The sequence below is a fragment of the Pseudonaja textilis genome, chromosome 10 (assembly GCF_049901715.1).
Source record: "Pseudonaja textilis isolate UNSWEBS1 chromosome 10, rPseTex1.2, whole genome shotgun sequence".
Classification (NCBI taxonomy): domain Eukaryota; kingdom Metazoa; phylum Chordata; class Lepidosauria; order Squamata; family Elapidae; genus Pseudonaja; species Pseudonaja textilis.
The window spans coordinates 19,295,841-19,352,993 of NC_141999.1; the positions used below are offsets into that span (position 1 = coordinate 19,295,841).

The 57,153-nt window shown below is 42.0% G+C and overlaps 1 protein-coding gene across 1 annotated transcript; it reads right to left on the reverse strand.

Annotated features, from left to right (window-relative positions):
• Positions 1-4,057: 4,057 nt before the first annotated feature.
• LOC113448224 (sialic acid-binding Ig-like lectin 11) lies at positions 4,058-52,018 on the reverse strand. Its single transcript, XM_087939438.1, has 18 exons — positions 51,836-52,018; positions 47,940-48,076; positions 45,834-46,256; positions 44,895-44,948; positions 44,353-44,601; positions 42,185-42,250; positions 41,826-42,077; positions 40,787-41,119; positions 39,065-39,143; positions 36,954-37,074; positions 34,473-34,674; positions 20,773-21,141; positions 16,499-16,789; positions 15,702-15,749; positions 14,383-14,637; positions 12,726-12,825; positions 8,522-8,582; positions 4,058-4,423 (listed from the first exon to the last, which is right to left on the reverse strand). Exons 2-18 carry the CDS (start codon positions 48,037-48,039, stop codon positions 4,199-4,201), a joined length of 3,228 nt encoding a protein of 1,075 aa, XP_087795564.1. The 5' UTR covers positions 48,040-48,076; positions 51,836-52,018; the 3' UTR covers positions 4,058-4,198.
• Positions 52,019-57,153: the final 5,135 nt, after the last annotated feature.

Consider the following 57,153-nt stretch of genomic DNA (forward strand, 5'->3'; position numbering starts at 1 on the left):
TATATAGTAGATATACACATACATACACAGTATCTATCTATCTATCTATCTATCTATCTATCTATCTATCTAATCTATCTATCTATACACACACACATATATAGTAGATATACACATACATACACAGTATCTATCTATCTATCTATCTATCTATCTATCTATCTATCTATCTATCTATCTATCTAATCTATCTATCTATACACACACACATATATAGTAGATATACACATACATACACAGTATCTATCTATCTATCTATCTATCTATCTATCTATCTATCCATCCATCCATCCATCCATCCAGTATATCTATCTATCTATCTATCTATCTATCTATCTATCTATCTATCTATCTATCTATCTATCTATCTATCTATCTGTCTCTTTATCTATCTATCTTGTATCTCTCTCTCTCCTATCTGTCACTGATGATGTTACCTAATTAGGATAATGAAATGTCTGCAAGAAAACAAACAAGTTCAGAGAGCACCAGTTTTTGTCTAGATTGTCTGTCTGCCTCATCTCTTTCTTCTCTCTCTCTACCTCATTTATCTGTCTATACACACACACACACACATTTCTTAGTGCTTAATAAACAGTGTTGTCTGGAGAGAGAGAGAGAGAGTCTGACTTACATTTGTTCAGTGGCTGAAGTTACAACGGAACTGAAGAAAGTGACTTACGACCATTTTTCACACTTACAACCATTGCAGCATCCCCGTGATCAGGTGAACAACATTCAGATGCTTGGCCACTGGTTCATACTTACAACCGTTGCCGTGTCCCAGGGTCACGGGATCCCCTTTTGCATCCTTCTGACAAGCAAAGTCAATGGGAAAAGCCGGATTCTCTTAATGACCAGATTACTAATTTATCAACTGCAGTGATTCACTAAACAACTGTGGCAAGAAAGATTGTAAAAGGGGCCGAAACTCGCTTTGACCACCGTCTCATTTAGCAACGCAACTGTTGGGCTCAGGCAAGTTGGGGGCTGCTTGCAGGAATGAGGGGTGGAGATGACCAACTAAAATGCTCCCTGTATCCCTCCCCCACTTCATTCTCCATCCTCACCAGCCTCCAAATGTTCTATTATTCCATGGCTTGAGCTAAATTTGCTTACCACGTCGGAGGGCTCAAAAAAGAAATGAAAAATAAATGCATTTACAGACATGATGAGAAAGTTCTGGTTTACTGATTGTAATTTTCAGATGGCATGCAGAAAGGGCTAGGCAGAGCAGCCCTATTTATCAGTAGTCTGCATAATAATAATAATAATAATAATATAATATAATAATAATAATTATTATTATTATTATTATTATTATTATTATTATGCAGTGGAGATTTACTTCCACGTTTCAATGCCTAAAATTGCAGTGTTTTCAGTTAGGGCACATTCGATGCAAGCAAACAGACAAACAATCCCTTAAACAAGCAGAGGTTTGTCTTCCCAGCTACAAAAACAAAGGGAAGTAGAGCTTAATGCCAGCATCTATTTCCTTTAAAAGCCGGTGAAATTGAACACTCTTTGCAGTATTATTGATAATAACAGCAGGTTGCATAACCATCGGGTCAGCTTTTAAATCTCACATGTTGTGTCTTTTTCATCCACAATCCATTACTTAAAAATGTGAACCGAGGGAAGAAATACCTGGCAAACGTGTTTGCAAAGATATTGTGCGTAGAGGCAAATGATCTTTCTAGGATAGGGGTGTCAAACTCAAGATGCAGGGGTGCTTAAAGCTCAGGGGTGTGTGTGCCCCCCCCCGCTCCGTTTTTACAGGCAGAGGGCTACAGGAAGCCATACAGGCCAAAAATGGGGTGCCGGGTGGGGGCTACGTTTTTGCTCTCAGAGGAATTGTCAAAACAAATTAAAAACAAATGGAGAAATGTTTCCCCTTTTGCATTTGAATATGCAAGAAGAGAAAGAGGAAAGAGAAAGAAAAAGAAGGGAAGATGGGAAGAGAGCAAGGAAAGAAAAAGGAGGAAAGAGGGGAAGGAAGGAGAAAGGAGAAGGAAGAGAAAAGAAGAAAAGGAAGGAAGGAAGGAAGGAAGGAAGGAAGGCAGAAAATAGGTAGATAGGTTAAGGAAGGGATAGAGAGAGAGGGAAAGAGAGAGAGGGAACAAGAGAGGGGAGAGAAAGAGTGAGAGAGAGAAAAAGAGAGGGAAAGAGAGAAGGAACAGACAAGAAAGTAAATAAAGAAAAAGGGAAAGAGAAAGGAAGAGAAAGAAAGAGAAAGAAAGGAATAGACAAAGAGGGGGGATGGAAGAAAGGGACAGAAAGAGAGAGAGGGAAAGAGAGAAAGAAAGAAAAGAGAGAAGGAATGAGAGAAAGAAAGAAATAAAGAAAGGGGGAGGAAAACATGAATGGGATATGGAGGGAGAGAGGGAGAGAGAGAAAAGGAGAGGGAAAGAGAGAGAGAAAGAGAGAGAAGGGACAAGAATGAAAAGAAAGAGAAAGGGGAAAGAAAAAGAGAGAGAGAGGAAGAAAAAGGATAGACAAACAAAGAGAGGGGGTGGAAGGAAGGGACATAAAGAGAAAGGAAGGAAGGAAGGAAGGAAGGAAGGAAGGAAGGAAGGGAGGGAGGGAGGGAGGGAGGGAGGGAGGAGAAAGTGAATGAGATATCAAATACAACCACCTGCAGGGTTAGGAGAGAGAGAGAGAGAGAGAGAATGCACGGCTGTCAAAACTCCAAACAGGTCAAGTAGCTCTGGGGAGGTCAGTCATAAATTAGAACACTTACTAAGCAACCGGCCATTAAACGAGGACCACTTATATTTGGTTTGTCAGTCACATGACCACCAAGCCACAGCCACAAATTAGGCCACACCCACAGAACCAGTTAAGAAATTTGAATCCCACCCCTAGGTGGGGGGCACTGAGGATGAGTTTGTAGCACCAAGGGGGTGGTGGTCTGACAAAGTTTGGGAACCACTGGTGTAGGGTCTCCTGCTCGAGCAGGGGGTTGGACTAGATGACCTACAAGGTCCCTTCCAGCTCTGTTAATCTATATCTGTATCTAACAGCGAGCGGCTGTAATTTTCAAGAAGAGTTGAGAACTCATTCTTCAGACTTTGAAAGGGGGGCTGTGTTTGCTCCTAGATGTTTTGCATTGACTGCGGTTCATAGAAATTTGTGGCAAATAAGTACATTATTCTGAGACTTCTGCAGCGCAAAGAGGAAGTGGTGTGTAAAAGTATTTCTGCTATCCTTCTCTTCCCTATTACCCAATACCGCAATGCACTGAGTACTTCAGGGAAGTTTAAGCATCTGTCCTTCTGCGTACCAGGGTCTCCCAACCTTAAGTCCAAACATGAGCATAGCTGGCTGGGGAAATCTGGGAATTGAAGTCCACGTGTCTTTAAATGGTCTTGTTTGGGAAACTCTTACACACATAAGTATCCACTTTTCAGAACACTTTCTTCAGCTTGCCATTTCTTCCTTGGAAGTCATAGACTGCATCTAGTCTCCAGATGTTCCATAGGGATCATTGGCATGATTTCTTTATTTATTAAATTTATATGCCGCCCATCTGGCAGTTCGAAGCATCTCTTACCTATTTTTCTTTTAAGGCTGGATTCAATCTTTAGAAGGGGCTTCAGGGGGCCACATAAAAGGGAACGTAGCTCTTTAAAGCAGCTGCATCTCTTCCCGGGAACACTCGGCCGCTTTGAGGTGGAGAGAAGGCCACTGTGATTCTCAAATGGATAACTTAATGTGAAACCGTTGGATTGAAGCACTTTGATAAGAGAACTGCACTGTAGCCCAGAAAGAAGGGAAGTATTTCAAACACTAGAAACAAAGAGCAGATGGGTATCTGAGTGCCAAGTTATTCTGGGGCAGGGTGTGTTGGGATGTGTGGTGGGGGGAAGCATTTAACCTTTCAATTTTGCGTCATTGGTAGGGGAGGAAAGACCCCATTCATAAATGCGGAATCATTTTATTCATTCTGTTTCCAAGAGCCTGTATCTCAAACCTTTATTTCTTGGTATTAAACCCGATTGATGAAATTCCACACGAGTTTCACTTCCCTGGCCCTGCTGTGTTCTTTGGGGCTTAACAGCTGGCTGGGCAGTTCCTATCTCCAAAGAGGCTATACAGAAACAGAGACAAGACAAGGTTTTCAAGTCTAAACAGGAGGTGGCAACTTCCAAAGACTCTGGCTGCTAATCAGAACAGAGGAATTCCTTTAAAACCTTCACGCTTCTTTTCCCCGAGAATTGCAATGTCTGATTTCAGCATAATCCGTTTGGGTTTCTTCTGCAGTTATATCTTGCTTGGGATTTGGTGTGTTGAATGTAAGAGTTGCATAATGGATTTCTGCAGGGTCTCTGGGATCTCCATCCACAGATTCATGGGTGCTTCTGGGTTTGGAGGGGACGCCATTCACTTCCGGTGCAGCAAGGTCCGAAGTGTTGGGTTTCTGTTTGAAGAGAGGAATTGAGTGGAATGCTGTTAGGAATAACAAGGTTACCTAATGTAGTTTGGGTAAAATAATATATATATATCTATAAACTATGATAGTAAGTTTAAGTGTGTGTCACTTTAAACTGCAAAGCGTGTAATTTTGGGTGCGGTGTTGAACCACCATAAGAGGGAGCAAGAGAACCTGACGATTCCTGACAATTACTGGATTGCATGGATTGATGGTTTGTTAACTGCGTGTTTTCCCTACTGCTGAGTTGCTGAATGCTGAAGGAAGAGAGGAGTTTTGACTTCATATCTCTACTGCGAGGAGATATATTACTGGACACACACAACTTAAAATTTAAGCTAATTTTATAGTCTACTGCAAACCACGTTGCAATTGTTTTTTTGGTTTTTTGGGGGTTTTTTTGAATAAGCAGAAGCAAAATAAGAAGAATCAGCAGAAACAGACAACCCTAAGGAAATCAGTTCTGCAAACTGGAAAAAAAAAGTTTGCTTAAGGTTATTTTAGAAATAACATTTCATATTAAAAAGAAATCTGTTTGAACTTCGGTGGACTGAATGTTTCATTTCCCACTCTCCCAAAATTCAGTTTTTGAGATTTATCATCCAGAACTTTAAAAATACCTGGAACATTGAGTTTAAAGCATTTTACTGAGGCACCAAAATATAATCAGACTTAATCTTTTTAGAAAATAATAGTACAGGAATATTGGAATCTACCATTTTATGTTGGAGTCTACCATTATAATCCATACCATAGTGTTTCTCAACCCAACTTTAAGATGTGTGGACATCCTCCCAGAATTCCCCAAGTCAGCAGGCTGGCTGGGAGAATCCTGGGAGTTGAAGTCCACGCATCTTAAAGTTGTTTAGGTTGGGACACATAGCCGTGCCACATCTTGTTTCCAAAATTATCCATTCAGATTCAAGCAGAACATGACCATTGTCCATCTGTACTATTTGTTCCTAGCATCTAGTATTCAAAGATTCTGAATATATGGACTAGCTTATCTCTTGTGAATAAATCTCCTTCACATAAATTGTTTTTTTCCTCCTGTTTTATAGCTCCAAAATCAGTGGATTTCACTACCCACTGTGGCAGTGAGTACCCTGAATTAATTCTTTGAAAAATAAGTCATTTCTCTTGGTGCTTAATTACAATTAATTTCATTAATTCTGTTTGCAATCAATGCCACTGAATTCCAGCATTTGAGAAAGGATTAAAGGAAGAAAATCTGACTCGGTAAAACCTCAGTCATATCCTTGTGGAGCTTTCCCACCCACCTCCCTAATTTATCAGAAACTCTGAACCTAAAAGTAAATTTGATTTTGCTTCTCGGAAAATTTCTCATCCAGCAGTATTACATATGGCTGATGAGATCAGTCCTGAATTGCAGGTAGTCTCAGAAGAGAAGCAGGCTCTCTACTATTGGCCCAGTAGTTATAATAACAGGAGAGTCAACAGAAACCAATAATTTCCCCACCAGTTAGGAATAAGCATTCTCCAAAGGACCCATAACTCTGGAGGAAACACCTTAGCTATATATCTTCAAACTTACCAACAGTTTCCATTGTCTCTCATGGTATTGTAAGGATTGGGGATAATGTCTCAAAGGTGCTTTTTCAAAAGGCAGCTGGACTTCCTTTGTTTTTGCTTGAGGAAGTCTCGCTTCTCATCCAAGGAGCTTCTTCAGTTTTGACTGAATGGGGGAGAATTGCTGAAAGGACTGTTGCAAACAGGAGATAGGTGGTGTTGTAACCCTTCCATTACGGACACCCAGTGTTGGGATTCAGCCAGTTCGTAGCACTTTGGGAGAACCGGTTGTTAACTTTCTGAGCAGTTTGGTGAACTGGATGTTGGAAGAAATTATTAGGGCAGAGAACCGGTTGTTAAATTATTTGAATCCCACCACTGCGGATACCACCTATCTCCTGTTTGCAACAGTGGTTGCCAACCAGTGGGCAGGTCCACGAGAAAATGCTGGTGGTCCACAGAGAAATGTCACCCCTAAAACAACCTCCAAAGCAATTAATTCAGGCTGCGCAGGAACACAAGGCTGCGCCGCCCACATGGCCTGTGGGAACACAAGGCTAGCATCGCTTGCATCGCAAACAACACGAGGTAGTGAGGGGAGGATGGAAAGGGTGAAGGGGGGAAACTTGCCCCACTCACCCCACGCACCTCGCCTGGCCACCGGGCTGCTTCTTTCCACTTCTTTCTTCTTCTGCTTTTGACTGCAGGCAAGGAAAGCAGCTAAAGTCTTTCTTTCTATCCCCCAAACTCTGCCAGAAATGGGTCTTTGCGACCCTGCAAGGCCTCCTGCTCCAAGAGGCTGTGCCGGCATGACAAGTTTCACAAATACTCATTTCTGGCAGAGTTTGGGGGAGAAAGAGAAAGACTTCTGCTGCTTCTGCTGCTTTCCTTGCATGAAGCCCAAAGTCTCTCTGTGCCTCTCTCCCCCCCTCCCACCACCCCAGAAACATAGCTGGAGATAGTATCCTGCGATCCCAAATAAACAATGATTGATCGGTAGGAAAACGGGGTGGAGAATTTTCCTGCAGACATTTATGGGGAGTTTCCCAGGGTCTCTAGTCTGTGGGATTTAAAATGATGAGTTTGGTGGTCCCTGAGGTCCAAAAGGTTGGTGACCCCTGGTTTACAACACAGTCCTTTCATCAAATTCCAAAAAGGCTCCATATCAGAGGTGGTATTCAAGAGGTTCTGACCAGTTCTGGAGAACCGGTAGTGGAAATTTTGAGTAGTTTGGAGAAGTGGCAAACACCACCTCTGACTGGCCCCGCTCCCAACTATTCTCTGCCTCCTGAGTCCCAGTTGACCAGCTGGGTCTTCTTTGGTTGCCCTGCACAGGAGAATGGAGCTGGAAATCAGGTTAATGGGGTGGGGAGGGAATGGGATTTTGCAATAACCTTCCCCCAGGAGTGGAGAGGGAATGGAGATTTTGCAGTATCCTTCCCCTGCCACGCCCACCAAGCCACACCATGCCCACCAAGCCATGCCCACAAAACCAGTAATAAACATTTTTCAATCCCACCATTGCTCTACATCCATTCAGGTGACCCTGAGACATAGATAAATCCCCAAGTGGTGTCAACAACTGTCAGAAAGTGTGCTGGGTGAAGCAAAAAGTTGAAGTTGGAGTGTTTTTACCTTGTACTGTGCTAAGAAGAGTCAGAAGTCAATGTCCTTTTTTGCTCTCTCTCTTTTCCCTTGTATCTCACACCCCGCTTCCCCATCTCCCTTTTCTTCCCATAATTTCCTGTGCTAATGCCCAGATGACTGCAAAGAATATAAATCCTTCCATTCCGCACCATTCAGTCAGAACTGAAGAAGTTTTTGGGATGAAAAAATGAAACACCTTCAAGGATAAAAACAGGAAGTCCAGTTCCCTCTTGAAAAAGCACCTTTGGGACAATAAGATGACTGGGAAACTCCATAGACAATGGGGCCAATAATAAAGCCCTTTTCCCTTTGGATGCCACTTGCAATTCAGGCCTGATCTCATCGTGCAAAATCAAGTTCATCTCAACCACTTGAGAGATGGCACAGGTCCAAACAGAAGCCAAGAAATGCAATAGGTTAACTCTGTGAGGACACATTGTCCCCAACTTGTAGGGGAAATGCTTTGCATCTCAAGACTTCCTGACTGCAGGTCAGAAAGAGGCGAGGCCGTCTCTTTGGCTAAAGGGAAGTACAGCTGAAGCCCAGCCAGTGCTGAAGGAAGAGCACAGCTTGCTCTGTGCAGGGCTCTCCAACCGTGGCAACCTTAAGCCAGGTGGACTTCAACTCCCAGAATTCCCCAGCCAGCAATGGGAGTTGAAGTCCTCCAGGCTTAAAGTTGCCAAGGTTGGAGGACCGCCTAGTCTAGTGGACCTCAAAGAGGAATCTCCCATTTTTTTTGCACATCTCCTACCGAGTTATTGAGTTGCAGGAGACGAGTGAGAGAAAAGAAACAGTGGGCTATTTAGTCCCACCTGCCTGATCAGTCATCCATTTGAATGCTCTGTTTTGGTGGCACGATATCAAAACGCCCTTGCTTTGAATTTCAGTAGAAAGGGAGGCATTACAAACCTTGACATTCATTACGGTATTTCCTGTTATTGAGTCAGTCTTTTTTCTCTTCTGCCAGTATCTGAAAATAATAATAATAATAATAATAATAATAATAATAATAATAATAATAATAATAATAATAATAGTAGTAGAATGACTATGGCAAAGGCAAGCAAGAGTAGGACCAGTAGTTAATAAGGCACCTGAGATGTAATACCAAAACAACTGGAGCACCACTTGAACACCATCATTGGCATTGACAAATTTGCCACCGGTCAATTGTAGAAGGCAGCTTTAATTGGAACAGCTTCCATCCTGCGGTGACATCTGTAACACCACCACAAATCCAGATTTGCCTCTCCCAGGTCCTGCTTAAGGACTTGATAGGTAGACAAAAATGCCAAACCCAGTCTGATCATCTGGCTGATTGTGATAACAACAACAACAAAAAGAACAACAGTAGTAGTAGTAGTAGTAGTAATAATAATAATAATAATAATAATAATAATAATAATAATAATAATAAATAATTCCTTTTACATGTGGATTGTCTGGGCTCAGTTAAAGTTCCTTGTTATGAGTAATAAACATTGCCAAATATCCTTTTCCTCCACGTATACATATCATTAGTAAGAATGCTGATTCACAGGACTGGAATTATGTAACAGGATGTACATGAAGGAAGCTAAACCACTACCCAAGGAGGGAAAGTGCTTGCTTTCCCAGAGAATAAGAATTTCCCCAATAGGTGACTATATCCTTACACTAATTCTAGGAATGAGACACAATATTCTCATTGTCATAAATGGAAGCATGACAATAAGAGAATAACAGAGTTGAATGGGAACTTGGAAGTCTTCTAATCCACTTCCCTGTTCAAGCAGAAGACCTTAAATTATTTCAGACAAATTGCTGTCCAATCTTTTCTTGAAAACCTCCAGTGTTGGAGAACCCACAATTTCCGGAGGAAGTGGTTTCACTGATAAACTGTTCTAACTGTCGGGAAGCTTCCCTTTGGTTGTAGGTTGCTTCTCTCCTTGGTTAGTTTCCACCCATTGCTTCTTGTCCTGCCCTCAGGGGCTTTGGAGAATAGCTTGACTCCCTTTGCTTGGTGGCAGCTCCTGAGATATTGGAACACTGCTATCAAATCACCCCCTGGTCCTTCTTTTCATCAAACTAGACATACCTAATTCCTGCAATTGTTCTTCATATGTTTTGGTTTCCAGTCCCCTACTCATCTTTTTAATAATAGGCATGAAACATTGAATGGAAACAACAACATTAACATATTGTACAGTTAGGGAAAAAAAAGTTAAGAAAAGGCAGGATAAACGATAAGGAGACAGAATTTCCATCCCATGCAGGAATTCAAAAAGGAATAAAATTGAGTTTAAAAGAGTGGTGGTATTCGCTGCATATCATCTTAGCTGTGGGGCAAGCAAATTCTGAGAATTAATAGAAAAAGCAGAAGAAATTAGATAGAAAAAAATAGTAAATTGCCCAAAATCACTTTTCTTAAGATGGGTGGTCATATGAATTGGATAAATAAATAAGTAAATAACAAACCAAATGATCCAAGTAAGGTTTAGTCAGTGTCTTGTATATAAACTTCAGAGATGGTATTAAGCAGGTTCTGACCAGTTCTGGAGAACCGGTAGCGGAAATTTTGAGTAGTTCGGAGAACCAGCAAATCCCGCCTCTGACTGGCCCCACCCCCATCTATTCTCCGCCTCCCATTGAGTCCCAGCTGATCATTGGCTGGGTCTTCTTTGGTTGCCCTGCACAGGAGAACGGAGCTGGAAAGCAGGTTAGCCTGGTGGGAGGGAATGGGATTTTGCAGTAAGCTTCCCCTGCCACATCCATCAAGCCATGCCCACAGAACCGGTAGTAAAAAATTTGAATCCCACCACTGATAAATTTGTATCTAAAAGTCTGTGAGCTATATATACAGTTATGTATATATGTAAAGTAATATAATTAAATATTGTATTATAAATGTAATAATAACATAAAGAAATACTGTGTTTCTCCAACAATACGGCCTCCACCAATAGGAAGGCCCAGCATGATTTCTAGGCATGAGGTGAAATTAAGCCCCACCCCCAAAATTTAGGCCTATTTAATCCATGTGTTTCCCCACCATTTCTCACATCGTTCATTAAAACTACACGAGGTGAAGTGAAATGGGGGGGAAGGGCAGGGTGGCCTAGCCGTTTTTTCGGGGGTCAAAAAAAAAATAAGGCCCGGCCTTATTTTGTGAGAAACATGGTGAGGATTTAGGAAAAAACATATAGATTTACTTGTAGCAAATGACTTCAATTGACACTAATAGAAATGTACACTGCTATGAAAATGTTGCAAAAATGTGAGAACATGTATCTCTTTTTTAAAAAATTCTGTGGTTTTTTTTTTTGGAAACTGTCAATAAACATTATTTTAAAAAAAATTAAAAAGTCTGTGAGAAGTTTTCCAAGTCTTCTCTCCCCTTTGAGTATGATTTGATTCTAACAAAGCATATTTAATTTGTTCCGTTATAAATACGAGCAACTTTGCCAGAGAAAATTAAATAATTTGTTATTGTCAGAAAAGAAAGGTTGCGTATTTTATGAACAGAGATTACTCAGACTTAATAATACTCCAGATAATAATCAACTAAGTATGTGGGGAACTAATAAACCAAAGTGGGAATTCATAGATTTTTTTCATGTCTGCATGAAGGAAGAACAGCCAGAAAGAGAAATATATCAGTAGCAATAAAACATTGACAATGGTACATAATCTCATAGGAACAAAATAAAAAATTTAAGACAATTCTAAAACATAATAGGACATTTATGTATTTCTTATAAGTCAACTTTTGAGAAAGAAAGAGAGAGTTAATCTTTATAGTCAGTTCTTATTTTAATGGCATAGAATGAAGGAGAAGGAATTACCAATGCATAGAGCAATAATATCATACAAGAATGCTGAGGCTATAAAAATTGGCAGGAGTCCTCAGACCGAGGCTCCCAGCTGTTGAGTTTTGTGCTATCAATATCTTTTTTTTTATAGAGTTTTATTTGTTTTTTTTGCTACCAATATCTTGATGCCTCTGATCTGATGCTATGAGAGGGCACCATCTCTAAATGAACACATTTATTTGGACGGGGGAAAGTGTCTGGAAAGTTCCAATAAACGAGTTACACAAATTTGCAAATGTTTCTGCAAAAGCAGAAATTTCCCCAAGGGATCTGAAAAACAAAGCTTCTGTCTGTTTCTCTCTCTCTCTCTCTCTCTCTCTCTCTGTCATTCACTGATGATGTTACCTAATTAGGGCAATGAAATGTCTGCAGGAAAACAAGCAAGCTCAGAGAGCACCAGTTTTTGCCTAGATCAGGGGTTCTGCAACCTTAAACACTCAAAGAGCCATTTGGGCCCATTTCCCACAGAAAAGAAAACCCCGGGAGCCAGTAATTTAACAACCAGTGTGACTGGGTGAGTGTGGCCAACTCGACATCACTCCCTCCCACCCAGTCACGTCCTGCTCTGGAATATGGAGCGAGTCTCCTTTCCCCACCATCAGCCTTACCTTCTCAGGCCAGGCAAGGAGTGACTGGGAGGGGAGGGGCCAGCCAGTGGTGGGATCAGCCGACAGGGAGCCTCAGCAGAGGGCCGAAAGAGCCGCATGTGGCTCCAGAGCTGCGGGTTGCAGACACCTGGCCTAGATTGTCTGTCTGTCGGTCTCATCTATCTCATCTCTCTATCTCATCACTCTATCTCATATCTATCTATCTCACCTATCTCATCTATCTATAACTATCAATCATATTTCTTTCTATCTATCTATCTATCTATCTATCTATCTATCTATCTATCTATCCATCTATCTATCTATCTTTGTAATCAATTTTACAAAGTTTCCATGTTCCCCCAGTCATGTCTAACTCCATTCAGTTTAAAACCTCCAAATCAATAGTAAGCCTGAAATGAAACTCACCAACATAGCAGGGTAAACAGAATAACTATTATCATTTTACAAGTGCTAAGGAGAAACCACAGCTTATGTATGTGTTTTTTATTTACTCACATTAATATCCCACCTTTATTCTTTTTACAAAAAAATATGGTAAGCATGCCAAATAAAAATATCCTGAAATTCAGAAGATGACATTATCTTCCAACATATATTTTCAACCTCATCGTTCATCGATCAATCCAGAAACAAATTCCCACAATTACCTACCTTTTAGAAGCAAGGATGACCCCAGCGATGATCATGATAACAACAAGCACGACAAGGGCACCAGTCACCTTGAGAAGCAGGGTTTTAATTGGGTCTTTGGCTGGACAGAAGAACAGATAGAGTTCAATAGTTTGTTGTTTTTCTAATCCAGTTTGGATTTAAATACGGAGCCAATTTGCTCTAGTGATTAAGGTAGCAGTCCAGAAACCAGGAGATGGTGAGTTCTAGTCCCATCCTTAACCATGAAAACCAGCTGGCTAAGTTGGGATGGTCAACAGGAGATGATGAGTTCTAATCCTATCATCAGCATGAAAGCCAACTGAATGACCTTGAGCTGACTGAATGACTAGGATATCATGAGTTCTCATCCCCCACCCCTTAGACATGAAAGCCAGCTGGGTGATTTTGGGTCAATCACTAGGAGATGGTGAGTTCTAGTTCCCCCTTAGGCATGAAAGAAGGCTGGGTGACTTTGGGTAAATCACCAAGAGATGGTGAGTTATAGTCCCCCCTTAGACATGAAAGCCAGCTGGGTGATTTTGGGTCAATGACCAGGAGATGGTGAGTTATAATCCCGCTAAGACATGAAAACCAACTGGGTGACCTTGGATCATTCACTCCCTCTTAGCCCAACCCACCTCACAGGGTTGTTGTTGTGGAGAAAGTAGAAGGAGGAGGGAACATTAGATACGTTCGCCACCTTGAGTTGCTTATGAAAATATTAATAAAAGCAGGATATAAATATATAAAAATAAATTAAAAAAAGAAACAACCCTGCCCCAGCATCCCCCAAATTCCATCCCTTCTTGGCTATAGTGCATTCAGAAAGTATTCAGACCCCTCTTCACTTTTGTCAATTATTATTATGCTGCAGTCTGATTCTACCGTTGTTGAAATTCATTGTTTTTTTCCCCTTCATTCATCTACATTTAGTACCCCATAATAATGAAGCAAACAGACAAAGAAACAAAACCAAGGGACATGGTGGCTCAGTGGCTAAGATGCTGAGCTTGTTGATCAGAAAGTTTGGCAGTTCAGTGGTTTGAATCCCTGGCGCCGTGTAACAGAGTGAGTTCCCGCTACTTGTCCCAACCTAGTAGTTCGAAAGCATGTAAAAATGCAAGTAGAAAAATAAGTACCACTTTGGTGGGAAGGTTACAGCGTTCCGTGCACCTTCGGTGTTTAGTCCTGCCAGCCCCATGACCACGGAGATGTCTTCGGACGTCTTCTTTGGCTTTGTAACGGAGATGAGCCCTGCCCCCTAGAGCCGGAAACGACTAGCATGTATGTGTGAGGGGAACCTTTATCTTTATCTTAATGACAAAGTGAAAACAAAATTTTAGAAAGGTCTGCAAATTTATTAAAAAGAGGTGCTGGGGGGTGGGGAATCCTGAAATATCACACTGGCATAAGCATTCAGGCCCTTCTCTCGGTACTTTGCTGAAGCATCTTTGGCAGTAATTACATCCTCAAGACTTTTTGGGGTGTGTGACACGACAAACTTTGCATGTCTGGATTGATGGGTTTTCTGGCCATTCTTCCTTGAAGATCTTGCAACGAAGGGAGTCTGAATACTTTCTGAATACACTGCATAAGGATAAATGCTAGGACTTCCCATAATTCCAGATTTTCTATCCCTCAAAATTGCCTCACATACCTGTTATGGAGAGCTCAAGGGATGCTTCAACAGAGCCTAATTCATTGACTGCCTGACACGTGTACTTCCCAGCATCTTCCGGTTTAAGATCAGGAAGCTCCAGGACATTCAAGGCTCGGGGTTTTGTCTTCAAGACTTTGGTTCCATTAACCCAAGTCACCTGGGGCAAAGGGTTGCCTTTTACCTTGCAGCGTAGTCGGATGCAATCCCCTTTTTGTACCTTGAGCTGAGAAATGTTTCTGAAGCTTTGCTGACCTGCAAGATTTGAGAGAGACCCTGAGAAAACAATGCCTGGAAATCTCAACATGTGCTCGAGTGATTTTACTAACATGCCTTTTTTAAAACAGGTAAAAAAATATCTTAGTTTGCAATTTAGAGAAGAAACTGATGCCATCTCACAACATTTGTTCATGACTATTCGTGCTCCTAAACACGGGTCCTGAATTACCAAATAACTAGAATAGGAAATATATGATTTGGGGCTAGTCCCTCTCTCTCAGCCCAACCCACCTCACAGGGTTGTTGTTGTGGGGAAAATAGGAGGAAAAAGGAGTATTATGTATGTTAACCTTGAGTTACTGTTGAAAATAAGAAAGGTGGATAGATAGATAGATAGATAGATAGATAGATAGATAGATAGATAGATAGATAATATAAATGGATAGATAGATAGATAGATAGATAGATAGATAGATAGATAGATAGATAGATAGATAGATAGATAGATATAGATATACATGATATATGATAAGATAGATAGATAGATAGATAGATAGATAGATAGATAGATAGATAGATAGATAGATAGATAGATAGATAGATAGATAGAGAAAGGAGATAGATGAGAGATGAGGTAGATAAACTAGTGACCAAGGGATTAGACAAGTGAGAAAGAGGAGAGAGATAAACAGACAGATAGACAGAGACGAGATAGAGAGATAGATGAGACAGACAGACAGACAATTATTTGAAATGGACAATAGTTTGAATTGCTTCTTACTTCCAGGGCAATTCTGAACAATACTAGGCCTATAAATAGTCCTTGGCTTATCATCACAATTGAGACCAGAATTTTCATTGTTAAGCTACCTGATTTTTTTAAGTGAATCAGCCCTGATTTTGTGACCTTTGTTTAAATCACAAACCACTGCAGTTATTAAGTCAACCATCTTCTCATTGCAAACCCTGGGGAACTGTAATCATCCAAAATACATGCCAGGTGGTCAGCAAAGTTCTTCACCTTTCCTGCTAGCCTTTTCTGCCTCTTTCTGATACCTTCTTCCTGAGCTGAAGGCTGCTGGGAGAATCATGCAACTTACTTTTATTGGAGCAAAAATGTTCCCCCCTGATCAGTATCTGCGGTTTAACTGTAAGAGAAAAATAAATACTCAGACATTCAGACATTCTTTCCAATAGACACAATCAGATCCCAAATTACATGTTGATTTCCTGGAGCTGGTCTCCCAACCTCTTCTCTTCCACACTCTCCCTTTTTGGTTACAAGATGCTAAGAATTGGTCTTCATTTTGATAGGATAGCAATAACACTTAGTAACAGCACTTAGACTTATATACCACTTCACAGTGCTTTTACAGCCCTCTCTAAGCAGTTAACAGAGTCAGCCTCTTGCCCCCAACATTTTGAGTCCTCATTTTACCAACCTCAGAAGGATGGAAGGCTGAGTCAACCTTGAGCCTGGTGGGATTTGATTTGCCAGATTGCAGGCAGCCAGCAGTCAGCAGAAGTAGCTTGAAGTACTGCACTCGAACCACTGCACCACCGTGGATAATGTCCACATTGGTGTTTCTCAACCTTAGCAATTTTAAGGCATGCTGATTGGGGAATTCTGAGATTTGACATCCACACATCTTAAAATTGAGAAGTCTGGGAAACTCCGCCCTAGAAAATCCCTGATTGTCCCCTTCTCCCCCGCAAGCTAGTGAAGACACCTCTCAAAGGAAGCCAGGCTGAGCGAAAGAGAGAACAGCAACTGTGGGGCTTGGCCCTCTGATGCAAAGGCCAGTGTCATAGCTCAATTATTCAAACCAGTACTGAGTTGAAATTGCCTTGGGATTCGGGGCTAGAACCCATGCAGTCCTAGAAAAGGATCACTCACAAGTGACATTCAGTTGGATGGTTGTCTCTCTGGAAACAGAATTGTTCCCATTTGTGTAATTGACCCTGCAGGTGATATTCTGCTTGTGGTCTGCAACAGAAGGTAAGAAATCCACCACTGAGTAACCCTGGGTCCCATTCAGCTGCAAAGGAGATTCGATGCCTTTGGGTAAGCCGTTCCAGGTGAACTTTGGAGGCATCCAACTACAGCTTGCAAAAGTTGCACAGGTGATCTTTGTAGAATATCCTGCTCTCAACGTCCCCAAGATCTGTATTTCTGGTGGTTGTCCTTCTAAGAAGAGAAGAGAGGAATCAGAAGAAAGTTATTCCAGCACTACGTTCTTACTCATCCACTGATCTTGATTGTCAAGCTCCTTCCCAAATGAGTCAGATGGACCCATTGATATTTTATCCTCTCTTGGAGCACAAGATTTTATGCAACCAAACATGACCACGGAACTTCTATATATTTCAAATGTTTATGAAGATTCTCAGTGATCCAGGTCCTAGTTGTATCAAAAGTGGTTTTTATTTTCAAAAGGCAACTGGAGTGGTGTCTATATTTCAAGCATCTTCTCAAGCATCTGAAGAAGCTTCTCAGATAAGAAGCAAAACATTTTCAAAGAAAAAAAGTCAAGAAAGTCCAGTTGCCTTTTTTAAAAAAAACACCTTTGGGACATGCACGAATCCATGTTTGTCAACATCTCATGAATCCACAATGGGATATGTGCCTATTTCTTTAAAAAGCTACCCACTACCATAGCCGAACCTCTAAGCATAATCTTAGAAAAATCTTTCAGGACCAGCTCCTTGTCAAAACTGTGGTCACAAGCCACGGTCATCCCCATCTTCAAAAAGGGAGACCCCAGCCTAGTTGAAAATTACAGACCAATCTCCTTATGCTGTGTCACATGTCAAGTCATGGAATCAATTATTAATCAATCCATCATCCTCCACTTAGAGACAAACAACCTACTCTCTAATAAACAATTTGGTTTCAGGAAAAAACTATTCTGTAATCTGCAACTCTTACACTGCAAAAACATATGGACTGCACAACTCGATCAGGGCAAAACAATAGAAGCAATCTACATAGACTTCTGTAAAGCCTTTGATTCAGTGGTACACGACAAACTACTCCTAAAACTAAAGTCCTATGGTATCTCTAGACACCTGCATAACTGGATAGAAGCATTCCTGTCAAACAGACAACAAATGATCAAAATTGGGAGCATCCTATCAAATTCTTTACCTGTCAACAGTGGTGTCCCCCAAGGCAGTGTTCTAGGACCAGCTCTCTTCATACTCTACATAAATGACCTCTGTGATCATATTAAGAGCAACTGTGTTCTCTTTGCTGATGATGTAAAGCTATTCTACACCACAGATAATTCTGCTACCCTTCAAAAAGACCTCGGCTCTGTATCAGAATGGTCAAACAAATGGCAACTTCAAATCTCAACAAATAAATGCTCTGTCTTACATATTGGCAAAAAAAAAAAATCAGAAAATAAAATACAGGCTGAATAGTCAAGACCTTGTTGATTATCCAAACTCTGTCAAGGACCTTGGAATTCTCATCTCAAATGATCTAAGTGCTAGAGCCCACTGTAACTACAGAGCCAAAAAGGCATTAAGAGTTGTTAACCTAATCCTATGTAGCTTTTGCTCTGGTAATATCACACTACTAACTAGAGCATACAAAACATTTGCTAGACCAATACTTGAATACAGCTCATCAGTCTGGAACCCACATTACGTATCTGATATTAAAACAGTTGAGTATGTCCACAAATATTTCACAAGAAGAATTCTCCACTCCTGTACTTGTTGCAGAATACCTTATGCCACCAGACTTGAAATTCTAGACCTAGAAAACCTAGAACTATGCCGTCTTTGGTCCAATCTAAGCATGGTATATAAAATCATACATTGCAATGTCCTACCTATCAATGAATACTTCAGCTTCAACCATAACAATACAAGAGCACACAATCGATACAAACTCAAGGTTAACTGCACCAAACTTGATTGCAGGAAATACAACTTCAGCAACAGAATGGTCAATGTCTGGAATACTCTACCTGACTCTGTGGTTTCTTCCCCAAACCCCCAAAACTTTAACCTTAGACTGTCTACTATTGACCTCACCCCTTTCCTAAGAGGGGTGTAGGGGGCGTGCATAAGTGCACCAACGTGCCTACCGTCCCTGTCCTATTGTTTCTTTTATTTTTCTTATATGTATCCATTTCATGTATTCATAACTGTGTTTATTCTTATACCTATTATCTTGTAAGTGATTGACAAATCAAATTAAATAAATAAAAATAAAAAAGTTACAGATCCAGCAGCCCAGGAAATGCAAAATGAGGGCAGGAAACACATCACAAAAGAACTCTTCAGGAGGTTCTTCACTGATTGGTTGTTGATCAAGTCTTAGTGCTTTTTTCCCTCTTTTGTTGACTTCCACCAACAGGCTGGGACACAATTGTCTTTGACCATGATTTATTAAGAAATCCACAACTGGCTTTTCATACATGGCAAATCTATACATCACAGTTTCTAAATTATATCAAATGGGTTTACACATCCCTCTAGCATAAATCAAAGAAACTGAAATACCACTTAGTGTGACATGTGAAATCAAGGCCATGCGGGGTGGGGTGGGTATCATCTATATCAGTGGCCCCCAACCTTTTTTGTGCCACGGCCCAGTACCGGCATCACAAAATGATCCGTGGCCCGATACCGGCACCAGCACGCATGACAAGGCAAGGCGAGCCGAGCGACCAGCCAGCCAGCTGTCCCCCGCTTCTCCCCACCACCTTCAACTCCTCCTTTGTACCTTTGCCGATGGGCTTTGGGGCGGCTTTGGGATGGTCACTCAGCTCACCTTGCCTTGGGTGCTGAAAGAATCCTCGTGCCTTAGTTTCGTTCGAAGCCACCCCCCAACCTTCGATGAAACTAAGGCACGAGGATTCCTTCAGGACCCAAACGCCGCTTTCCAACCAGAAAAGCTCACCCAGAAGCACTTTCTCATCGAAACAAGATGGTGGTGCCCAGCAAACCGGCGGCCCGGTAGAAAATGTTCCACAGACCGGTACCGGTCCGGGGGCCAGTGGTTGGGGACCCCGATCTATATTACTAAAGAAACATTAATGGTCTCCTGAAGCATTTCATTATCCCTTGATGTTTCTGGGTCTAAGCCCGTGGCTGTCTGTGGATCATATTGCTTGAACTCTTATTTCTGGGTTTCTGTCTATGTGTGAAAGAGAGAAAGATGAAGGGAGGTTCTTTTATTTGGTAGTGGTTTTATTCCTGCATGTTATGGTTGTTATCTGCGACCCCAACCTGTCATACCCTTGTCGGAATCTGATTCCGAGGAGGAGGCTGAGCAGCTGACAGGGAGTGGAAGTGTGGCTCCATTGGCTGTGGGAAAGGGCAAAGTCTGGCTAGGTAGAGCAGGGAAGAGGTAGAACAAGGGAGAGGGAATTCAGAGGAAGGCCCAGGCCCACCCCCTCTTCATCCTAGGGCATGCAGAGAGGAACAGAAAAGGGAGCAACCTGAGTTGCATGGCTTATGGGGGAGGAAAGGGCCCTGACTCCCTTCATTAGTTGCAGCTGGGAACACAGTGTTTAAAAAGGGAGTTTGCGCACAGCAACTTCCTGGAAACAAATTGTGTATTATCTTGTTTTGTTGAGGCTTATCTGGGTTCCTGGAATCTTCCCAACTGTGTGTGTTTTGTTGGCCTTTGAAGTCTGCATTTCCTTATCCTGCCCTATCCAGTTAATTGCTGCAGCATGGTTTGTTTGGATTTGTATTTACACTTTATATGTACTTTGTTTTCAAACTGAATTTCTTCCACTTAAAGACTGTTCTTGGGAGAGTTTTTTCTCCAGCTGAAGGTAACTAGACACTGGGGCCAAAGTTGGAGGTATTAAAGGGACTTTCCTTACTGATGTGACTGTGTTGCCTTTGTGCCACGCCCCGGGTCATCACACAACTCAACTCTATTTATTTATGTGTTAATCAAATTTATATGGACAGAAAGTAACTCTGGACAGCATGCAACAATCCAAGAATTCAATCACTGTATAAAACAATTGTTACCTCGTCCCATCGTATAACTATTTTAAAAGCATTATCAAAGCAGAACTAAAACAAGGACAAAAACTAAATAACAGAGGGGTGTGTGTGTGTTAATAATAACATTTTACACTGGCTGGTGAAAACTGGAGCTTCTGGCAAAGGCCACACATTTTTCCAGGTACTCACTTGTTACGTTCAGGTATGGTTTAGCGAATTCGAAAAAGTCGTATTTTGCTTTAGGGTCTTTTTCCATTCTGAAAAAGTAGTTCCCTTCATCAGATTCTCGGGCATTCAAGATGAGGAGAGAACAGTTTCCTGCTGTCAGATTCCCAATGAGGTGAAAGTGATTCTCAGCCAATATTTTAGTTGAGGTGGCCACTATTTTAACTTGGTTATTTTCTACTTTCTTCCAAAATCCTTTCAATTCTGCAGTCTCCAAGGCATGCTGTTTATTATAAGTAAAATTGCAGGGAATCATGGCACAGAGCCCTTCCTCTACCAACACATGATCAGGAGCTTTCAGGTAATACACCCCTCCTTTTGCAGGTATCACACCTGCAAAGAATGGAAAACAAGAAACTCAGCTACCCAGTAACAGACACCCTGTCCCACTTCCACCCTTGGAGACAAAAACTAATCCAGGGCTGTGATCAAGAGTCAGCCTCTCACCTTCCCACCAGCTCTTGATACTTCTACCTGAGACTTCTCAGGAAACAACTGAATGAAAAACTGCTGGTGACCTTCTACCGCTGCACCATAGAAAGTATCTTAACTTACTGCACCTGTGTATGGTTTGCCAATTGCATAGGGGCAGATAGGACAGCGCTCCAGAGGGTTAATATCATTGCCCAGAAGATCATTGGTTGCCCTCTCCCCTCTTTGGAAGAGCTTTATAGCTCCTGCTGCCTTAAGAAAGTTCAAAACATTCTCAAAGATCCATCTGATCCTGGGCACTCTTTTTTTGAACTATTACCATCTGGCAAATGGTACAGGATAATAAAAACAAGGACAGATAGGCTGAAAAACAGCTTCTATCCCAGGGCAGTAGCTCTTTTGCATTCTGCTGTATAGTGCAGTGTTGGTGTGGTGTCGGAGTTTTCAATTCAATGTGTGGAGTGTGAAGGATGTGTGTTTGTGTTTATTTTTATGGTCATGATGTGAACTGAAGATGGTGTTTTGGTTTTGTTCTACGAGGTGCAGTGACAATAAACTAAACTAAAAGGGCCCAGCAAAGATTATACTACCTGAAGCTTCTCAGGAAACAACAACTAAATGAAAAACTGCTGGTGACCTTCTACCGCTACACCATAGAGAGTATCTTCACTTACTGCATCTGGGTTCAGTTTGCCAATTGCACAGGGGCAGATAGGAAAGCACTCCAGAGGGTTAACATCATTGCCCAGAGGATCATTGGTTGCCCTCTTGTTAGTGTTTGGGGATAAACCCCCAAGCAGAGTGTGCAGCAGCAGTCAAGCCAGGCAGCCAAATGAGAGAGGCTGGGCCCAAGAGTATACACACACTGGAGACAAAACACTGTTTGCAGTTTTAAATAGTTGTTTAATCCATTCAGAGTTTAAGCATTGTCAATCAGTCCATATGTCATTCACAAATATATCCATCCAGTAACTTAGTCCATTTTTACTAGTCAGTACTATGTCCTTATCTGCTTGTAAATCTTCTCCTCCCGATACCTTTCTCTCGAAGACAACGCTGAGTATACACAGGATATCAGCTCACCAAGGAAATAGTCCTTTTGTTCAGCAGAAACGGTATCCAGCACAGTAGCCAACAAACAGTATCAAGCAGACGTCTCAAACAGGAGTAAGCAGCAGGCAGGCAGAGAGCAGAGAGACCAGCGAGCAGGGCTGTTACGTTTCTCTTACTGCCTTTTATTGCTGCTTGCAACCGCACCCTTAATTATCTAATTACATTGCAGTTTGGTGCTTAAAGCTACAAACACTTAAACCTTGGTTTATATATTTATTCACCCAAACCTAGTTGGTGTTATACCCAACACCTCTCCCCTCTTTGGAAGAGCTTTATAGCTTCCGCTGCCTTAAGAAAGTTCAAAATATTCTCAAAGATCCATCTCATCCTGGGCACCCCCCCCCTTTTTTTTTTAACTATTATCATCTGGCAAATGGTACCGGATAATAAAAACAAGAACAAATAGGCTGAAAAGCAGCTTCTATCCCAGAGCAGTAGCGATATTGAATTCTACTGTATAGTGCAAGATTAATGCAATATCAGGTGTTTTCAATTCAATTGTATAGAATGTGAAGGATGTGTGTTTGTGCTTTATTTTTATAATTTTCTTATGTATGTTGTACACTGAAGATAGCATTTAATTTCAATGTACGAAGTGCAATGGCAATAAAGTAAACTAAACTAAACTTACCTTTCCAAAGCAACTGTGTTGAAATTAGCCCAAGGAAGAAGGCCTCAAGGGGACAACCCATGTTTGCATCCCTGAAACTTCAGCCTCTTTGGATGGTTGTGGTCAGCAACAGGATCCTGAGAAGCCCAAGGAGGTAAACCTGGGTTTAGAAACAGTGAGAATGAAGTTTTTTTTCTTGGGAGAATATTGAAGCCAGGGCAGTATCGGATGATGAATACTCAAAACAATATCTATCCATGATTGTAACAACCGTTTCTTCTCCACATGGACAAATACAGGTAGCCTTCAACTTACAACTTTTGGTTTGGTGACCATTCAAAGTTGTGACGGCAATGAAAAAAGGTGATTTACGACCCAGGCCTTGTGCTTATGGCTGTTGGTCACTGCATGGTGGCGTAGTGGTTAGAATGTAGTATTGCAGGCAAACTCTGCCCACTGCCAGCAGTTTGATTCTGCCTGGCTCAAGGTTGACTCAGCCTTCCATCTTTCCGAGGTCAGTCAAATGAGGACCCAGATTGTTGGGGGCAATTATGTTGACTCTGTAAACTGCTTAGAGAGGACTGCAAAGTGCTGTGAAATGGTATATAAGTCTAAGTACCATTGCTATAAACATTCAGGCACTTGTATTTATGATGATGGTTACAGTGTCCCAGGGTTATGCGATTCTCATGTGCAACCTTCCCAGCTAGCTTTCAACAAACAAAGTCAATGGGGGAAGCCAGTCACACTTCACGACTGCCTGGTTCACTTCACAACGCCAATGATTCGTGGTAAAATGGTTATTAAATCAGATCAGATCAGTTAGATAACAGATAATCAGAGATGGAAGAGACCTTATAGGTCATCTAGTCTAACCCCCCCGCCCAACCCTATACCATTTCTGACAAATGGCAATTCAATCTCTTCTTGACAACAGCTTTACTTAGCAACAGAAATTCTGGTCTCAGTTGTGATCATAAGTCAAGGACTATCTGTTGTTTTCTTTGAGGTTGGAAGAATATGAAATTTAAGCCACTCAGCCTGGGCATAGATTAGGCCAGGGGCAGGGGTGGGATTTTACCAATTTGCACCTATTCGCCAGAACTGGTTGTTAACATTCTAAGCAGTTCGGAGAACTGGCTGTTAGAAGAAATTCCTGGCCTAATCCTGTAAGGAAGGCAGGAAGGAAACATTCTGGTGTTGCTTACAGAAACTGCCTCTCCGTTAACCCTTATTACATTCTTGGCTGGACTAGATTTCCTGTCTCTAAAATGTATCTGGAGTTTTTTTCCCTCCTTTGCTGGTACTTTGCTTGTGTGGAGTGACCATTCAAAGTTACAATGGCACTTGAAAAAGTGACTTATGACCGTTTTTCACACTTATGACTGTTGCAGCATCCCCACAGCCATGAGAGGCCAGGCGAGGAGATGTGTGCCTCAATATGAGTGATACTGAGTTGGCCACACCCAGCCAATAACATGACCACCAAGCCATGTCCACCCAGTCACATGGCCACCAAGCCACGCTCACCACCTAAATTACGCCCATAGAACTGGTTGTTAAAATTTTTGAATCCCACCACTGGCCAGGGGTGTCAAACTCAAGGCCCAGAGGCCAGATCTGGACCATGGGGTGCTTAGATCTGGCCCACGGGGCCACCCGCGAAACGACAAAGGACTGGGCCATGGTGCCTCTGCTAGTGAAATGGAGCTCAAAGAAGGCCGCCCTCCCAAGCTCTGTTTTCACTGGCAGACACTTGGGAGCCTGTTTTCGCTGGCAGAGCACCCCTGACATGAGTGATGTCGAGGTAGCCACGCCCACCCTGGCCCCCAAAGTCAAACATAACCCTGATGCAGCTCTCAATGAAATTGAGTTTGACACCCCTGGATTAGGCTAAGAGTCTTTGGAGTTTTTGCTGATGTAATTTTTTATTTCAAATAAAGTAAATCAGAACAGATACCAACTGCAATGCAGAGAAACCTTCTGGATCATTCTGGAATGGTAGAATACTTTTGAACGGGAAAAGCTCTTCATATCTGGAATGGCCACCAAAATAGCACCATGAATAGACCTGAAGATTCAGGTGATCTTGCCTTAGTATCTTAGATATCTTGTAAGCATCCAAGGATATTTCTAGGAAGTTTGGGAATCAGATCAGAAGTTTATTTCATGGCATGATTATCACGCCGTCAGTTGTTTTGTTTTTATCTGGGCCACCTTCCCACCTTCAGCCAATCCCTTCTGTCAATAAGAGAGCTGATTTAAGGGTGCCAAATGAAACAAATCATCCAAGAGAGTCTTCTTGCATAAGGACTTTTGGAGAAGTGGAACTAATATGTTAAAAACTTGCTCTGTTTTTACTACCCAGACTGTAAATTCTATTTTTTGCAATCAAAACGGCTGCTTTTGGTCACAAGAGGAAAGTAATGTGACTTTAAGGGGACGTTCATAGTTTCAGACAGAATGTTCACAAGGTGAGGGAAAGGGTAAAAGAAAAAGCGATAGTCAACTGGACAGAATATTTCTGAACAGTGGCTGTCCAATATTAGACTTTTTCTCCCAAATCCCACCACTTTAAGATAGAGCTGAGATTGTTCCATTCTTCTGTCCCTCTTATCCCCTTTATGTGATAGGAACTGTTGCTAAAATAGGGAATTGAGATGCATTGTGGCTGCATTGAAGAATGTCTTGTGATTATATTTGTTGCAGTGACTCTTGTCTGCTGATTCAGAGAACAATCCCAGGAGAAATCTGCAGTACACAAAGACCTATTTTGACTCTCATTCTTACTTCTTTGGAACTGGAAAGAAGAACTAAATCTATGATTTAGGAATGATAAATGACGTTTAAGGATAAGTCTGCAAAATGTTGGAAATGTCACAAGACACCCAGCTCACATTATTATATGTGGTGGACATGTCAAAAAGTGAAAAAAATTGGACAAAATCCATACATGGCTGGAAAAAAATGATAAAACAGCACATTGACACCAGATAAATTATTGTTGGGCATTTTCCCGGTCAATATAATAAAGGGAATGCATATTTGCTTTTATATATATTGACTACAACTAGAACTGTATTTGCAAAACAATGGAAATATGAAGAGATCCCAATAGATGAAAATGTGATTAAAAAAATATTAGACTGTGCAGAAATGGATCACTTATAATCAAGGAAAAGAAGAAAAGTTAATTCTTTCTGACTTGGGACTTATTTTATCAATGGCTAACTGGAAAAAAAACAGGAGCTAGTTACAGGGAAACAGATGGATAGGATCAGTGATATAAGGAAGGCATAATGAATTGGTTAAGTAAATATTATTATTATTATTGATACTATAATTAACATCAACGTAATGAATATTGTAAACATTTTGATTATTATATCCTAAAAACATTTGTACTCAGTGAACACACTGTTCACTTGAAATTGGAATTTTTATATGCTATAAAAATAAAAAACTTGAAACAAAAAAAGGAATGATAAATGATAAAAGATTGACAATAGCAGATGAGATCACATCCACCACATTTACAAAATAGTAAGGGGATCCTTGTTGGTTCATATCACAAGCTTCATACTAGAGAAGTCTCGTAGGGAAATTGGGAAGCTGGCAGGTAAGCCATGAAGTCATAATCCTAATTTATACAGACACTAATTTAATCTGTCATATCAGTAGTAAAATGGCTTTTTTAATCACAAGTTTTCTCCTAAGTTTGTCTAATCCCCTTTTAAATGTCCTTTTGTGATGGCTGAAGAAATTATGGGCCTCATCCTTGTAGACATGTTTCTCCCGATATTCTTCTAGGACAGTTGGGATTTGTAATTCACCAACCGTGCAACACCGAATCCCAAAGTGTCCATGTGTACTTTGTGAAGGTCTTCTTGCTTTGGCCTCCTGGAATTCCCCTGTTGGAAGAAACATCCTTCTGGGTTCAGTTCCGAGTGGGGAAGAAAGACACTGGAAACATGGTGACTGCTTGGAAAGATGGTTTAATGGTGGATAAGATCATATGCTTTGGGTGAAGGGAAAAAAGGGGAAGGCATGCTGAGAGTCCCTGGGTTTTATACCCTCTCTGGGCTCTTGAATTTGAGCTTGTATTTGGATTGGTTGTCAGACTCCCATGATGGGGCCATGCAGAGGCAACTCTGTAAACTGTCCTGAGTCCCCAGGCTTGGTTGACTCTTGCTGGGTGATGATGTAATTGAAAGGGCTTTGTGCAATTCCTATTATGGCTCTGTCTGAAGGAGGTAGATCTTTGTTATGTAGAATAGACTGGCCCAGGCCTTAATGACCAATTAACAAAGATGGGAGCCGGGGGGGGGGGGCTGAGTTTCTGCCTCTCTGAGTTTCTACTTCTCTTTTAGGGAAAATATTCTGTATTTAGTGTATCCTGAAATATTTCATTTTTCTAGGAGAGGGGTGGGTTTTAACTTCCAATATCCCACCGTTCATTTTCACTTCTCTACTCTGCATGGTAAATGGTATCAACCTTTTCTCTATCGTTCAGCTGCTTCTATTCAGAGAAGCTAGAAACTTAGAATTTCCCAACATCACCATGTTGCAAACTGCTCTCAGATGTTTTGGTGTCATCAAACTTCCTGAGTACAGTTTCAAGGAGGAGGACATCAGGACTGGTAGTCATTACAATATATCGTAAACAAAGATCCATAAATCACGATGATTCAGAATTTTTTTAAAGTCTTCCTTTAAACTTCAAATGCATCACAATCCTAGGCTTGCTATATTTTATATCTCTCTAGGGCTGTAATTCTAAATATAGTCCTAGACCATCGAATGTAGAATAATTTTCACTGTAGGTCATGGTTGACTTGCACTCCAATGAGTTATAGTTTGGCAACATCTAAGAGTAATCCTACCAATACATTAAGTTCTCGTGGTGCTATTCTATATACCTGTTCAGATTTTTAAAAACCTATTATCTTGTTGGCTTGTTTACTGATAAATGTGCCTTGGCATATGCCAGTCCAATCCCCAAATGAATGTAGAGGCATGAACTCTGAATTTACATACTGTGAGAGAAATTTTACTGGTACTTAAGTTTCTTAAGTGGTTAGAAATTGAGTGTCTGCTTACTGGAGGAATTCCCAGATTTCATAACAGGGTTGAAGATTTCTTTAAAGTAATAGCCTTGCCCTCTCCGTTGCAAATTTCTTAGTTACATGTTATAATCATGCTAAATATATAATTTACAATATGCCAATCTTGTAAGAGTACATGTTGGGTGTGGATAGAAAATAAAGCATGATTTTTTTTAAAGAAACTGGAGATTTGCTCGGGTTTAAAATATATTTCAGGATAAACTATATATATTTAGGAAGGGAGTGGGAGGATGTCTCTTTTTCTAAAGAAAAGGGCATTTCCAAATTTGATAATTTTGGGGACTTGTAAACGATGAGAGAATAAGACGCTCTGAAGGATTCAGAGAAATATTAACAGGCAGACCTTCCTAGTCAAAGCAGACATGAAAGTGAAATTTTAGGCAGGATTTATCATCACTTTTCCTTCTTGCAGGGATCCCAGGAATTATCACTTAATGAAGTGTTAGAAGTTAAAACCCACCCCTCTCCTAGGAAAATGACATATTTAGGATATACGAAAAAGGCAGAATATTTCCCCTAAAAAACAAGTAGAAACTCAGCAGAAACACCTCAGAAGCAAAAGCTCACCCACACCTTTGTTAATGGGGGGGGGGCATTAAGGCCTAGGCCAGCATATTCTACATAACAAAGCCCTCTACCCATCTCACCACCTGGCCTGGGAAGATTGCATCAGCCAATCTTCTCTGCCTCCCATTAAGTCCCAGCTGATTGATCATGTAACAATGGGGACGCTGCAGCGGTCATAAGTGTGAAAAATGGCCATAAGTCATTTTTTTAGTGCCCCTGTAATTTCGAACAGTCATTAAATGAACTGGGGAGAGAGAGGTGGGGATAGATAGATAGATAGATAGATAGATAGATAGATAGATAGATAGATAGATAGATAGATAGATAGATATAGAGGTAGAGGTAATTTTAATCAGAATGGCACATCCATGTGCCATCGCACATTACATAATCTGGGAATGGTTACTGGTGATACTGTATCCTTCTTACGGTTCAGTAAATTACAGAGCCATTTACCTGAATATTAACTACTTGCTGTAGTCTTAATAGAATTCTCTATTGAAGAAGTGTGATTTGACACATAAGGAATTTGTCTTGGTGCATATGACGTCAGTGTACATAAAGAAAAAGTAACATAAATTCATCAAGAATATAAGATACAACACTTAGGGATAGTCATAGAATACTAATAAGCAATAAAATCATACTAGGAAATATAAGTTGTAAAGATACAAGCAACATGGATATAGCCACAAGTGGGAAGAGATAGGTGGTAGTAAGGATGAGAAGAATAGTAATACAATCTTAGTAGTTAATTTGGCAGTGTTGTGTAGGAATTAGTTGTTTAGCAGAGAAATGACTACATAATGATTCTTGCTTTTCCCCACCAAGGTTTTCTTCCATATCTCTAAATCCATCCATATGTGCAATATTCAGTGGCAGCCCAATGATTTTGGATCACGAAGCAGAAAATTCTTTAGAGTAAGAGTGCAAGAACATCAAATAAAAAAGCGATCCATTGCTCTTCCATGTCTCTAAACAAATTGTACTCTGAGGCAACTCCTGCTCAGCACTTGGACCAGCTCTGTAAAAGCTTCTGGTGGCAAAAAAAAACACTTTTTAAAATATTTCTTCCACCGAGAAGACAAAAGCCCCAAAATAAGAACAACAGCAGCAGCGGAAAGAAGAATTGCGCACTGTCAGGGAGTTGAGGAATCAAACGTACCCCTTAAACCAGAAACTCCAGAATAAGCCATATTCTCTTACTGTGGTCGGCCAAGCTAAGCCGCAAAATAAATGGTGCCAATAAAGCTCCAATTAGACCCTCTTTTTGATCTCAGTCAGAGGCCTTTGAAGTCAACTAGACTCTTAAAATCCCCACTGAGTGAAAAGCAGGATGGTCTCACCTCTTGGTGCAGGAGAGCAGCCTTTCTCCAGGACTCTGGAGAGCTTCTCTCCTCCTGTGGTTTCTTCTGTGCTATTGTGAGAACAGTGCAAGAAAAGGGTTTGGATGGAAATCTCTTTCCTCTTTCCGAAAGCAGAAGTGGCTATGGTTCTCACAAGTGAATTGCAACATCCTCCTTCAATGAATTTTAAAAATCGATGGGGTTCGATTGGGTGACATAGGAGACAGAGGTGATATTCAGAAGGTTCTGACCAGTTCTGGAGAACCAGTAGTGGAAGTTTTAAGTAGTTCGGAGAACCGGCAAACCCCACCTCTGGCTGGCCCCGCCCCCATCTCTTCTCTGCCTCCCATTGAGTCCCAGCTGATTGGTTGGGTCTTCTTTGGTTGCCCTGCACAGGAGAACGGAGCTGGAAAGCAGGTTAGCGGGGTGAGGAGCAGTGGTGGGATTCAATTTTTTTTTTTACTACCGGTTCTGTGGGCATGGCTTGGCGGGCATGGCAGGGGAAGGATACTGTAAAATCTCCATCAGAGGTGGGATTTGCCAGTTCTCTGAACTACTCAAAATTTCCACTACCAGTTCTCCAGAGCCGGGGTTTTTGCAGTAACCTTCCCCTGCCATGCCCACCAAGCCACGCCTACCAAGCCACCCCCACAGAACTGATAGTAAAAAAAAATTGAATCCCACCACTGATAGGAGATTATTCATGTTTGTGGGGAGTAAGAATGTACCCTCAATGCACATCAGATCAGATTATAATAGTGATTTGTTTTGGGAGTTCTTTGGAATCGGGTTTTATTGCAAATACTTATTATTGCAAATACTTCCAAAATAATCAGTGTGGAGAACAATGGCCAACCACATGCCACAACGGAGCCCCAAAATGTATGTTGATGAGTGACAAATTTGTTAGGGGAGTTTTGCCCCATTTTACAACTTTCCCAGCCACGTTTGTTAAGTGAGCCACTGCAGTTGTTAAATGAGTACCCTGGTTGTTAAGTGAATCTGATTTCCCCAGTGACTTGGCTTGTCTGGTGGTCGCAAAAGGGGCTCACGTGACTCACCAGGACACTGCAAAACTGTCCTAAATGGGAGTCGGTTGTCAAGCCTGCCCATGTAAATCACATGACCATGGGGATGCTGCAATGGTCATAATGTGAAAAATGGTCATAAGCCACTTTTTTTTCAGTGGCCTTGTAACTTGGAACGGGCATTAAGTGGATTGTTGTAAGTAGAGGACTACCTGTACGTATATCCATTAGACATGTAAGGTGATTTTGATTCAATAATGTGAATCAACAGAATACCCTATTATCACCAGGCTTGAGATTTTGGGCTTGGACAACCTTGAACTATGCCGCCTACAGTTGAACTTAAGTGTAGCACACAAAATTGTCTGCTACAATGTCCTACCCGTCAATGACTACTTCGGCTTCAACTGCCACAATACAAGAACACACAACAGATGCAAACTCAATGCAAACCATTCCAAAATCGATTGCAGAAAGTACGACTTCAGCAACAGAGTGGTCAATGCCTGGAACGCCCTACCTGACTCCGTTGTCACATCCTCAAACCCCCACTCCTTTAACCTCAAGCTATCCATTATTGACCTCACCCCATTCCTAAGAGGTCTGTAAGGGGCGTGCATAAGTGCACCATCGTGCCTCCCGTCCCTGTCCTATTGTCCCCATTTATTGGTACCTATTTCCTGTATTCTTAGTCATGTTTATACTTATACCTATTATTTTGTAAGTGATTGACAAAATAAAAATCAATCAATCAATCAATCTAGTTAGCTAACTATAGTTCCATCAAAAGCCCATGATTCTCGAGGAACAGGAAGCTCTTACAGGTTAATCTTGGTTGACTTACTACCTCAATGGAGCCCAAACTTTATGTTGATAAGTGAGACATTTGTTAAGTGAGTTTTGCAACTCTTCTTGCCACGGTTGTGACATGAATCACTGCAGCTGGACTCCCGGTTTGAGCTTCTTCGGCAACAGACCGAAACCTTGTTTCTGCGAGGCTTCGATGCGTGCTTGCCGCTGGAGCACCCCGAGCTGGCTGGTTTCAGGGGCTAAGCCACCCGGTAGAGGTGGTGAAGAAGGGGAAGACTGCCTGCAGGGTTGAGGAGAGCCACATCTCTCCTCCCCAGATGGCCATTACTCCCTTTCCCGAATGCGGTTGTAGCAGTGGTCAGAAATGGCCACCACAAAGAAGAACTCAACCAGAAAAGAATGTGCAGGAGGAAGATAAGAAGAGAAAGTTTTGGTTGACCGGGTCAAACAGCAAAAGCAACAAATAAGGTACCCTGGAATTGAAACTATTAAAAAAAAACAATAACATTGTTCCCTAAGAAGATTTTGAAGCTGCGAAGGAGAGAGAAAAGGGAAAGGATTTGGTTTTTTTTCTCCTCTTCCTATACTGACAGCTAAGAGACTTAAGCAAGAAATTGGAAAAAAATCCACTTTGACATTAATAGGCATTTAATGCTGAAAATAAAAAGTCAAAGGGATAATAAAGATTAAATTTGGACTGAGGGCACCTTAAGTCTTTGAGGAGTTCTCCTTCAAAGGAAACCTCATCTGGTAAGTGTTTTATGCTCAGGGAAGCATAAGGAAGCAACCCCAAATCCCAGTGCCTGAAGGAAAACATCTGGATCACACCTTTCCTCTAAAATCCTTTCTAAAATCCTGAAGCCAGAGGTGGTATTCAGCAGGTTCTGACCAGTTCTGGAGAACCAGTAGCAGAAATTTTGAGTAGTTTGGAGAACCAACAAATCCCATCTCTGACTGGCCATGCTAACCCCATCTCTTGTCTGAGTCCCATTGAGTCCCAGCTGATCGGTTGGGTCTTCTTTGGTTGCCCTGCACAGGAGAATGGAGCTGGAAAGCAGGTTAGTGGGGTGGGGAGGGAATGGGGATTTTGCAGTATCCTTGCCCTGCCACGCCCACCAAGCCACACCATGCCCACACCAAAAAAATTGAATCCCACCACTGCCTGAAGTGCCTTATTTTAGCTGTCACCTGGCTATAAGGAAGACCCAGTGTGAAATAAGGTGAACCAGTTCCTTAACTCAGTTTTTATTCACCTGGAAATGGCTGGATTTTTTCCATCATGGGAATGTCAAGGATTACTCTCTGAAAAGCATTTTTCATCATCACCGGTTTCGTCTAGAGAAGAACTAATATTTTAGAAAAGTTTCCTGCCAGAGCTGAGGATAATCTGGTGCCGGCTGTATAAGCTTGATCATATGCTCATTAAGTCATAGTCATGTTTTGAAGCAACAGGTTAAGAGTAGAAGATTGTCACTGAAACTGAAAGGTAATTTTGAAGTGGAATCAAAGCTCTAAGCTCTTGTTATCACATTGACTCCACACTCAATGTTGACTCTGCCCTCTTAGGGGACTGGAGGTCAAACCTTATAAAGAACGGTTGCTGGAATTGGGTATGTCTAGTTTAATGGAAAGAAGGTCTAGAGGTTACAGGATAGCAGTGTTCCAATATCTCAGCAGCTGCCACAAAGAAGACGGAGTCAAGCTAATCTCCAAAGCACCTGAAGGCAAGAAGCAATGGGCAGAAACTAATAAGGAGAGAAGCAACCTAGAATTAAGGAGAATGATGGAACAATTAATCAGTGGAACAACTTGCCTCCAGAAGTTGTGGATGTTCCAACACTGGAGGTTTCCAAGAAGAGATTGGACAACCATTGGCCTGAAATGATATGGCTACGGCATTTTCTGCGGTGAGTTGGTCATGAGAAATTGGTCATGGGGATTGGCCATGGGGAGTAGACCCATTCCAAAGCCAACGGAGGAGGCCTGTCTACTGAACCTTTGGTTAACAGCATGGTGGTGCAGCAGCCACAAATTTGTCAAATTTCAATCCTACGGGAATCTTAGGTCCTGGATTTTGGACCTGTTCTGTACATTGGGCCATTTGAGGTACCTTAGTTCCAAAATTGTTGCTCTGCGATGCACCATTTCACCCAGTGGAAATATATAGACAAAGAGACACAAATGTTTTAGTAGTATGTATGGATGTAGGTGTATGTCAATTATCTCAGTTTTGATCTGGTAGCCCTATCCTCGTTATACGTGGTGTTTCTTAGGAATGATCAATTAATTACGTATCAAGTCAGTGTCAGTTCTTAGCAACCGCATAGATAAACTTTCTGTCCTTAAGTAGCCCCATTGCCACTATGACCGAATCGATCCCCCTTGCTCCTGGTTATCCTCTTCTTCTCTTTCCTTCCTCCTTTCCCAGCACTGCAGCCTCCTACAGAGAGCTGGACCTTCTTATAATGGGTCTGAAATAGATAATCTGAGACTGATTACTTTGTGGCTTGAATGACAGGCTGATTTGTTTCATTATTTATTTCTTGGCTATCCATGGTTATCTTCAGGAGTCAGCGCTGAAGTCCAAAAAAACGTCAATCCGCTTTCTCTTCTGTTTCTTCCCAAGGACTTTATTTTCTTTGGATGGGTGAATATTCCACATCATCGTCGCTTAAGGCTGGAACGCCTTGACTTTTCGGCTTGAAATCTATGTCAGCATATTGCAATTCAAGTGGCTCTGATCTCCTTGGGGCTGGAGCAGTGGACCCCTGGGGTACTTTGGGCTTCCTTTCTTGAGCAGGTTTTGACTTATTGACCCAGGATAATCTTGGACCCTGAAAGAAAGGAACAATGTTTTGGGAAAAAGAAGGGAAAAACTCATTTTTTTTTCCTTGTTCTCACCTTATTTTCTAAGTGATTGTTGGACACAAACAACAAAGAAATAGGAGATAAATTTGCCCAGGAAATCAGGGGATTCGGGCAGTTCAAATGAGTATAAAGATTTATTGCAAGCTTAAGTTCACTGCAAGAATCTGGCTAAGGGACCATTAAGAGAAATGCACAGAAGTTATGGATAGAAAGGCGTTCAAGGTGAGCTAGGCTTTAGATCTCTTGCGGGCACGAAGGGACTCGTGACTTATGACACATTTGACTCCTCCCTCAGGTTGCAGCCTAGTCATCTCCTACACCTTACCTCATAAGCAACAGCTCAGTCCAGGCTGCAAAATGAGATTCAGAATGTTCAGCCTTAATGAACTCCTTGATGAATAGGGACAGAAAGTTTCCACTACCCCCTGCCTGATAAGGATGTTTAGGGGTGTTTGGTAGCTCAGGAAGGATACATAGCCATGCTCAGTGGTTCATGAGAGATGCTGAATGGATCAGGGTGGGTGTGCTAGAGTGCCACACACTGATCAAGAAGGATGCCAGGGGTGTGTGCAGGGGTATGCAGGAATGAATGGAAATGTCACACAGGTCCCGGGGGATGCAGGGGTGCACAAGAGGTGCTGTGCAATTGAGGAGGATGTGGCCAAGCATGAGAGGAACCCCTTCAGTTGGGAAGATTGTGTGAGGGTACACAAGTGGCTGGTGCAGCATAAGCTCAGAGGGGACGGGAAGGATGTGGGGAACACTAATCTCTGTGATACGTGATCTTCTCTACCGGCTTCCCCATTGACTTTCTGGGGAAGCCAGCAGGGAAGGTTGCAAATGATGAACACATGATCTCAGGGTGTTTGGCAACCCGTCATAAGTGCAAACAGGTTGCCAAGGATCCAGGATTGTGTTCATATGATCACAGGGGTGCTGGGACAAGCCATAATTCAGATAAATTCAGTTGTAACTATCATTCATTCAGCCATTCTGTAACTTCAAACGGTCACTGAACAAATAGCTGTAAGCCAAGGATTACCTGTATTCTTTATTCTCCCTTCCTGAGAGTGGCTTGATGGCAGCATATTTAAGATAGGAGCGGGGAAAATAACTGCACTCGACAGATTGACATATGGCACACAGAAGTGTCAATGCCTCAGTTTCCTCAAGATTGGGTTAATTTAGGCCCCGGGCAACATTTGGGATCTCAGTGGCATAAGAATCATGCCCCAAAGAGGTTGGAACTGAAAAGAAGTAGATTTTTTTTAAAAAATAGATGTCTTTTTCTTTTAATTAGCTCATTCCAAACCTAAAGGAATTTACACAAAACACTTTACATTTTTTAAAAATACCAGGAATCTATCTGATTTCAGAAAAGGCTTTATTTATTTTATTTATTTGGTTTGTCAATGGCTTACAAGATAATAGGTATAAGTAAAAATATAGTTATGAATACAAAATAAAAAAAATAAAAGAAACACTAGGACAGGGACAGTAGGCACATTGGTGCGCTTATACACGCCCCCTACAGACCTCTTAGGAAAGGGGTGAGGTCAATAGTAGACAGTCTAAGGCAGTGGTAGTCAACCTGGTCCCTACCGCCCACTAGTGGGCGTTCCAGCTTTCATGGTAGGCGGTAGGAGTTTTGTCCAGGGGTGGGATTCTACCGGTTCGCACCTATTCACTAGAACCGGTTGTTAATATTCTAAGCAGTTCGGAGAACTGGTTGTTAGAAGAAATTACTGGCCTAATCCTGTAAGGAAGGCAGGAAGGAAACATTCTGGTATTGCTTACAGAAACTGCCTCTTATTACATTCTTGGCAGGACTAGACTTCCTGTCTCAGGAACTTCTCTGGAGTTTTTCCCCCCTCCTTTGCTGGTACTTTGTTTGTGTGGAGTGACCATTCAAAGTTACAATGGCATGAAAAAAGTGACTTATGACCATTTTTCACACTTACGACTGTTGCAGCATCCCACAGTCATGAGAGGCCAGGCGAGGAGATGTGTGCCTTGATGTGAGTGATATTGAGTTGGCCATGCCCAGCCAATAACATGACTACCAAGCCATGCCCACCAACTAAGCCACGAGTTTAATGGTTTCTAAAAGATTAATGGACATAAGCTTGCTGGTCTCTGTTTTTAGTTATTTGGCATTCCTTTTCAATACATTGGCTTTTTTAATGTATCTTTTCACAAGGTGGTTGTTGTTGTTATTGTTTTTGCCAAAATAAGGGTTTCTTACCATCGGGAAAATATTGCTGTAGATATGGCTGGAATTCTTGGATTCCTCCTGAGGTTCTCTTCCAGAAGGGGTTCCTTCGACATGGCTAGCTTCAAGCAATGCTTTCTTCTTCTTAAAAACCCTGGCAGGAATTCAGTGGGACAACATAAGGTTATTATACATCCATGGAGTCACAGAATGGATGGGACCTAGGAAATAATTTAATTCAGGGTTTCCCAAAGTGATCCACACTACTTTAACTAATGGTTCTATAGGACTATCCAAGAAGTTATTGCTATATTTTTGTATAATTATTACATGATGAGGATGAGGAGATTTGGGGGCTAATGCGCAATTAGAAACTTCATCAAGGGGTTGATGAACTAAAGAGTTTAAGGACCCCTATCTAGCCCAACCTCTATTACTAGAGTAAATCCACTGCTACAGCAAAATTTATTCCAGAGTAAGAAACCACCAGCTTCTTCATTTTTCCTCCTAAAGCTGATTTCTTAATCCTTAACTTTTTGCTCGTGTCAATTCCCTAATCAGTTTACATCCATCATTTTTTCTGTCTCTGTCTCTTATTAATGATGCATTTCCTTCCCACAACAATGCAACACTCCATTTATTTGAAATCACAATTGTATTGAGCTATGGGCTTGTGTCTTTGCACACGCTATATAAACACTAAGGATTCAGACAGTGGGATGGATCCAGAGGTGGTATTCAGCCGGTTCTGACCAGTTTTGCAGAACCGGTAATGGAAATTTTAGTAGTTCGGAGAACCGGTAAATCCCACCACTCACTGGCCCCGCCCCCATCTATTCTCTGCCTCCCATTTAGTCTCAGCTAATTGGTTGTATTTTGTTCTCCTGCACAGGAAAACAGAGCTGGAAAACAGGTTAGTGGGGGGGGAGGGGGGAGGGAATAGGGATTTTGCAGTATCCTTCCCCTGCCAGGCCTACCAAGCCATGCCCACCCAGCCACACCCGCAGAACCGGTAGTAAGAAAATTTGAATCCCACCACTGGGTGAATCATACTTTGGCTCTTCGCAAATATAACAATGACAGGTGGGTAGTTTGGGTTGAACTTCTGGAGTCAAGCAGAATGTTTTCTGCACTATTATATTCTACTTGGGAGTAACATAGTGATAGTAACAAAAGAGAAACAATTTGTGTTCAAACAAATTGCTGCACCTTTATCCTGTATTCCTCTAACACTAGAGAAGCTGCTGCGTACTTTGAGATGGATCCAAATTTTAGTCCTGTCTAAAGTAGACCTATTAAAATTAGTGTCATTTATTTTACTGACTCTACACTATTTCATGCTTGAAAAATTGTGGACAATTTAATGTGGCTTATTAAAGCAGCTGTGTGACAAAGCCTGAAAAAGTGGCTGCTTTAAAGAGATGCTGTACCAATTCTGCTGCATGTACTGAAGCACCTCATTTGAAACATTGTTAAGCATACAATCATCATCTCCTTTTAATGACCCCATAATCCCTTGTGGGGTGGAATCTGGGCAACTGAATGGAGCTGAGTGTTTACTGGCCGGATGCCCTTCCTGTCACCAATGAGGAGTTTTGTTCAGCAGATATATTCTCATTCTGCCCAGAGAGAGAAATATCTGATCCTACCTAGGATCGAACTCACAGCCTCCTGATCGTGATGTGAGAGGTTCACCTCTAGGCCACCACACCATTCATTTTCAAGCAAACAATAAACACACATATATATTGCCACACATTCTCTATCTTCCCTACTTCCATTTCCCTGTCATTTTTTGCAGTCATATATCCCATAAAGAATGATAATTATAATTAGTATGTTGGCCCAATTCTTCATTGGTGTTGATGACAGAACAATTAACAAATTGTTCAGCATTGCAACTACTGAAATCTATCAGATCTGGAACATAACAATTGTCAACATTTAATGAAGCTTCTGAATTTCACCATCTACGTATTGAAACCCTAGAACGTGGAAAGGTAGGGCCTGGGCAGGATCTGTAAAATCTGCAAATGGCTGGCTGTAATTCACGTATAGTGAGACTGATAGATTTACGCTAGTTATTGTTCAGAGTGTGATCTTATCAATCCTGCCAAAACATAAAGTCCTGGACAGAAACTCACCTGATCAGGAATAAACACAACATGAGGATTCCAGCTCCCAGAAAAATTCCACATATTCCAGCAATGAACAGAGATCTTTCTGTAACAAGAAACCAAAACTGTTGAAGAAAATCAATTCTGGGGAATTAGGAAACCTGATTCTTCTGGTAACAAGTTGGTAAGAGATTTTAGGACGTTAGGAAGTCTAGTTCCATAAGTGGTATTCAGCAGGTTCTGACCAGTTCTGGAGAACCGGTAGCAGAAATTTTGTGTAGTTCGGAGAACTGGCAAACATCTGACTGGCCCCGCCAACCCCATCTATTCTCTTCCTCCCAAGTCCCAGCTGATTGGCTGGGTCTCCTTTGGTTGCACTGCACAGGAGAATGGAGCTGGAAAGCAGGTTAGTGGGGTGGGGAGGGAAGGGGGATTTTGCAGTATATCCTTCCCCTGCCACGCCCACCAAGCCACACCACGCCCACCAAGCCACGCCCACAGAAATGGTAGTAAAAAAATTTGAATCCCACTACTGCCTTGAAGGAAACGGATAAGAATCATTATATCAGTGGGTAGTCCTTGTTTTAGAACCATCCATTCAGGGACCTTTCCAAGTGACACTGGCACTGAAAAAAAAGGTGACTTACAAGTGATCCTTACAACCACCATGGCTTCCCCCACAACCACAGAATCAAAATTGGGGCACTTGGCAACTGTCCTGTGTTTAGGACAACTGCAACATATCAATGTCATGTGTTTGCCATACGTGATCTTCCCAGCTGGCTTCTGATAAGCAAAATCAAAATGGGAAGAGGGAGCCAGTTTGGCTTAACGACTATGTGATTCACTTAATGACCACAGTGATTTGCTTAACAACCGTTGCCCCCACCCCAAAAAAAAGCTCGTGAAATTGGCCGTGACTCACCTATGTATGCATAGCAATGGAAATTGTGGTCCCAATTGTTAATTGTAAGTCGAGGGTTATCTGTAACTAAAACCTGCAAGCCTGCAACTACCTCTCCCCTCGTTACATTTACTCTCCCCAAAACCAGAGTCTTTTCTGAGATGTTTTCTCCTTTTCTTCACCCTTCTTCGGGAGTCATAATTCATTTATGAGACCATTAGCAGTAGCAATAGCAATTAGATTCGTATATTGCTCCATAGTGTTTTGTAGCACTCTCTGAGCAATTTACAATGTCAGCCTATGGCCCCCAACAATCTAGCTCCTCATTTTACCGACCTCAGAAGGATGGAAGGCTGAGTCAACCTCGAGCCCATCAGGATCGAACTGCGGGCTATGGGCAGAGTTAGCCTACAATACTGCATTTTCACCACTGTACCACCAGGGTTCTTATTGTCTAGGCTATGGGTTTTTCCTTCTACTTTTCAAGGTAATTCCCACATATCCTTACACCAGTGGTGGTATTCTACTCTTTCGGCTCGGTTCTGCCGAGCCAGTAGCAGCGATGAGCAGCAGAGACCATTCTGGTTCTCTCCAACACTCTGCTGTTGGGACCACCCGCCCACCCGGGCTCCGATACTCACCTCTTATGTCCTGCTTTTGAAGCACAGCTGCTTTGCGCGGCACGGTAATTGCCACGCGGCAGCTGCTGAAGCGTCAGGGAGAGTGACTCAAAATGCCTCCACGCCTGCGCCAAGTGTGCGCCCACCAAGCCACGCCTACTGAACCAGTGGTAAACATATTTGAAACACACCACTGCCTTACACGTACCTAGTGGAGTTCCTTACCTATGGAAGACTCTGGAGTTGGGTGTTGCTTGGCATCCAAAAGGAATTGTATGCTTTGGATTCCATAAGAATTGTTCCCCATGCAGATAATATTATGAGCTCTATCCAGGCTGCCCGTCCACTTTAAGGTACTGGTGACCTCATTCTCCTGGACTAGTGCTTGGACTGTCAGGTTTTCTCTCTTCCTTCTCTCCTCAGTTATCCTTTCCCCATCCACCTCCCACTCGATCTGGGGAGCGGGTTTAGCATGCAAGGTACAAACACACAGGAAACCATTCTCATGATAAGAGCAGGTTGTATTTTTCTGGGGGCTTCTGCTGAGCTTTGGGGCATCTGGAAAAGAGCAAAAGAGCCATGGAGTCAATGGTGGGATGCTCGCGGTGTAACAACCAGTTCACTAATTGTGCGCTTCACGCGTGTGCGTGCACATGGGCAGCATACAAAACTATTTCCCTTCAATGTTACTTTGAGGAAGTAACACAGCTGAAGTGTGGTAATCCCTTCTGCCACGCAGATCAGATGAGCAGATATAATAGGTGAGTACGGCAAAGGGGCGGGCAGGCAAGCCCACACGATCGCCGGAGCGAACCGATTCGGAGCCCGCCAATCATCGGAGCTAGGGGTTGGTTCACCCAAACTGGTCCAACCCGACAGAATCCCACCCCTGCATGTAGTTCCAACATTAGGACTTTGGGGCAGATGTGCAACACTTTAGCATCTCTGCATGAAAAGGAAAACGGTGACATGGTTTTTCCAAACGTAGGACTGTCATAGTGACAAAAGTATTACTGATAATAAGTCTCACTATCCTATAACAGGCCTTCAACCCTCATTTGACCTCCCTCATAATGAACATCCTACTTGGCTTGTCGTAACAAGGAATCTCTCTTCAATTCTCTCTCTCTCTTCAGCCCAACTGAACCTTGGCTCGTTTTCTACCAAGGATGAGGAATGTCCTCTAGCTCAAGCAGTCAACAGCATTAATAGCTTCCCTCTAGATTAGAAGGAAGTGTCTTCTAGAGGATTATGGTTCACTCACATGTTACAAATAGCTGGAAGGTCCTCTGAATACTGCCAAACATGTTTGTAGCTTTGCACACATAGGCACCTTCATCTGCAATTGTCAGATTGGTCAGTCTCAATTGGTTATCTAGAGGCTTCTGCAAGGGGCTGTCCCCTTTCACCCAACTAGTTGCAGCTGGAGGATTGCTATCTGCTTTGCAGAACACCTCCAATGAGTCACCTTCTTGGGCTGTCAACTCAGAGTCACCGGCCAGCTCCTTGGAACAACCTGGAACCAGAGCAAAGCATCCATCATTCCCATGAAAGAGCCTTGGTCAAGCAAGCCAGTGGCTCAGAAAAGAGAGAAATCCTGCTCATAGTTGCATCCTTAAGTACCTTGAGTGAGTATGGAGCCTCTCCTGTGAGTTTGGGAGATGTTGAAAACCGGCATCTTTGGATGATCTGGGGGGGTGGGGGAAAAACATATCAAACTTCATAAGAGAAAAGCTTTTGTGGAGAAGAAGGGCAAGGTCTCTGGCCTGTAAGACAGAGCATCTTAAAAATTGCTTCAGAGCAGTGGTGGGATTCAACATTTTTTATTACCAGTTAAGTGGGTGTGACATGGTGGGCGTGGTCCCCATTCCCTCCCCACCCCACTGACCTGCTTTCCAGCTCCATTCTGCTGTGCAGGGCAACCAAAGAAGACCCAGCTAATCAGCTGGGACTCGATGAGAGGCAGAGAATAGATGGGGTTGGCAGGGCCAGTCAGAGGTGGTATTGGCCGATTCTCTGAACTACCCAAAATGTCTGCTATCGGTTCTCCAGAACTGGTCAGAACCTGCTGAATACCACCTCTGCTTCAGAGCTTATGGTCAGTAAATGACAAGTGTGATGAACAAAGGATCTCACTTTCTCTCACCAAAGAGTGAAGAGCCAAAATTTCATGGCTTTTCTAAAGAACTCCAGAATGAGGAGTCGGGAGTTTCAAAATAAAGGATCCAAGCTGTGTGAATTCTGTATTCTTCTTCACAGGAGTCTAGAAGAATTGGCCATGGCCACTTGGTTGCAGACACTTCAGCAGGATGGCAGGGCCATGGTGAGTCAGCTGGGATTGGGGGGGGGGGGCAGTGAAGTGGCCACAACAATGTGGCCGTGGCCACTTGTCCCGTTCCATCCACCCAGCGCCCTGACCATAAAATAGCCATTTCTGGGTTACTGACTATATTTCCTGCATCCTTCATTGTACGCATTTCCTGAATGGGATACCATGTATTCCTTTCATATCGTTATTTGCATCGTTGTTTGCAGGAGGGAAGTGAGGAAAGAGAACGAAGTAGAATAATTTCTAATTTAAACTTCTTTTTGGCATTCTGAGAATCTAGATTTCTTTTTTCCCCTCTTTTTTTAGGAGTAAAAAAGGGGGCAACTCATAGAGGAAACAAGCCTGTATCAGATTTTGTATTCTAACAGCAATTCTAGAAATGCATCTGCACAACCCATAGCATTTCAATACAAATTATAATGAGGAAGAAATTCTTATCTGTTTTTTTTTTGTGAGGGAATAATCTTCATTTTTCCCTTGAGGCAGCCTTTTATAATCTTTTATCTCTTCCCCACCCACACAATCCTTTGGGTTATAATTTCCATCGTCCCCAGCCTTCAAGAAGGAATAGAATAGATCGGTATAGATGTCTTTCCAAAGCAAAGCTGAAAGAAAAGGGTTTGAAGCAGCAGATCAAAGAAAAAAGTATTGTGTGAATAGGTCCAGCTTTCCTTGCTCAACTTTTATTTTAGGAAATAAGACACCACACCCGTCTTCCTTTCCTCATTTTAGACAGTCGTAACTTCCCCTCAAAAGTGCGTAGCCTGTTCTTTTGTGGTAAAAGGGAGACGCAACTGGAATGTTTTTAAGAAAGGAAAAGTAGAGTTTTAGCACCGAGCTTGGGACCCCGCTTTCTCTGGCAACCACTCAGGCCACCACAGGTGCTCCTGACCTGAGTGATGTTGAGATGGCCATGCCCACCCCGGACTCCCGAGGTCAAACACAACCCTGATGCGGCCCTCAATGAAATCGAGTTTGACACCCTGACCTAGATGAACTCATATCCACACACATTTGTGGAGACCTCCATTAACGGAAGATTCACCTGGGTAAGGATGTATGAAATGGGAATGTTTCAGAAGTGGTATTCAGCAGGTTCTGACCAGTTCTGGAGAACCGGTAGCGGAAATTTTGAGTAGTTCGGAGAACCGGCAATACCGCCTCTGACTGGCCCCGCCCCCATCTCTTCTCTGCCTCCCATTGAATCCCAGCTGAACACCTGGGTCATGCACAGGAGAACGGAGCTGGGAAGCAGGTGAGTGAAGGGGGGAAGGAATGGAGATTTTGCAATATCCTTCCCCTGCCACGCCTAGCCAGTCACGCCCACTAAACCACACCCACAGAACCAGTAGTAAAAAAGAAACTTGAATCCCACCACTGGAATGTTTGCTGGATCACTGTAAATCAAACTATAGTGGATGAGTATTTTCAGCTACACAACCCAACAACAAGTAAATCTTACACTGGACAATCACTTCAACCATCGTCTTGAGTGATCCGTACTGATTATTTGCCACGCATTGATATTTTCCAGCATCCTCTGGTCTAATTTGATGCAGCTGAAGGTGACCTGTGGGTTCACCAATTTTCTGGTCCTCCTTCATCCAGGATAGATTGGGAGATGGTCTACCATCAGCAGTGCAGGTCAGGATGATACTGTTTCCTTCCTTGACTATTACATGGTTGACTTCCTCTTTCCTTTCTGGTAAGCCTGCAAGCATTTAGGAGCACTGGTTAAGGAACTACCCAAAACTGAAAATTGGAAGCCACCTCCCCAGATTTGGCCTAATTTCAAAAAACCAAGATAGCTGAATATTTGGTTGTTTGGTTTCACTCATGAAATATATAATGCAATGACCTTGTAAAAGGGGGAGAAGAGATGCTGCTTATGGAACAATCAGATAAAAGGGGAGAACATGTCAAGCTTGCAAAAACATTTGGGAACAGAGCAGAGAATCAACCCCCTGTACGGTGCTTGAAAGGCTCCATGATTTGAAATCTCACCGGGTTGTGTCAAGTCTGGGATGCCCACTGTGATACTGACTTTCTGGGGCAGTTCTGAAACACAAGAAGGGGAAAAGTGAAAGTTCCAAGAAGGTACATAGGGTCATCAAGCTCAAGGAAGACAGAGTCGGTTGAAAAGCTAGAAAAAGAAAGAGTCAACAGAAATATGCATTTTCTTCTCTGGGCAATGCTTTGGGAGAGGTTTTTGCCATTTCTACCATCATAATGTTTTGTCAATTTGCTAATCTAAACCCTGGGATTATTATTTTTTTTACTGGTCTCCCAACCCAGTGCCAAACACCTTCAACCCTTAGCTGTCTGAAATCAGTTAAGGTTCAGCTAGAGGAGACATGGGATGGGGGCTGTAATCCAGAATATCTGGAAGGTACCAGATAACACATCTCTCCTTTAAAGGAGTCTCCAACCCTGGCAACTTTAAGATCTGTGGACTTCAACTCCCAGAATTCCCCAGCCAAATGGCTGGGGACTTCTGGGAGTTGAAGTCCACAGGTCTTAAAGTTGCCAGGGTTGAGATCCCTTCTTTAAAAGCACCAAAAGAGGCCTCAACAACAGGTTATGGTTTGGTTCTTAATGTTGGCAGGAATATAATCTAATTTATTTCCTCTGCTGAGTCAACATTGGAAGATGAACATTGGAAGATGAAATGAGAGGAAGCCATTCTTTGCTCATCAATGTAGTTGCAGGCCTCAAAGGAATGGAGGGGTGGAAGAAGGAAGTCAAAAAAAGGCAAAATGGCGGGTACTGGAGGTGACTGATGGCTCAGCTTTTTATAACATGCAATGCACTTTAAAATGAGGTGAGGCTTCAATTATGCAGTCACAGTGGCTATCTTGGGTTTTTTCACCCATACCTCCAAATAGCTATTTCCTCGATCTTTTCTGATCTCTTCACTGTATAAAAAAGTAGAAAACTACTTACCTATCACATGAACATAAGGTGAAGTATGCCCACTTTCTTGGATAAAAGAAAATTTTAAGTCCCATTTCCCCTCAATTCTCAAGTAGTATTGCCCTTCATCTTCTATGCGAGCATTCCTGATGACCAGCGAGCAACTTCCTTTCATTGGATCTCCAGATAAATAGAAGCGATCCTTGGCCAAACGTTCGACTCTCTGGTTTTGGTCATTGGTAGCTACAGGCAAGCAGTTTTGATGAAATGGTGGAGAACAGGGATAATGTTGTGGCGAATGCTTAATCCAATAAGCCAATACTTTATCATTCCATGCCAGGTCTCTCTGGTTATAAGTGAACTGGCATGGAATATAAACAGTGAAACCACGCTGCACAGAGACAGAAGGTGACATGGTAATAGTATACGTCTGCCCTGCTTGACTTCTGATTCCTGATCCAAGAAAAACAAAACAAAATTAGTTTGGATACAGACAAAACCTAAATGAAAACATGGGGGGGAGGGGAACTTTAATGTTTCTTGCAGAACCAGCTCATAAAATGGAGAACATCACAAGTTGTCAAACCACCTAAAAGATGAGGCCATGTATCCAGTGGTGGGATTCAAAAAATTTTACTACCAGTTCTGTGGGCGTGGCATGGTGGGCATGGTGGGCATGGCAGGGGAAGGATTCTGTAAAAACCTTTATTCCCTCCCCACTCCTAAGGGAAGGTTACCACAAAATCCCATTCCCTCCCCACCCCACTAACCTGCTTTCCAGCTCCATTCTCCTATGCAGGGGAACCAAAGAAGACCCAGCCGATCAGCTGGGTCTCGATGGGAGATGGAGAATAGATGGGGGCAGGGGCAGTCAAGAGGTGGGATTTGCCGAGTCTCCAAACTATTCAAAACTTTCCCTACCGGTTCTCCAGAACTGGTCAGAACCTGCTGAATATACCACCTCTGGATGCATCCACTGTGCACCCTCTCCACCATAATAGTAGGCTCAAAAGATTGAAAGAGAAGGTGTCATTCAGCAATTTAGGGTTCTCTATGTTGTGGCATTATCTGGCTATATTGGTGAACAATATATTGGTGAATGTGCTAAGCCATTGTGTAGTTTTGGTGGTTTGGGAATTGTAGGTAACAAAAACGCAGCAATTGTCTATTATTAATCCAGGTTTAGTTTTTGCCATGTTATGCCCGATACAGCCCACATATCCAAGACAATAATAGCAATAGCTCTTATACTTCTATACCGTTTCACAATGCTTTACAGCCCTCTCTAAGCAGTTTACAGGACAGGCAGAATAGTCAGCATATTGCCCACAACAATCTGGGTCCTCATTTTACCGACCTCAGAAGGATGGAAGGCTGAGTTCAGCCAGTCAGAATCAAACTCCTGACTGTGGGCAGAGTCAGTCTGCAACATTGCATTCTAACCACTGTGCCACCATGCAGTATAAATAATAGATATAACTCCACGATGAAATGATTCCCTGTGGTTTAAGAAAATGCAAGGAAAAAATAATAATTGGACAATTAAAAGTCAAAATTTATAATTCACTCATAAAAAGTGAATTTTGCCAAATGGTTAAACCAACTCAGTTGGAAAGGACAGACTGAATCAAGAGATGTGTAAAGACCGCAGCCAAAATGCAACCAACGTCCTGTTATTGGAAATTTATCTAAGAATTTTCTGGATCTCTCAATACTTTTATTTATAAACCATCTCCTGATCTCCCTCTCTGGGAATAACCAATACAATGTTCCATATCCATGCCCTGGTTACAGTTGAGGTTCTGTCTGCAATATTGCTAGTTTCTCATTCTACCTTATAGCCTTTGTATTCTCTGGAGGTCTCTCACCCAAGTCCTATCCATAGCCGACCTTTCTTAGCTTCTCAAAATAAGCTCCTGATAAACTTACACATTTGTAAATAAACCAAATTTCATAGAAATATCACAAGTCTCCAGTATGAGAAAAGAGTGGAGGCCACTGCTCCAAAGGAAACTGAAATCAAAGTACAGCAACCTTCTGTCCACCAGATATGCTGAACACTGTCACTCCCAATGTCAACTGGGCAATGATAGTAGATTCCACATTTTTTTTCTTATTTTACTACAATGCACCTACCTTTGCAGAGAATGGCCAAGATTGCTGCCAAGGAAAGAAACAGTTTCTTTTTCTTACAAGGAAGGAGCCTTATCGAACAAGTGCTGTCATTTTCTGGCATCTTGTTTTATCTTGATATTGATTTGGAAGGATGAGCTCTGTAGTAGGAAGAGAAGCAGTGTGATCTGGTGTGCTTACCAAAAGGGAAAAAAAAATGTTTGCAACTGTCACAGAGATTGCAACTGTCCATCCAAAGTGTTGGAGTGGAAGGTAGAAATTGTTCAATTATCTTAAGCAGACCACCTCCTAACCAGAATGGATTCACCATGCAGGCAGTGGTGGGTTTCAAATAATTTTACCACCAATTTGCCAAAAATGTGAGTGCGAGGCACGGAGATTAGCTGGGCCACATGGCAAAGGTAAGATATATAGGGTGGGGTGGGACAGAGCAGAGTGAGGTGGACGAGGCTAGCTGGTGGCACGATTTGCTGGTTCTCTGAACTCCGCAGAATCATTACTACCAGTTCAGTAGAACCAGTCCAAACCAGCTGAATACCACCTCTGCATGCAGGGTTACATTAACAGAATTCACCTGAAATATTTTGGCAGTAGGATGGATGAGTTAAGAAGTGGCTCTCTGTCTGATTTCCATCTGAACAATCCCAATAGTTACAATTATTAACCTTGATCATGATTATTATTTGACATTTTTGTCTTTTGACAACAGCCAAGCATGTTCTGCATGATATTTTGGCATGCCTGGATATAAATCTCTGGTCTAGAAAAGAAGTGATATATCCTTTTCTTCTTTTAACTTAAGAAAAGATCTTACTGTAATTTAGTCAGTTAGAAAAGGAGAACACATTTTTATGGGAATTGAAATTACTATTAATTACTTTGAAGTGTTAGCTTAGGGTCAAGGGGAAAAAATTTTCTGAGGTAAAGTAAATAGACAGTGCAGCTTCTGTTTGGTTTCCCATTTCCTCTTAGCCAGATTCTAATACTCTTTAAAACAACGGCCCCAAAGAGGAAGTATAGAGTTGGCTTGATTCAGTTGGTTTGCTTCATCAAAACAAATTCTCAAGTTACTTCCTGAATTAGTTATATACTGCTGCACTGAAAATATCTCTGGCTGTTTTTTCAAGAATCTCTTCCAATTTTATGAAGAAAAAAAAAGAACTACTTTTCCATGTTTTCCATATTCTATGTTTGCTCAAAGGAGTATGTTTGGGTGAACTTCTACTATGTAAGGTACACCATCTTCCACTGACGTTGAGGTGGCTGAAAGGTATATGAGTATCTAGTTTGTCATTGTACAGTCTTTTTTTCCAGGGAATGTCTAATGGTACACTTAGAACTGGAGAGAGATTCATATTCTTAAATAAACGCAAAGGTTCCCCTCACACATATGTGTTAGTTGTTTCCAGCTCTAGGGGGCCGGTGCTCATCTCCATTACAAAGCCAAAGAGCCAGCACTGTCCAAAGACGTCTCCGTGGTCATGTGGTCAGCATGACTAAACACCGAAGGCACACGGAACGCTGTTCCCTTCCCACCAAAGTGGTCCCTATTTTTCTATTTTTACATGCAGAAGCTGGGACAAGTAATGGGAGTTCACCCCACTATGCGGCGCTAGGGATTCAAACTGCTGAACTGCTGACCTTTCTAATCAACAAGCTCAGCATCTTAGGCACTGAGCCACCACATCGCTTTTCACGTTCTTAGTAGCTGAATTTCCTGTGTAGTAGGTTAGGAGAACTTACTTGTTCATACAGCAGCCATGAGGAATAGATTAAGAACCTGGGAAATGTTGAGTATTAAAAAGGAAAACAATCCAATTGCTGGGACTTCCGTAACTTTATCCTATCCTCTTCTAATAGCCTCTTGGTAAGGAAACTATGAAAGCATCTTCCTTTGAAGGGCAGGGAGCCTTCAAGAACTTCAGTTCTGATCTCTCTTGACCTCCCTGCTAAATCTGAGACAGAGATCAATCAACCAATCAGAATAGAGTTGGAAGGGACCTTGGAGGTCTTCTAGTCCAACCCCCTGCTCAAGCAGGAGACCCTATACTATTTCCGATAGGTGGCTGTTCCAGTCTCGTCTTAAAAACCTCTCCAGAGATGAAATTGGTTGTCCAATGTACGATCTGAAGCTTCATGACAATCTACTGTGCATCAGAGAATTCCCAAAGTCATTAAAGAACAGAATCTTTGAACTTTCAATAAGTCATTGTAGAAAAACTAGGAAGCCATTAAGAAAGAATTCTAGAACGGCTAGGTATCAAAAAAAAGTCCTATCGGTATATTAGTGGGGGTATAGTAATCATATTTCTATGCCTCTTTCTCCACCTTGAGCTGTGTAGTAGCTTGAACAGACTCCCTTTTGGGTGTAAAATCTAATTACCTTCTGTCCTTCATGTTAGCAATGGATTATGTTGATGGTTGGTTGCTTCCCTCTTAATGTAGGAGAACTAACTTTGACATGTCCAAAAGGAAGAAGAAATTCTTCCTGTGGATTTCTTGTGCCCTTATCTCAGTTACAAGGTGACAGAGACCTGTGTGAATATTGTTTCATTTTGTAGCTAGGCTTCAGACTGAACCATGCACTTTGGTTCAGTCCCCAAGGAAGAACTCACAAAGGAATTTCTCCGTGGACCATTTTCAGATTAGGAAGCCAAAATAGCCAGAAAACGTCCGTAGTGAAGACACAGATAATAGAATGCGGCAATATTTGCATGCTCTTTAGCTTTAAAACAGTAAAACACCAGAAAAAATAACTCATTGAAGACAAAACAAAACATTGAAAGCATCCTTTGATCAATATAGAAGAATCAAAGACTCTTTGCATGGTGAAGGAAAACATTAGAGGAATGAGAATAAAATAGAATAAGAATAAGAATAAGAATAAGAATAGAATAGAATAGAATAGAATAAGAATAGAGTAGAATAAGAATAAGAATAGAACAGAATTTGCCTTTGGTGCATATGCTCTCAGTGTACATAAAGAAAAAATAAAAATACATTTATCAAGAATCATGATACAACATTTAGTGATAGTCATAGGATACTAAATAAGCAATCTAATCATACCAGAAAACAAATAAAACAATATAAATTGAAAAGATACAAGAAACACGGTTATAATCATAAGTGGGAAGAGATGGGTATTAGGAAGGATGAGAAAAATAATAGTAATGCAGACTTAGTAAATAATTTGACAATGTTGAGGGAATTATTTGTTTAGCAGAGTGATGGCATTCAGGAAAAAACTCCCCTTGTGTCTAGTTGTTCTGGTGTGCAGTGCCCAATAGCGTCATTTTGAGGGTAGAAGTTGAAACAATTTATGTCCAGGATGTGAGGGGTCTAGATATTTTCACAGCCCCTTTTTTGACAATTGCCACAACCATATTATTTTAATGCATGACCCTATGGTTCAGCAATCCCGACTTCTAGTTCAAAGTGGAGTTAACGTCCAAATTTAGTTCTGGTTTACTAAAAGAAAGCTTCAGAAACCCAGTTTTGAGAGACAGTTTGGTGTAGTGGTTTAAGGCATCAGGCCAGAAACTGAACAACTGTCAGTTCTTCTAGATCTGCCTTAACCACAAAGGCAAGTAACTTTCTCTCCATTCTGGAAAAAAGGAAAGGACAAACCACTTCTGAAAAATCTTGTCAAGAAAACTACAGGGGCTAGTGCAAGCAGTCACCAGGAGACAACAGTGACTCAAAAGCTTCCACATGTGTGTGTGCGCGCACGCACACACACACACACACACACACACACACACACACAAACTTTATATAACATCATTATCAGGATTTATGTTCTGAATTATTTTGAGTCAGAAGTTATCGGCATTCGAATGAAAATACATCATGACATCCCTCAGAAAAAGTTACTTAAACTCACAACAAGACTATACCTTGGTTTTTCGTTCCAGATTCTTTCCTTTCTCCGGTGAGATTTTTTTTCTCCCTTATTATGGCTAATTAATCTACTTTCTCTTCCCACCACGACCAGCAGTTACTGAGTCTGCTGTGAGACAAAGACCATAGAGCCGAACTTGTGGGAGACACCAAAGAGATGGTGGCGTGCAGAAAAAGGAGAAGTGTGTGAAAATCGTGTGTGCAAGGGGAGGGATATGATATTTTCCTCAATTACAACATGCCCTCCGAGGTCGTTTGGGAGCAAATGGTGAGACAAAATTTCTGTCACATCTTTTATTTTTATTTTATTTATTTATTTATAGCCTGCCTTTATTATTTTTATAAATAACTCAGGGTGGTGATCACCCATAATATTCCTTCCTCCTCCTGTTTTTCCCACAAGAACAACTCTGTGAGCGTTTGGGCTGAAAGAGAGTGACTGGTCCGAGGTCACCCAGCAAAGAAAAATGAAACAATGCTAAAATTAACCAGCTTAGCATGTTGTACAAATGAGCCGTGAGAGACTTGGATGGAAACTAACCAAGGAGAGAAGCAACCTAGCACTAAGGAGATATTTCCTGACAGAACAATTAATCAGTGGGATAAATTGCCTTCAGAAGTTGTGGATGTTCCAACACTGAAGGCTTTTAAGAAGAGATTGGACAACCATTTGTCTGAAATAGTATATGATTTCCTGCTTAAGCAAGAGGTTGGATAAGAGACCTCCAAGGTCCCTTCCAATTCTGTTAAATTTCTTGACTTGTTACAGGTATGGACACTGCGCCTAAAGATGGGGGACAAAGTTCTCTCAAGTTAACTTTCATAACTACAACAGTTCCACGGGAAATCATACACTGCCAGAAGATTTGTGCGCACTCTCCATGGAGCTACCTGAGCACACAAGGGAGTTTACTCCGAGTTACACCAGTTATCCAAGCACACTAAATTTAGTTATGTGAGCATTTTCTGCCCACCAGGGTTCAGGAACTGTGGCACAAGGGGAAATAAAGTCTTGTACTGCAGTGTATTTCTGCTACCAGAGAATTGCTTAACTATTCAATATGCATGCAGGGGGTTTCCAGAGAGAGACACATACAGTAATTCTATTTTGACATGCCACTTGGTCTATTCCTCTCAGAGATGCTCTTAGTGCAACATTACGACAAAGAATATAAAATGGCTGACTAGACACAGATTTTTCTTTTTCATTAACATAGGTAAGAAATAACTGGCATCAGGCTTTTTATCCCCTCCCCTGGGAGAATAAGACAGAAGAAAGCGGAAACCGTGCTACGGAAGACTGAATTCTTAGTTCTTGAAAATATTTAAGAAGAAGGGAACTCCTAGGAAGAGGTTAGTGCAGTGATGCTGAAAACGAAAAGCAGTCTGTGCATGGGGGTACTCGCGGCTATTCGAATGAATGTTCTCCTTCCGTGTTGTGGAGGGAGATAACAAGGTTTGTCAGGTGGAACACAAAGTCTTTGAGTTCAGATGATGGTTTGTTCTTGGCACTTGAGAATCACCTTGTGTCAATTTGCTTTTGAAATACAGGTCTGATGTTTAGTTGTTCAACAGCATGAGAGGTCTGGAGATACATACACTTGTCGTATCTTATAATAATTGCAACAATGAGCTATGACTTACCACTTGGTTGCTTGTATGCACAGTGGGAGCTTATGCACCAGAGACAAATTCCTTGTGTATCCAATCACATGTGGCCAATAAAGAATTAATTTTATCTATCTATCTATCTATCTATCTATCTATCTATCTATCTATCTATCTATCTATCTATCTATCTATTTATCTTTCTATCTGTCCATCCATCCATCTATCCATCCATCTTTTATTTACCAATCCTGTCTCTATCATCTATCTGTTTATCATCTATCTATCTATCTATCTATCTATCTATCTATCTATCTACTTCTATCATTTATCTATCGATTCTATCTCTATCATCTGTCTGTTTGACTGTCTAGCGATTTATCATGAACTATGGGGACACGTCACCCCATCCCAGAATAAAGCATCATGGCAAGGCAGAGGCTAACATTTATTTATTCAGAGAATGTATGTGGCTGCAACTCACCCACAGAGACTCCAGGCGGCTTACAAAAATAAAAACACAGCACAAGGGACAATAAATCAGGGATGGGATTTGAATTTTGTAACAACCGGTTCTGTGGGTGTGGCTAGGTGGGCGTGACAATGTGACTGGGCAGGCATGGCTTTTTGACAGCAACCCCTCAATTCCCCCCCCCATTTTTTTGGACCTTCTGGACCTCAGGGAAGCCTTCTGGGAGGGCGTTTTTTCTCCCAGAAAGCTTTCCTGGGGCTCAGGAAGAAGAGAAACGAAGCATGGGGGGGCTCGCAGCACCACCACCCAGTCCTCCATTTTGGGGCCTTCCTGGGCCTCAGGGAAGCCTCCTGGGCAAAGCAGTAAGCGAGGGGAATCCCAGCACAGCTGATCATAGGATGGTCGGGAGGGGGGAAAAAAGAAATACCTTAAGGACTGACTGGGTGGAGAGGGGAGGGGCGGGTGGAGAGGGACAGGGTCAGCCAGGGGCACAATTTGCCTGTTCTCCGAACTGTGCAGAATCATAACAACCAGTTCTATAGAACCGGTCTGAACCGGTAGAATTCCCCCCATGATAAATGCCCATCCTTCTCTGACAACAATCAAGCCAACCACTTAATGAGCTCCATATCACCCTTGGAGTCCCAAGGCCTGTTGGCCAAACCATGATTTCAAGGCCTTTTGCGAAAAGTAGGGGCCAATCTCATTTCAGCAGGGATGATGTTCCACAAGGGGCAGGACCCACCACTGTCTTCTTGGACCCATATTAATTAACATGGCTGTATTAATTGGCCAGAGAAAAATCAGCTGTAGTGACGTTCTTCCTTTCATCTTCAAAGTATGCCAGATTCCATAGTTTGGAACAAAAGATAGTTTGCCTTGTAGGAGCATCAAAAGGAGACGCGTTCTAATTTCTCCCATCTGTTCTGAGATGACCACTCAGTGCTGAAGCTCAATAGAGAAATTTTCTTGCCTTATTTTTGTTCCCTCCCACCAATTTTTGCTCAGTGAAATGAAAGAGGATTTGTTTCTAAAATTCTATCAAAGAAGAACGGCGCGTTGGAGAAAATTGCAAGTTTGGAGTGTGCCTTACTCTGCCAAGATGTGCCCAAGGGGTATTATGGCTCTCTAACATTTCCTTTAAATCCCGTTTAGGTTGTTCAACAATGGTGCTTCGGTTTTGCCCTTGACAAAGAGCAAAGTTCTTCTTCCTGTGGAAAAACTTTTGCAAAAAGGGAAGAAGAACTGAGCAGTACCACACATTTGCATTGATTGTGACTTGTCTGCCTCTTGAGTGTCTTTGTGGCACATATGGGAAAATCCATTTTTATTTCCCCAGCTGCCATTTTGCAAGCGTTGGCCTTTGAGAGAATGACTCCTCTAAGTCATCCATTGGAGAGTGTGTGTGTGTGTGTGTGTGTGTTTGTGTGTGTGTGTGTGAAGTAATTTCTGATATTGCAGGTAGGCCTCGAGTTATAGTCCTTTATAGTCCTTTAGCGACCATCTGGAATTTCAACAGCACTGAAAAAAGTGACTTATGACTGGTCTTCGCTTTTACGACTGCTGCAGCATTCCCACAGTCACATGATCAAAATTCAGGCACTTGGCAATCAACAAGCTTTTACAACAGTTGAAGAGTTGTAGGGTTGTGTGAGCACCATTTGTGACCTTCCCAGGCAACCTTTGACAAGCAAAGACAGTGGGTGAAGTTGGAATTATTTAATAACTGAATTATTCACTCAACTGTGGCAAAAAGGGTCACAAATTCATTTAACAACTGCCTTGCTTACCAACGGAGATTCTAATCCATATTATGGTCATAAGTGGAGGACTATCTGTATTATCTCGCAGTTATAACATGCAAGGACAATAACATGATTAAAAGCAGGGTAGAATCCTACAAAACACATACAATAAAAATGGTAATCAAAGCCGCTACTTTTTTTTTTTTTTGGGTAATCAAAGCCGCTTTTTTTTTCCTAAATCCCATTTCACAATCCAGTCTAATTATGCTGGAGACATGATTTTGTTTTCACTCGTTCAGAAAAGTGGAAGGAAGGGACTAAGTTGGCACCATTTATGAAGCTTTATGAACATCTGTGATGACCCAGGCTGTGGCACAAAGGCAATACAGTCAAATAATAAGTAGGAGTCCCTTTATTTGCTTCAACTTTGCCCCCAACGTCCTGGTTACCTTCTGGGCTGGAGAAAAACTCTCCCAGGAATAGCCTTTGGCTACAGAGATTAGAGTCCAAAATGTGGTCAACAAAAACTGTAAACTATAAGTCTAATCAAGGCAAGATGAGGTAATTAGTCCGGCAGGGCAACAGAAGGAGTTTCAGACATGAAGGAACGGCAGTAATTCAACCCAGTTGTGAGGATGCCCGGAACACAGATAAGCAAAATCAACCCAAGATAAGCTCACGTTTGTTCCCAGCAGACACCACACTCAGCTTGCATCTCTCCTAAACTTTCTTCCCAGGTGTGCCTAATGAAGGGAATCAGGGCCCTTTCCTCCCCCGTAAGCCACACAACCCACATTGCTCTCTTCTCTGTTCCTCCCTGCGTGCCCTAGGATGAAGACGGGGTGGGCCTAGGTATTCCTCTGAACTCCCTCTCTCTTGTTCTACCTCTTCCCTGCTCTGCCCAGCCGGGCTTTGCCCTTCCCCAGTTTCCTCCACAGGCAACGGAGCCACACTTCCACTCCCTGTCAGCTGTTTGTCTTCCTCCTCCGATTCAGACTCCGACAGGGAGTCACATCAGACCTGTGAAGTCCAAGAGTCTTCAAAGCAAATTCTTTGTGTTTCCTCACTTGCTGCTGCAGCTTAGTTTCTTCTTCTGCAGCAGAAGGATATCTGGAAATGGAGGATATCTTAAAATGTCAGAGACTGACCGAACCTTCAGAATTCTGTACTGTGCAATTCAATTTAGCAATTCCATAAAGCAGGAGTTGACAAGTTCCATCTGAAGATCCAACTTGATCAACCAAAACCTTGTGTTCATTGACTAAGGAACTTTAAAGGAAATTCTTGCTGTTTAAGATCTGTGATCTTGACTACCCGGTGGGGAAACACAATGGGGGACACAAACATACTCTAGGTGTGTGTGTTGAAATGGGAAGAGAGGATTGAAAATAGATGGAAGAGTCTGGGCAGCCTTTGGAGGGACATGGTTCACTTTTCCCACTACAAGAATACAACACCCTCTGTGGTTTTTCTGGAGCCAGTTCAATCC

Excerpts from the sequence above, each read along its gene's own strand:
- LOC113448224 (XM_087939438.1), bottom strand. The coding sequence starts at position 48,039 with ATGCCAGAAAATGACAGCACTTGTTCGATAAGGCTCCTTCCTTGTAAG. Across the intron at positions 44,949-45,833 it reads ACCTTATGTTCATGTGATAG|AACTGCCCCAGAAAGTCAGT; the intron begins GTAAGTAGTTTT and ends CTTGTGTTTCAG. Across the intron at positions 15,750-16,498 it reads CATCCAACTGAATGTCACTT|TTAAACCGCAGATACTGATC; the intron begins GTGAGTGATCCT and ends TTTCTCTTACAG.